Source organism: Eschrichtius robustus, chromosome 19 (assembly GCF_028021215.1).
Source record: "Eschrichtius robustus isolate mEscRob2 chromosome 19, mEscRob2.pri, whole genome shotgun sequence".
NCBI lineage: Eukaryota > Metazoa > Chordata > Mammalia > Artiodactyla > Eschrichtiidae > Eschrichtius > Eschrichtius robustus.
In genome coordinates this window covers 65,348,968-65,421,056 of record NC_090842.1, presented here as the reverse complement: position 1 = coordinate 65,421,056, position 72,089 = coordinate 65,348,968, and the positions used below count along the sequence as shown (strand labels likewise).

The following is a 72,089-nucleotide window of genomic DNA, read 5'->3' as shown; positions in this document are numbered from 1 at the left end:
GGGCCACCAGGTACTCAGCGCCCTGCCTGCCTGCCAAGCTGAGCCGACGCTCTCGCCTGGGATCGTCTCCTCACAGCGTTTGCTGTCCTTGTCCCTACTGCCCTTGCAGGCTGCAGGGGGAAGAGACTGCCCCCGGCCCTCACTTGCGCAGAGGCTCCAGGGGGCTGCCTTCCTGGGGCGGGGCTCCCCTCGAGCGGTGTAGATGATCCTGAAGACGGGCTGGACCCTGCGGTGTCCCCTCCGGGGCACCTCCTCTCTGCCCCGCAGCTCTCCCTGGCCAGCGCCAGTGCTAGCGCTGGCTCCTTCCGGGAGGGGCGGCCCCAGGGGAGGCGCCTCGAGGCCCCGCGTGGCCTGGGGGCCCATCAGCATCACTAGCTCAGAGCCCACGGGTGGGCGTCTGAGGGTGGCCGGAAGACAGGGCTGATGCCAGAGCCCCCGACTATACCTTTCTCAGCCTCTGCTGTGTTGGGGTCTCCGTCTGAGGCTCGGGTACCCCTCGTGCTGGGTATGGTGGCTCCCCGCTTGTGTCGCCGGTGCCTCCCTGAGCTGACTTTGGCTTGGTTGGTGGAGTCCCTTCCAGCTGGTGGATGCCGAGGGGGCTGGGCCTGGGCCTGGCTGCCCTGCCCCTCTGCCCCAGTCAAAGCCCCCACTGTTCCTGCGGACTGCCCCTTCCCCTCGTTAAAATATCTGGGTTGCCTGCTAGGGGAGGGGGTGCCTGGATATCCTGAGCCTATGCTTCCTCGGGCTTGGGGTGGCTCATGGCCCCAGCCCCCATCTCGTTTCCCAACTTCTCAGCTGCAAGCTGAGGCTTCTGCTTTGCTGGGGGCTGGTTCTCGGCCCTAGGACACGCTGCCTGGCTGTGGCATTCCTCTCCAGTCCCGCAGAGGCACGGCACCTGCCTGCGCTTCAGTGACAGGGTAGCCCCTTCCTGGACGGTCTCAGCGCTGCTCCCACGAAACAGCCATGCTTGCACCATGACCGGACGGGCTGGGACACTGGTTTCTGCCAGTACCTGGGGGCCAGAGGCCCTGCGGCGCCTTCCCACTTGCCTCTGCTTCTCCCTGGCCACTGCCATGGTGGCCTCCCACTCCTCCTCGTCTCGAATGAGCTTCAGTAACTCCAGGAAAGTGGGCGCACACCCTCGCTGCTCCAGGAGCTTGAGCTTGCCCTGGAGGGCGGTGCTCATGGAGGCCTGAGCCAGGATGTGTATCAGGCGAATCATATCTGCGCTTCTCACTGACCAGGGGCTGTGCTGCAGGGTGTTCTGCAGCAGGGGCTCTAACCGTAGCAAAAAATCAGAGACTTTCTCTCCGGACTTCTGGCATGTCTGGAGGAAGTTTAAATGTGAGGTTCTATAGTCCCCTTTACTCCTGAAGATCTGCTTCAGGGTGTCCAGGCACTGCTCCACAGTCATGGAGTCACTGTTGGCCCGCAGCACCTGTATGAGGGACAGGGCGGGGCCCTCTAAGCTTTCTAGGAAACGCCGCTGCTTCCCTACCTCAGGCACCTGCCACATCTGCATCATCTCAGTCACCTGCTCTAGCCAGGCTTCAAAGTTCTCTTCGCCTGGGCCTGGGAATGTGCTTCCCGAAAACACCTTCAGTTCTGGGTACCACATGCTTTCTTTCAGAGGCTGCGGGACTGGTGGCTCGACTTGAGCCAAACCTTTTGGCTCTACGTCCTCAGGGTAAGTGCTATGCCCCAGGGTATTGACCACATCTACCATTCTCCGGCCCTCCTCTTTCAGGAAGTAGTTCAGTCTGTTGATAAATTCATCATCTGGGCTACGGGGCTTCACCACCACTTCCCAGGTACCTCCCCTTCCTGGGATCTGATTGGGCATCGTAGCAAAATTGACCTCGTCAGCCAATTCGATGAAAACTGCCTTAGAGTTGTCTTCCCTTCTGAACATTCTGCCCAGCACACTGTAGGCACACAGGGGCTGTAAGCCCGCCTTCAGGGTCTCTGTCATTTCCTCTTCACTACACTCCACAGGGATGCCCACGATCAGCACGGCCTTCCTGGGGTCCAGGTCCATCCCCTTGCACCAATCCTCCAACAGATGCACAGCCATTGCTCCCACTACCTATGGACTGATCTAATGCTAGGGGCAGTGATCAGCTCACAGCATCTGACCAGGACTCAAGGAATTCTGAGTCAATGCCAAGTATGAAGGCAGAATCGTTCCGGGTTCCCACAGCCTCTGCTTGCCGTGGCCTCCTCCTCAAAGTCCAAGGACTCTTCTGTGTGTACTGGAGGTGCCTGCTGGAGATGCCTGCAGGCCGGGGCGCCTGTGCACCACGCCACCGCGCGTCCGTGGCCACTGCTCGCGTGGCGCATTCTCCTGTAATTGATTTCTAATCTCATAGTGCTGTGGTCAGAAAAGATGCTTGATATGATTTCAATTTTCTTAAATTTACTGAGGCTTGATTAGTGACCCAAGGTGTGATCTATCCTGGAGAATGTTCCGTGTGCACTTGAGAAGAAAGTGTAATCTGCTGTTTTTGGATGGAATGTCCTATAAATATCAATTAAATCTGAAAAAAAAAAAAAAAAAAGAGAATGAAAAAAGGACTTCTCTGGTGGCAGAGTGGTTAAAGACTCCGCCTGCCAATGCAGGGGACATGGGTTTGATCCCTGGTCCAGGAAGATCCCACGTGCCATGGAGCAACTAAGCCTGTGCACCACAACTACAGAGCTTGCGCTCTAGAGTTTGCGAGCCACAACTACTGAGCCCGAGTGCCACAACTACTGAAGCCCACACGCCTAGAGCCCGTAATCCGCAACAAGAGAAGCCACCGCAATGAGAAGCCCACGCACCACAATGAAAAGTAGCCCCTGCTCACCGCAACTAGAGAAAGCCCGCACACACCAATGAAGACCACACAGCCAAAAATAAAGAAATAAAATAAATAAATGTATACAAAAAAGAGAATATACAAAAAAAAACCCTACATGATGGTCTCAATTGATGCTGGCAAAGCATTTGAAAAAAGTCAACAGCCTTTCATGATAAAGATACTCAATAAACCAAAAAAGTTTTAAAAAGCTACCTCAACACAATAAAGGACACGTATTGACAGCACACAGCTAACATTATGCTCAATGGTGAAAGACTGAAAGCATTCCCTCTAAGATCAGAAACAGGACAAGGATACTTGCTCTTACTTCTAAAAACTTATTCCTGGAAATCCTAGTAGGAACAAGAACAAGTAGGCAAAAAAAAGAGATAAAAGGTATCCAAATATAAAAAGGAAACAAAATTATCTGTTTAAAACCAATATGATCTAATTTGTAGAAATCCTGAAGATTCTGGAAAAAAACCAAAAAAACAAAAAACCCTGCTAGAAATACTAAATTACCAGACATTTAATCAACATGCAAAAATCAATGTATTTCTATACAACAAAAATTCCACCATGAGGGGGCTCTTCCCCAATCAAACACTCACATGGAAAATAGAAAACAAAAACACTAATAGTAACATCAAATACATAGACCTGATGATAAAATTAATAAAATCAAGACCACTTGTTACCCATAGAAATGTACAAAATGAAAGCAGCAGTGCTGTAAACAAAAAAATGATAGCTCACCATTGATAAAGTATCATTCCACAAACTGTCTCATTAAGACGCCTCAAAATTAGCTGTGACAGTATAATGAACAATGGCATGCACAGGCAACAAAAAATATGGCATGACAGTTGAGTCAATAGCCTAACATGAGAATGTGAACTTGGACAATGTTATCCCTAGGAGAAATTCCTATACCATTTCTTGAGGCTCAAACAATGGGAATTATTACATGTGAGCAACATTGTCACAGTGCCTTTGAGACATGTTTTGGTGATATGCCTCAAAACCAGAAAAAGAACTGCAAAGACTTATCAGGATCTTACAACATAGGAGGGAAAGTATTCTCCATCAAAAATTTTCTGTTACACAGCAAACTCATTCCACAGTATCCACCAGAAGTTGTCCATTAACTACAGGTACATTATCAAGGAAAGAAACGAGATAAAATTTCAGTCCCTAGAAGCACGTCTTTCAAAAGCAACTTTCAAAGGCAAAATCATGCAAACTTAGGAGAATATTAAATCAGAAAGAATATATATTTCCTAAGTACAGCAGTAAGAAAGGAAAAAAATATAAGATATGGGGTTCAGATATTATGGGTCCTTGACATGGAATCATGAGCTCAACCCATAGATTCCAAGATAGAGCCAGAAAGATTCATATGTTCTCCCCATGTAGGACTGGGGATTAAAACGAGGATCTCTCTGTCCACCATCTTTAGAGTTTCCCTAAGTTACAATAACAGAAGATCTAATGCACCTCCCTATTACACACGTCCCTGATGGGTGTGGCAAAGTCAGAACAGAAGAAATGGCCAACGGATCTAAACAAGCAGACAGGGCTTGAGAAAGCTCCATGCAGGTTCTGAGGTGCCAGATGGAATGAAACAGCAAGCAGTGTTTTCCCATCTTATAATTAGATCTTCTAAAAAACATCAGATGGGGGTGTAATCCAGAAAGGCCCAGGGACTGGAGTCTGGAGGCATCAGCTCTGATCTACATGGACTGAAAACTGAGCATTCAAGAGAATCAAGTCCAAAAGGAGAGATGAGAGAGCAAGAGACCCCTTTATTTTAAAAGTTTCCAGTTGGGTGTTTTAAATACTTAAGCACCGGAAAAAACTCCTGGTGTATCTATCATGAAGTGGGCAGACCATCTAAAGAAATGGCACATTTAAACTCCTGAGACCTGAGACATCAAGGCATTGAGTTCAGTTAAGCGAGACATGGGATTCCAAAAGGCAAATAAGGGTAAATGCAAAGTTACCCTCCCAACACTTGGAAGGAAGTTATCCTCACCCACAAAGATCAGGCTCCTGTAGGTCTCCAACATCACGTCCCTGTACAAGGCCCTCTGAGCAGGGTCCAGGCATTCCCACTCCTCCTGAGAAAATGTGATGACCACATCATTCAATGTCAACTGACCCTGAAAGAAAAAACACATTTCACCAAGTGTGAAAGAGTTTATTTGTGTATTCCACTAATAAAACACTGATTCAGGGGTTTCCCTGGTGGCGCAGTGGTTAAGAATCCGCCTGTCAATGCAAGGGACACGGGTTTGAGCCCTGGTCCGGGAAGATCCCACAGGCCGTGGAGCAACTAAGCCAGTGCACCACAACTACTGAGCCTGTGCTCTAGAGCCCACGAGCCACAACTACTGAGCCCGCATGCCACAACTACTGAAGCCCACACGCCTAGAGCCCGTGCTCCACACCAAGAGAAGCCACCACAATGAGAAGCTCACGCACAGCAACGAAGAGTAGTCCTCGCTCACTGCGACTAGAGAAAGCCCATGTGCAGCAACGAAGACCCAGTGTAGCCAAAAATAAATAAATAAATTTATATATATAAAAAAATACTGATTTAAAATTAGAAAAGTTATTACTATTATACATTAACAGATTAAGAAAAAAATTATCACAATAATAAAGTTTAAAACTTACTGGAAAATTAAAAACCATTAAAAAAAAAAAGGAAAAAAATATTGCAATTAAGCAAGAACATTTCACCAAACATGATGATCAGAAGGAAACATTCGGAGAGAAGTTAACGCTCTTACACTGTTGATGGGAATATAAATTGATGCAGCCATTATGGAAACCAGTGTGGATGTTCCTCAATAAATTAAAAATGGAGTTGCTATATGTTCCAGCAATTCCACTCCTGGGCATATATCCAGACAAAACTATAATTCAAAAAGATACATGATCTCCTATGTTCACATGATCATTATTTACAAAATTCAAGACATGGTAACAACCTAAATGTCCACTGACAAATGAATGGATAAAGAAAATGTGGTGTATATATACAATGGAATACTACTCAGCCATAAAAAAGAATGAAAGAATGTCATTTGCAGCCACATGGATGGACTTAGAGATTATCATACTAAGTGAAGTAAGTAAAAAGACAAATACCATGTTATCACTTATATGTGGAATCTAAAATACGACACAAATGAACATATTTATGAAACAGAAATACAGAGAACAGACTTGTGGTTGCAGGATTGTGGTGGGGGGAGGATTGCAAGTTTGGGATCAGCAGATGCAAACTAGTATATATAGGATGGAGAAACTACAAGGTCCTACCGCAGAGCACAGGGAACTATATTTAATATCCTGTGATAAACCAGAATGGAAAAGAATATATATATGCATAATTGAGCCACTTTGCTGTACAGCAGAAATTAACACAACATTGTAAATCAACTACACTTCAATAACATTTAAGAAAAAAAAAAAAACAGAAGGAAATACTCAGTGCATTCCCACTGACATTACAGTGCAGTGAAGGGGGCTGGCCAGGGCTCCTGACTTTCACCACTGTACAGTGTGCCTGAGCAGGGACCACTAGAGGAAGTAACAGGAGGAAAACAGAGAACAAGAGCAAGACACAGAGACAGCATGTCAGAGAGTTAAAAATGTTAACATTCACAAATCTAAGGACACAGAAAAGCTAAAAGTGAAAGGATGGAAAAAGATATTACGTCCCAAAGATAGCAGGAATGACTGCATAATATCAGACAAAATGAATTAAAGAGAAAAATTGACATAAGACAGAAAGGACATTATATTATCATAAAAAAGGGTAACTCTCAAAGATATAACAATTATAAATATTTAAACACCTAACAGAGTTCCCCTGAATACCCCAGTGTTAAGTACCAGTGGAAGCAAAGAGAAGACCAAAAGGAAACAGAGCACCTGAACAACACTACAGACTCACAAGACCACAGAGATCACCCCATCCAACAAAAGCAGAAAACACATGCTTCTCAAGCACACATGAAACATTCTCCATCACAGACTACATGTTAGGCCACAAAGCAAATCTTAGCAAATTCAAGAAGACTCAGATCATAAAATGTATTTCTCCAAACATAATGAAACCAAACTTCAAAAAGCCAGCAGAAGGAAAACAGAAAAATTTCAAAAATGTAGAAATGAAACAATTCATTTTTAAACCAATACTTGAAAGAAGACAAGGAAACTTTTAAAATATCTAAATGAAAGTAACAACACAACATACTAAAAATTATACCGTCAAGCAGTACAAAAAGGAAAGTCTACACTGCTAAACATCTACAACAAAAAAGAGAAGAGAACACAAATCAGGAATATATTCACTACAAGGAAGGAGAAAAAGAAAAAACTAAACAAAAAGTTACTAGAAAGAAACAGAGAAGAAAGGTTAGTTGAGAGATAAATGAAACAGAATGTAGGAAAACAAAATAAAAATCAAACAATCAAGAGTTGGTGTTTTAACACTAGGCAGGAAACAGATTGCAACTGATGTCACAGAAATGTTTTTTAAAGGAAGATAAGGGAGAACTATGAACAGTAATGCCTACAAATTACATAATCTAGAAGATACAGGTAAGTTCTTACAAACGTCAAACCTAACCAGGCCTAATCATTACAAAATAAAAAATCTGAATAGAATTTTAACTGGGAGATTCAAGCAGTAATCAAAAATCTCAAACAAGGAAAAACCCAGGACAAGATAGCCTCACTACTGAATTGTACCAAACATGTACAGAAGAATTGCCTCTAATCCTGCTAAAATCTTCTTGAATAGTCTCAGAGGGAACACTAGCAAATTCCTTCTATGGAGCCTGCTTAACTCTGATACCAAAGCCAGAAAAAGATGCAAGAAAAGAAAACTACAAATCCAATATCCCCCACATATACTGATGCAAAATCCTTAACAAAATACTACAAAATCAAATTCAACAGCACATGAAAATGTATTCAGATCAACACCAAGTACATTTTATTCCTATAATGCAAGGCTGACTCAACATAGAAAAATCAATTAATGTGATATAACACGTTGACAGAATAAAGGAAAAAACCCATATGATCATCTCAATTGATGCAGAAATAACCCACTTAACAAAATGCAGCAACCTTTCAAGATATAAACCCTCAACAAACCAGAAACAGTAAACTATCTCGACATAATAAACACCAAATATGAAAAGAACACAGCTAACATTATACTCTACAGTCAAAGACTAAAAGGTTTTCCTCTCACATCAGGAGGAAGGCAAGCATGCACACTCTCTGCTATGCACACTCACTGCTATTCAACAAAGTACTGAAAATCCTACCAAAGCCATTAAATGGAAAAAGAAATCAAAGATACTCAAACTAAAGAAGTTATCTTTTTTTGTGGGTGACAAGTTTTATACGGACAAACCACAAAGACACTACAAGAAAACAACTATGTCGGGACTTCCCTGATGGCGCAGTGGTTAAGAATCCGCCTGCCAATGCAGGGGACACGGGTTCAAACCCTGGTCCGGGAAGATCCCACATGCCCCGGAGCAACTAAGCCCATGCGCCACAACTACTGAGCCTGTGCTCTAGACCCTGCGAGCCACAACTACTGAGCCCATGTGCCACAACTACTGAAGCCTGCGCGCTCTAGAGCCCGTGCTCCACAACAAGAGAAGCCACAGCAGTGAGAAGCCCAAGCACCTCAAGGAAGAGTAGCCCCCGCTCGCTGCAATTAGAGAAAGCCCGTGCACAGCAACGAAGACCCAACACAGCCCAAAATAAATAAATAAATAAATAAATTTTTAAAAAGGAAAAGAAAACTCAACTATGTCAAAAAAATTTTTTATTTTTTTTTTATTTTATTTTTTTTTTTTTTATTTTAAGAATTTATTTTAAGTGAAATAAAACACACGTCACATACCCTTTACCATCATCACCATTTTAAGTGCACGTTTCTGAGGCATCAGATATATTCACTTTCTCGTGGAGCCATCACCACCATCCCTAGAACTTTTCATCTTGCAAAACCAAAATTCCACAACCATGAAAGTCTCATTCCCCATTCCCTCCCACTGCCCCTGGCACCGATATCCACTTCAGGCCCTGAGTTGTCGACTCCAGGGCACCCACTGGAGTGGAATCCTGCAGTGTTTGCTGACGGGTCATTTTGGAAGAGCTGACTTTCAGTCTGAAGCTCTGCCTGTCTGCATCTGAAGAATCTGCATTTAAGGAGAGGGTGTATGAGGAAGGGGGTGTATGCGGGACAAAGGTGTCCGGGGTGCAGGTGAGCCAGGACCTGACCAGCTGCCTTTTGGGTCCTCTGGTCCCATCTCTTGGTCTGTGCCTCATCTGCATCATCACTGTCCCCGCTGGCACCGCTGGGGTGTTGTTGTCTGAGTGAGAGTCCCCTGGTGCCCCTGCTCTCCTCCCCTCCTCCTGCTGGTTGGGGAGGGAACTGCTTGCTGTGTGGTCTCTACTCCTGAGGCATGAAGGACCCTGTAGCATGGACCTGCAGAGTGTGGGGTGTGGTGCCAAGAGCATGGGGCCCACATAGGACACGACATCGGGGCGTGACAAGTGCTAGGGCTGCCTCATCACTGACAGGGAATGTTGCCCAGATCCTGCTCGAGAGGGCGTGGTGGGTGGCCTGGGACCCTAGAGGCCCCATTCCTATACTGGAGCTTGGAGAGTGCATCCCCATGGGCTCCAGATTCACCCCATATCTTCAGCCATATCCCTCTGTCCTGTCTTTGAACTCAGGAAAACGAGCTCTCTTGTCCACAACATAGGCCTGGTCCTGTTGATATTAGGAAAAGTTGGATAAAAAAATTAACATGCAAAAATCAGACAAATTTCTAAATGGAATGAAAAATGTCAAAAAAAAAATTAAGAAAACAATCCCATTAACTACAGCATTAAAAAGTATAGAATACTTAGGAATAAATTAGCCAAGGAGGTGAAACACTTGTACACTGAAAACTACAAAACTTGTTAAAAGTAATCCAAGGAGATACACACAAATAGAAAGATATCCTGTACGCATGCACTGGAAGACTTAATATTCTTAAAATGACCACAGTCCCAAAGTGTTCTATAGATACAACAGAATCCCTGTCAAAATTCCAATGGCAATATTTGCAGTGACAGAAAAAAACATGGTAAAAAAACATGCTTTGCAGTAATACAAAAAAACATGGTAAAAAAACATGCTAAGAGAATCTCAAAGGACCCAAAATGGCCCAAATACTCTTGAAACAGGAGGGAGATGGAGAAGGCCCTTTTTGAATATCAAAACATATTACATACAAATTAATCAAGATGGTGTGGTACTGGCATGAACACAGACACATAAAGCAAAGGAACAGAACAAGAATGCTCACAAATAATCCTTGGCATGTATGTAAAATGTACTCACCAAGTGTGGTAATACTACACAATGGAAAAAGGACAGTCTCAGTAACAAATGCTGCTGGGAAACTGGATATCTACCAGCAAAAGAATAAAGTAGGAACCTTACTTGCATAAAACAGAAAAACTTCTCTGTCATGAAAAAGGCAATCAACAGAGTGTAAAGACAACCCCTGAGAAATGGAGGGGAAGAAAATGACTTGAAGAATCCAGAGAATTTTGTTGATTTCATAGTTTAAAATCGATGATGGAATAAAACACCCTCTATCACTGATGTCTCTTTCTGAACTTTCCATTTCATTTTCCAATCATTCAGAGTTTGAACTCAGTGACTCACTCATTTAGCTTCTAGTGTATTATAAAAAAAAATCAGAACAAATTTCTTGTTATTGTTCAGTTTTCCAGAATTTACCAAGTATTGTGCATATTCAGATGACTTCCACAAACAGGATAGGTGAAAGAATTTACAGAGAGCAGACAGTGCATTCAGACGAAGCCCTTTAACAATACCTGCTGCCCAACAGCACTGAGACCCCATCCACAATCCATAGGTGTGAAGCCCTGCCTAAGACAATGTCCACTGGAACCTCAGGGGAGATGAAATCTAAGTGGACAGGACAGGGACTGAGGGAAGGCACTAGATAAAGGTGAATGTACAGGTGTCAGGAAGGACACCTCAGAGTGAGACAAGATTAGCAAGTCCAACTGAGGGCACTTCAGAGAGGAAAGACTGAAGAATCAACTGAGAATATGACTTTACCTCAGAAAGAGCCATTCCTGACTCCTTTTCTTTTCCCTCTCTTAAGGGCTTCTTTGTTAAGACAACAGGACTCTTTAGAGGTCTATCCTGAGAGTTGGAAACAGGCTGTTTAATGCTTAGAATCAACACACCCGCTTCCCGAGTCACCACCACGCACACAGGGAAGACCTCAGCATGTGGAACAGACAGTCCCCTGCCGCCCACTGTCCCAGGAGGGGCTCAGGACAGTAAACTCCCACACAGAGACCAACAAGGGAGTTTCCCCACCCTTTCCTTCAGATCAGGCTCCCCTCCTGGTGAGGCCCGCACGTACACAGCAGCAGAGGGCACCTCAGCTGGACCCGACGACCCCCTGCAGGTCACAGACCAGCCTTGATCCATCCCCACGCAGAGCAGAGCCCCTCAGCCTCAGCCCAGACCTCAGCCCTCAGGAACGGGGGGACCCAGAGTCACGATGCTCAGTGAGGGATCCAGATTGGAACATCCTGGGGAACCTAAAGGATTAGTGATATTGGGCGCCATCCATACTATTGGAAAGCAAACCTCTTGTTATATGAAGGTGATATATGAAGATGCCTTACTCAAATCCATGTGAAGTCTGGGTGGAGCCCAGCACACCTCCCACGTTCTTTTTTTCCCAAGCTCTATTAACGTATAATTGATGAATAAACATGGTGTACATATAAGATACACAATGTGATTATTTGGCAGGTATATACACTGTGTAATAATTATCACAAAAACTACATGTGAAGACACCCAAGGACCCACTCAACCTAAGATACCATACTTTCATTTACAATGATTCCAGCCCGAACACTGTCATCTCCAAAACCTACTAATTATAAAAGAGACACATGCAATAATGCACGTGCCACAGTCAGACCACAACCTCTCCCAATGAAATGGCCCAAATTCTCCACTGTATCTTCCAAAGTGCATCTGAAATGGTCTTCACTTACACAATAAAATGCTCAAAAACACCAAAGGTAACCCACAAAATGATCTCTAAAATTTTCTGTATATCACTTTAAGGGTTGCATGATGATTCTTCCACTCTCAAAAGACCCAACATGAGTCAATGTACAGAGTGGATTCTGTGGGGCACCCTGTAGATCCAGTCCCTCAGGACCATGGCGCCCATCCACCTGTACCCAGAGCGTGCTGTTCGCACAGCTCAGGTCATATCTCTAAGAGCACAGGAGAAAAACGTTTGTCTTTCTAAATCCTTCATTGTCTTCATTCCTACTCAGGTGTGACCATGAGTTATTCAATGTAACCAATGCATGCAATCCTCAGTCTCAGCATCTATGTCCCGGGGAACCTGAGCCAGGACTTTATGGCAATTCGGTTCGTGTAACGCAGCCCACAAGTACACATACCACCTCCAGGTGCTCCGACCACAATTAAGACATCCCTTTCAAATAGGTCTCCAGACGCCTTGACCCCACAAGGGACAGGTGCCCACACCATTCACCTGGCTCACCCTGAAGCCCACACTGGCTGCCACATCCCTCCTGAAGACCCCTACAGGCTCCCCTCCAACTTCCCAACTGTTCTGCCTCTCCTCCACGCACTCATGGGCAGACAGGGCTAAAAGGCACAAGGACCTCTCAGCAAAGCCATCGCAACAGGAATACACACAAGTTGCCACCCAAAGGACACTGGCCATTCACTATGAAGGTCAAGAAGTCGGCCACCCTGGGAAAACTGACCAACAATTGGGAACGTCATGAAGTCCAGTTACAAAGGCATGTGAGTTCATTTACGGAGACTCAAAGCAGACAGTCCCCAAGTTTCCTGACTCCTGTTCTACCCACTCACAGGTAATTAAAGGATACCCTAGCTCTTTGAGGGAGGCCTCCTTCATGCCCCACTGGGTTCTGGACTTCTGCTCACCCTTAGCAGAGTGAAATCACTAACCCTGACTCTGTGCAGATGACCTGCCGGAAGGCAAAGCTCCTGTCCAAGGGGGCAGCTGGTCACCTGACACGCACAGCCTGGAACACCTGGGGGCTACAGCAGAGCACTGACACAGCAGACTAAACGTGGGGACACGTCACCCACTGCTTGAGGACACCAGCTGTATAGGACTTTTTAGGCCTCCCTACATCTTTTTGCTCTTGAGCAATTAAACAGACACATAAGGTAAGGATCGATTAGAGTGGAAATGTCCAAAACAAGTGTGAGAACCATCCTCATTACCTGCCCTGGCACCTTGGTATTTCCTGAGGAGTACTCAGCCCAATCAACAATCCTAGCCTTGAAAACATCCCCAGAGTGAGCTGTTGCAGTGACCCTGGGAAGATGAGGAACACTGTGTCCTTCGATGGAGGTTAAGCAGGAAAGACTAAAAATAATCAATACACAAGTACATTTCTGTTGAGGGTGACTGATACAGAGGCAATAAAACCTGGGTAATTTCACAGAGATTATCGGAGGAAGGGGAAGGGGACACATCTCTGAAGTAAGATGTGGAGGACAAGGGGCCTGAGCCATTGTGACTTCAAGGCCAACGGTAAGAACAGGAACTAAGATCTGAGACAGAAAACGTGTTGGGGTTTGGGAACAGAAAAAGGTGAATGTGTCCGGGGCAAGGTGAACCATGAGGAAACAGTCACTTCCCAAGATGAGGCTGGAGACACTGGCAGGGCCCTGAGCATGATACAGGGCTGTGTAGACACAGTGAGGAGACTGGACTTTGTCGTAAAGACAAATAACAGCCAGTGGAGATATGAGTGCCAGGACTGACATAAACTCTCTTCAAATTTAAACTTTCTGCAGAGAAATACGTCTCACTATGGTCACTTTAACTCTGAGCCTATGTTCTTGTCTCCCTTCTAGGGTTTGTTTTACTTTTACATTCTGGGATGACTGTGACCCATTTAAATTTCTAAATACAACTAGACACTCTCTTCAAAAATAATTGCCACACACGGTGGGTGGGGGTGGGAGGTGGGGAGGGATGATGGGAGATTCAGATTGCCATATACACACCACGATGTATAAAATAGATAACTAATGAGAACATACTGTATAGCACAGGGAAGGCTATACAGTATGTTCTCAATACTCTGTGGTGCCCCAAATGGGAAGGAAATCCAGAAAAGAGGGGATATGTACACATATGGCTGATTCACTTTGCTGTACATCAGAATATGACAGTACAGCAGTGTAAAGAAACTATACTCCAAATAAAAAGTGTTACTTATACTTTTTATTAAAACTTTATCCATAAAATAAGACTATAATGATATATACTAAAAGATTAATACCATCTTTTTTGAGTGGGATCAGAAATGATTTCCATTTTCTTCTTTTTGTCTGTATTTTCACATGGGCTTGATATTACCTTTGCAATAAATATATACTCAAAAAAAAAGAACTGCCACACACAGACACACACCCAATTTCGCCAATGAATTCGGGGTGAAGTGTTGCTCAGACTGAGAATTTCTGGTCTAGTCTCTCATCTCTATGTTACAAGTGGGCTCCCTGAGGCCCAGAGGGGGCACGTTTCGGAGGTCTGAATTGACTTAACAGAATCAGGTGGAAATGAATTCCGAAAAGGTCACCCGAAGGGCCTCTTCCTTTCAAGAGGTACCATGTGCTGACAGTTATTTCTTACCCAGTCCTCTACCCCCTGACAAGAAATGTAAGGGGGTGAAGGACAACTGTCTGAGTCAAGTCACTGCCCCATGGCTGAATAGGAACTGGATATGGAAGTCATCTTATGATTCAAATAATTACAAAATGCACAAACCTTACAGCCAGTTTTTCAATTCTGATCCTTGTCTATGTAAGTCAAACAAACAAAATTTACATTTATTAGACTTTAAAGCCATAAATCAATATATCACGACTTAATTGTCCACATCCAAAGAACTCACCACACATCTGGACCCCGTTTCTCCCTTGTACCTGCACTACTACATCTTTACATTTCATTAGATTTATCTGTCTCCCTATTTCTTTCTCTGTGTCCATCTTTTTCTTTCCTTCTGCTCTGCTGCTGTTCCTGCCCTCCTCTGTTTCCTCCCTCACGCCTGTCCTGCCCCACTCTGCGACCTGCTTCCCCTCTTGTTGCTCTCTCCGCCCAACCTTTCTGACTGTCCTGAATATCCGTATCTTTCTGCATCTTTCTTCCCGATCTCGGCCCCCTCTCTCATCCCCTGGTTACGGCGTTTCCATCCCGGCCACAGTCCCTTCCGCCCCACTCTGTGGCACCACCAGGTGGCTGTACTTCCCATCGGCTCTCTCTTCCTCTGCTCTTCTAGTTCCTAGTTGTTCCTCTCTTGCTCTCCCAGAGCCACGTGGCTCTGAAGGCCAAGGTTCAAACTCCATTCTCTCCGGCCACTCTCTGCGTGAAGCGCCTCGCCACTGTATTGTCCTCCATTCTACTGGTGATCCAGGGCCCGTCTTCCCACGCTGCTATGCCATGGGTTCTCCCCCATTCCTTCAACATCTCAGTTATTCCTACTTCTCTGTCAGTCGCTCCGTCTCTACTCCTCCTACTTCCCACCGCCCACGTGTCTCCAGAAATGGCGGCTGAGTAACATACCCGCCTACCGGAAAAGAGATATTTTCCAGCGGGTGGAATTCGGGAAGAAACAACACTGGGTGTCACACGTCTGGCCCAGGTCACCTCCCCCTACGCGGGGTGAGGGGAAGGGCTGACTACGAAGGGGAGGCCGGGGGAGCTGAAGGACCGGCCTGGAGACGCGAGGACAGAGGGGCGGGGGGGGAGGGAGGGGGTCTCAAGAGAGGGGCGGGCTCTCCAGAATCCCAGGACCGGGGAGAGGACGCGGCCTCTCCGGGAGCGGGACGGCCGGCGCTGCCCTCCAGGGGCCGAGGGGGCGAGACTGGGGGCGCGAATCCACCTCAAGGAAGAGAACGCTACGCGGTGGGCCACTGAAGGTTTGAAGCAGGAAAACGGGGCTAAAGACCGTGTCCACGTGGACTGAAGGCCGTAAAGCGAAGGGCAGGGACCTCAAAGCGATTTCAAACCCAAAGGAAAACATACCCGACCTCTAACGGCGACGTCTGGATCTATTAGGTAGGAGGCCGGATGCTGGGATTTACGGTTCATCGTAACTCCGAAGCCAGTAGGTTTCAGTACGAGGAACAGCGAAGCACAGATCTTCACTAGCGAAGCGCAGCTTACCTCTGTGTCTTACCTCATACCGTGACCTTCGAAACATGGCCCCCGTTTCCGGTTCCGCAGGTAACTACTAATTCGGGGGAGAGGCGGGGCTTCCGGGGCGGGGCCTGGGCAGAGCGCTGTGTGCGAGGGGCGGGGCGAGGAGGGAGCCCAGACGCTCGGATGGCCGGAGGGCGGGCAGACACTTTCCTCAAGAACTAAGACGTTTCCTCTTAACTTAAAAACGGTTTAAATAAAAAGCTCCGCCCCGCCCCTCCCCGCCGCACTACAGGTTGCTCTAAAGTCCCGCTCGTGAGGCTGAAGCAATTCAGAGCTCTGGAAACTTGGGTCTCCGAGTGGTAGCTGTGGGGCGGTGATTGGAGCCTGGAAGATTTCCTGCAGTTAGAACTAATAAAAGCAATTCAGGAAACAAGAGCTGGACTTGTCTTTCTATTACAAACTAGAATGACAGAATTACAAAACTCTGGGTAGGATGGGCTTTTTCACACTGAAAACTCTACAGAACAGACATTGTTTCTATTCCCTGCTCACTCAGGAGGCCAAACTCAACGCTCTGCTCACTTCCAGACAACCAGGGACTAGACCTGAGGTCTGAGACTGGTGAACTAAGGCATGTGATAATTCAGGGCACTAACCGTTGCTATAAAAAGAGCAATAGGGGCTTCCCTGGTGGCGCAGTGGTTGAGAATCTGCCTGCCAATGCAGGGGACATGGGTTCGAGCCCTGGTCTGGGAAGATCCAACATGCCGCGGAGCGACTAGGCCCGTGAGCCACAACTACTGAGCCTGCGCATCTGGAGCCTGTGCTCCGCAACAAGAGAGGCCACGATAGTGAGAAGCCCCGCGCACCGCGATGAAGAGTGGCCCCCACTTGCCGCAACTGGAGAAAGCCCTCACACAGAAACGAAGACCCAACACAGCCATAAATAAATAAATAAATAAGCAAATATGATTAATAAAAATATATTTTTAAAAAAAAGCAATAAATTGTAGTATTCTTTTTTAGGTAAATTATTTTTTGTTTTGCTTCTTTTTGCCTTTTGAAACCTGCTTTCCCCCGGAGTATGACAGAGAAATACTTGAGATACATCACTATTCAGTAAAGGTGTACCACAGAATTCTCTGACTGAACGTATCTTGTGAAATGATTAGGGCAGTAAGTTTAGTTAGCCTCCAGCATTTCATATAGATACAATAAAAAGAGAGAGAAAAAAGAGAAACGTTGTATTCCTTTGATGAGAAGGCATTATTCTTTAAAATACTCAAAAAATAAAAATAAATAAATAAATAAAATACTCCTATTCTACACTTAATAATTGCCTTCAAATATCTTCGAGAAAAACTTCTTTATATCATAGTACACTTAAGTCAAACATAACTGAAAATAATGTAATTGTAATTAGAAAGTTTTTTTTTTTAATTTTATTTATTTATTTATTTATTTATGGCTGTGTTGGGTTTTCGTTTCTGTGCGAGGGCTTTCTCTAGTTGCGGCAAGTGGGGGCCACTCTTCATCGCGTTGCGCAGGCCTCTCACCATCGCGGCCTCTCTTGTTGCGGGGCACAGGCTCCAGACGCGCAGGCTCAGCAATTGTGGCTCACGGGCCTAGTCGCTCCGCGGCATGTGGGATCTTCCCAGACCAGGGCTCGAACCCGTGTCCCCTGCATTGGCAGGCAGATTCTCAACCACTGTGCCACCAGGGAAGCCCCCTAGAAAGTTTTTTATTTTGAAATTGTAACATATTTTAGCTCTGTTTCTTTTTTTTTAATATTTAATTTTTAAACCTTACTTTATTTTTTTATTTTTGGCTGCATTGCATCTTCATGGCTGCACGCGGGCTTTCTCTAGTTGATGCAAGTGGGGTCTACTCTTCGTTGCGATGTGCAGGCTTCTCATTGCAGTGGCTTCTCTTGTTGCGGAGCACAGGCTCTAGGCGCACAGGCTCAGTAGTTGTGGCTCACGGGCTCTAGAGCACAGGCTCAGTAGTTGTGGCGCATGGGCTTAGCTGCTCCGTGGCATGTGGGATCTTCCCAGACCAGGTATCAAACCCCTGTCTCCTGCACTGGCAGGCAGATTCTTTTTTTTTTTTTTTTCCACTGTTCAAGGTTTATTTATTGTTTTCATTGGTATAACACTTAGATAGTTGGCTGCATTATTTATGTCGATTTTTCTTTTTTACATTACATGGCAACGTATACTATTCTGATACATATAGTACATAAAATAAGATTCTTTAGAACAGTTATGCACAAGACATACAATACTGGATTTATAATCAATCCCAGAATATGATTAATTGGAGAAAAAAAAGTTGGACTAGGCATCTTGGCTAAAGGAACCAGAAGTTATATAACACAGAGTTAAATACACATCTGGTTTGAAGGGCAACTGCAGCATCTGCAACATTGTCAGTGGTACCTCTTGAGGAAGCAGAACTATTTTACACGAACCAATTTAGGACCACACAAGATAAGTGCCATGCAGCAGCAGGATACAGCTGCAGGGTTTTTATGAATCATTCCTATTGCTAATGTTAGGAAACTGATGTTTTTCAGAGGCTGTCTTAACATTACTGCTTTGGTCACAGATCAGATATAAAGGACAGTATGCACAACCTCCAGCTAAAATCCTGTTGTAGCCTAGACAGGGAAGTGGTATGATTTTAGACTTTAAAACTGCAGCTCTTTCTGGATCCCCCAAAGAGTATCTGCACTCTTCTTCAAACAGGCCTGTTCCTCAGGAGTCAGAGTCACTTTCACAACATCTGAGATTCCATTCTATCCCAAGATGCAAGGAACACTAAGGAAGACATCCTCTTTCATTCCACAGAAACCCTTAATCATGGTGGAAATCGGATGCACCCACCTAAGATTCTTCATTATACTTTCTGCCAAATCTGCCACAGATAGTCCAATGGCCCAGGATGTGTATGTAGCCTTTCAGTCTGATCACCTCAAAAGCACTGTCAACCACCTGTTTGTGAACTGCCTTCCACTGCTCCTTATCTGCATCAGTGCCTAATTCGGGGTGCAGATTCTTCAGCGAGACACCAGCAACATTCACTCCACTCCATACAGGCACACTAGAGTCTCCATGCTCCCCAAGGATCCACCCATGACAGCTTAATGGGTGAACTCCCAGCCTTTCCTCCATGAGGTAACGGAATCGCGCTGAATCCAAATTGCAACCGCTTCCAATAACACGGTTTTTGGGAAAGCTGCTTATCTTCCAAGCCACACAGGTCAAGATAGCCACTGGATTGGAAACAACAAGCAACTTGCAGTTTGGGCTGTATTTTACAATATTAGGAATGATGAATTTAAAGACGTTCACATTACACTGGACCAAATTAAGACAGCTTTCTCCCTCTTCAGCCTGGAGTTTGCTGTCACATTATAGTCTTTGCCAGAGACGATTTCTGGTGTTCTAAGGAAAAGGCTGCCATGTTGGAGATCCATCATCTCTCCCTTCAGTTTCTCTTCTACCAAGTCCTTCATTAAGATACTGATGGCAGGGCTTCCCTGGTGGCGCAGTGGTTGAGAATCTGCCTGCCAATGCAGGGGACACGGGTTCGAGCCCTGGTCTGGGAAGATCCCACATGCCGCGGAGCAACTAGGCCCATGAGCCACAACTACTGAGCCTGCGCGTCTGGAGCCTGTGTTCTGCAACAACAGAGGCCGCGATAGTGAGAGGCCCGCGCACCGCGATGAAGAGTGGCCCCCGCTTGCCGCAATTGTTGAAAGCCCTCGCACAGAAACGAAGACCCAACACAGCCAAAAATAAATAAATAAATTTTTTTAAAAAATCTGAAATTAAAAAAAAAAAAAAAAGATACTGATGGCACAGGCCATGCCAACAGCACCAACACCAACCACTGTATTCTTATTCTGGGGGACATGTTCTTCCTTAAGAAGATTCTGAATCAGTTGATCCTTGAGAGTTGCCATATTGGACTTAGAACCTAAAGGAATCGGGAGTGCACATCGGGCGGGCAGGCAAGCGGCGCTGGACCCGGAATTGGCGGTAGCTGCTCGGGTACTCCGAGTGGGGAGCAGGAGGGGCCTTAAATAGAAGCGCGAGGCTGACGTCAGGGGGGGAGCTGGGCGGACGTGCGGGAACCCACTGGCAGGCGGACTCTTAACCACTGAGCCACCAGGGAAGCCCTAATATTGGTTGATTGATTGATTGATTGATTTGGTTGTGCCAGGTCTTTAGTTGCAGCAAATCCTTAGTTGCGGCTTGCAGGCTCCTTAGTTGTGGCATGCAAACTCTTAGTTGCAGCATGCATGTGGGATCTAGTTCCCTGAGCAGGGATCGAACCCGGGCCCCCTGCACTGGGAGCGCAGATTATTAACCAGTCCGCCACCAAGGAAGTCCCTAGGTCTTTGTTTCTACTTCTGAAAGTTCTGTGATGTGTGGATGAGAAAGCCTGTAAAGTATACAGTCTTCAGAGGAAATTAAGATTAGTTTCATCTAAAGAATAATCATTTTTACAATGTTTTAAGGGCATTTTATAGGGAGATATATTATTCTCTTTAATACAAACCCTAAAGAAATTAAAACTAGGTTATCAGCTATGCAAAAACTTCATTTCAACCCTCAATATTATTTATGGAAATATCTGTTTGATAACACCTACAATGTATGTTTTATCACATGCCTACATGATGATATTTACATAGGGAAATAACCTAATTGCAATATTTTCAGGTAAACGAATAACCTGCCACAATTCACCCTTGTGAAACAGATCATTTGAGTAAACACTTTGAATTACAGACTACATTTTTAATTTGAAAATCGCCACCACCCAGAAAACAAATCTAAAATCACAGATGGTGGCCATGAGAGGCTAGGTGAAGTACTCCATAATGTGCTGATCTCAGCATTTATTTGGTGTAGGCAACTGGCCAACAGGGATCTTGATCTGACTCGAGCCTTTCCCCTGACAACACGTCCTATGGAACAGCCCACAGAGTCACAGCAAGTTTAAGTTCCTGTTATGACTGACTCCCCCAACTGCCCTTGTGATAACCATCTTCCCCTGTCACCCAAGGCTTTCGCCTGGTTCTTCTTTGGATGAGACACGCTTACCAACAAGGAAGCCTACCAATTCCTGTTTTTTTCGGTTTGCACTGACAAATGCAGCCTGAACCCAAGAAGCCAAAACATTTCATCCATGGACCCTAATGAAGGCACATGCCTCAGGGCATGCCCCATGCTCTCTGCCTGCACCCCTCCTTGAATTCTGACGTGTTCCCTCCAGCTGTATCCTGTACCTCCTCCAGAACCTGTGAGTAATAAACACCTCCATTTCACGTTCCCTTGCAGTCTTTTACTGAGTTGCGGCTCAACAATCGGTATCAAGAGGCTCTAGTTAACAAATGCTAAATTTAAAAAGTCACAAGAGTGATATTAGACAACTGTATCAAATGTATGAAGAATAATTAACAGTAATTCTATACAATTATATTGTTCCTTGTTCTCTGTCGTGTGTGTGTGTGTGTGTGTGTGTGTGTGTACACTCGGAGGTTTGACACAGGGAGGGAGAGGACAGTATGAGAACCAGCACTGACCTGGCAGTAAGAAAGTAGCAACTACAGCTTCCCAAAGATGAGCCTCTGGGCTGCAGATCACTGTACTGTTGCTGGCCCTCTGATTTTTGGAATAAATTTCCCTACATCCACGAAGTTACTGGCCTCTCTCAAATTGTGTCCACTGACACATACCTACCAGAATCTATCTAATGAAAACATTCTGCCATTTGAAGTTTATACTCATAATTTCCGCTCAGGATTCAAATGAACTTACAAACTCTCATGGGGTCCAACACAGCCTCCATGCAACCTATAATGATCCACTCATCCTGCTATAAAATACCAGAAAACATTCCAAACTCTAATAAATCATGCCTGAGGGAAAAATACATATGAAGACACCCAAGGAAACACTACATGCAAAACACCATATTTGCATTCATAGTGACCACAGACCAAACACTGTCATCTCCAAAAACTACATAAAAGAGATGTATCTAGTGATGCACATGCCACAGAGAGACCCCACCATTTCCCAAGGAAACACTCCAAATTCTCCTTCTCTTTCTTATCTTTTGTATCAGTACATCTGAAACTTTATTTGCAACACAAAATACTAAAAAATACAAAAGGTAACCCACAAAATGATCTCTGAACTTTTCCCTATATTACTCTAAAAATAGCACAGTGATTCCCTCCCCAGGCCCCCGTGGACAAGGAAGGATTTATTACTTGCAGCAATTAATAAGAACACCAGAGTTCTTTCCCAAAGCAGTGTCCCTGCACAATGATCCTTGACCTCCCAAAAGACCGACACAAGTCACTTGTGGAGTGGATGAGGTAGGGCACCCTCTAGCTCCATCGCCTGAGGACAAGGCACCCATCCTCCTGCACTGAAGGATTCCTGCAGGCTCAGCTCAGGGAACACATCTGACATTGGAGAAAAAATGTTTTTCTCTGCCTAAATCCACTGCCTTCTTTCTTCCCAAGGTATGACCATGAACTATCCAAATAAACAAATGCATGGAAACCTCAGTGTCAGCAGCTAGGTCCCAGGGAACCTGAGCTAAGACACTATGGCACCTCAAACCATGCAACGCACCCCACATCTATCCATAAACCTAATTCCAGGTGCTCCAGCCAGAAGTGAGACACCCTACGCCAACAGCTCCACACACCCTTTGAGCCCACAAGGGACAGGTGCACACATCTTGATGCCCCGATTTGCGGCCATGTCTCTGCTGTAGAGCCCTACAGGTTTCCCTCCGATTTCCCCAATTTTCTACCTGTTCCCAAACCACTCATGGGCAAACAAGGCTGAAAGACACAAGGACCTCTCAGTAAAGCCATCACAACAAGCTGCCACCTAAAGGACACTGGCCATTCAGTATGAAGGTTAAGAAGTTGGCCCTCCTGGGAGAACTGACCAGCAACTGGGGTTGTTATGAAGTCCAGTTACAAAGGCATTTGAGTATAGTGAGGAAATCTCCAAGACAGATGGTTCCCAGGGTTTTTATCTCCTGTTCTCCCCACTCACAGGTAATTAAAAGATACCCTAGCTCATTGGGGGGGGGGCCTCCTACATGCCCCCTTAGGTTCCCAACATCTGCACCCTCAGAACAGTGAAATCACTATCCCTGACTCTGAACAGATGAGCTACTGTTAAATCAAGGCTCTTGTCCAAGGTGGTGCCTGGCCCCTGGATGGGCACAGCCTGGAACACCTGGGGGCTACAGCGGAGCAGTGACAGAGCACACTAACCATGGGGACAGCTCAGGACACTGCACGAGGACACCAGTTCTGTAGGGCTTTTTAGGACTTCCTACATCTTTTCCTCCCATCCTGGGAGGAAGAGAAACACGCTGCGCCCTTCAACGAACGGAAAAGGGGAAAGACTCCAAATGATCAATGGAGAAAGGCATTTCTGATGAGGGGGGTTGATACGGAGGCAATAAACCCTGGTGAATGTGACAGAGACTGGCTGGAGGGGATGGTGGGGCCCTCTCAGAGCCTAGAACTGAAGGAGGACAAAGGCCTGAGCCATGGTGACTTAAAGGCAAAAGGTTAAAATAGGAACTAAGATCTGACACAGAAAAGCCACCCCAGGAAGGACCCTGAGTCAGACCAAAAATGGACCAAGCAAGATGACTGGCCAGAGACAACCCGGAAACTAACCCCATGACCATCAACCTGAGACTGCGAGCCACGTGACAGAGCCGTTCTCCTGGGTTCCCTTACCCTGCTGCTCTTCACCCAGGCGCCCCTTCCCAATAAAGTCTTTTGCTTTGTCAGTACGTGTGTCTCCTCGGACAATTCGTTTCCGAGTGTTAGACAAGGGCCCACTCTTGGGTCCTGGAAGGGGTCTTCCTTCCTGCATCAAAAGTATGAACGCTACACATGCACATTTTTACCAAGTGGGTTGAACAAACTAAAATTAATCCAGAATTACAGTGGCCATTATGAGTACCATTCCATCTCCCAAAACTCGTTTTCCTTAAGACTAAATTTGAAGACTGCAGTTCTACAATTAAACAAGACGAATGGTATATTTATTTTCATGGGTACCTGGAAGCTTCCAAACAGGAACAAAATTCTAAAATTGCCTCTTTGCGAAACACTTTCTGAACTGACCAAACCAACCAAAAAGCCAGAAATGAACAAAATAGCTTCTGAAGCCTTATGCTACTAATGTTTTCCTCCCCCAACTTGACAACCTGTGTGTTTTCTCAGAACCCTTTGTTTCAGACTCCACCATACAACGGTGGGAACCTTAGCAGGGCAGGAAGGATTGAACACAGTAAACTCTTACACAGAGACCAGCAAGGCAGTTTTCCCACACTTTCCTGCAAGTCACTGTGCTCTCTGGTGAGACCCTCAGCTGGACCCGACGACCCCCTGCAGGTCACAGACCAGCCCTGATCCATCCCCACGCAGAGCAGAGCCCCTCAGCCTCAGCCCTCAGGAACGGGGGGACTCAGTCATGATGCTCAATGGTACATACAGATTAGAACGTACTGGAGATCCTTAAATATTATTTACTAAAGTTGGGCCCCACCCTGATAACATGAAACAGGATCTCTGGTCAGGGGGCACACATGTATTTACAAAATGCCTCATCCATCTAATGTGAAGACTGCACTGAGCACCACTGATGGACAAACTGATCATGAAAATGTGGTGTGTATATATATAGAATGCAATATTGCTCAGAAATGTTGCCATTTGCAACAACATAGATGGCTCTAGAACGTACTATGCTAAGTGAAAAAAGTCAGACAAAAACAAATACCACATGGTTTCACTTATATATGGCATTTAAAAAAAAAAGTGAAATACAGTGAAGAGAGACTGGTAGAACAAACATATGATTTCGAGAAAGGGGTAAAGGGGTGAGATAAGAGGGGCATATTTCAGGGACTTCCCTGGTGGTCCAGTGGCTAAGACTCCGTGCTTCCACTGCAGGGGGTTTGGTTTAGATCTCTGGTCAGGGAACTAAGATCCCACATGCCAGGCGGTACGGCCAAAAGAAAAAAAAAAAAAGTTAAGAGGGTCACATTTAAAACTGCACAATAGATAGGTCACAGTGATGCAATATACAGCATAAAGAATATGGTCAATAACATCATAATAATTTTGTTTGGGGACAAGAAGGCTACTAGACTCATTGTGGTGATCATTTCATAATGTATACAAATATTAAAAGTGTAGGGCTTCCCTGGTGGCACAGTGGTTGAGAATCTGCCTGCCAGTGCAGGGGACACGGGTTCGAGCCGTGGTCTGGGAAGATCCCACATGCCGCGGAGCAACCAGGCCCGTGAGCCACAACTACTGAGCCTGTGCGTCTGGAGCGTGTGCTCCGCAACAACAGAGGCCACGATAGTGAGAGGCCCGCGCACTGCGATGAAGAGTGGCCCCCGCTTGCTGCAACTAGAGAAAGCCCGCGCACAGAAACGAAGACCCAACACAGCAAAAAATAAAATAAATAAATAAATTAAAAAAAAAAAAACAGTGTATAGTGCACCTGAAACATTATATTGTACATCACTTATATTCCAATTAAAAATAAAAAGAGAGGGAATTCCCTGGCAGTCCAGTGATTAGGACTCGGGCTTTCACTGCTGAGGGCCCAGGTTCAATACCTGGTTGGGGAACTAAGATCCCACAGGCCATGCAGTATGGCCAAAAAAACAAAAAAATTTTTTTAAAAACAAAAACAAACTCCATTGTGGAGAAATACCATATAAAACTAACGTATGTGGCAAAGCCAGGAACCAGGGCTCATACCTCACTTGGTATCAGAATATACATTTTTGAGAAAAAACACACAAATATATGGCAAAGCTGATCCAAATTTTAAGCCTTCTGGAACATAACAGAATTCTTTCCAGAAATTTGACAAATGTAATGTGTGTGATCAACTTTGTAAACAATACACAGTTTTGTGGTCATGAAAGTATTCATATAATATGGAAACGGTACAAGTGAGTCAAGGTCTTTCAGCAATTACCTCAGCACACACCACGAAGAATTCATACTAGACAGAAATGACAAATGTAATGGAGATAAATGTTCAAACAACGCTCTCAATGGACTTAACGATAAGAAAATTTACACTCAGGGGAACTAGGTTCATTACTTATGAAGATCAACCAATATCAGATAGGACTCGGCGCTTTCACTGCCATGGCCTGGGTTCAATCCCTGGTCAGGGAACTAAGATCCTGCAAGCAGCATGGAACAACAGGAAGAAAAAAAAGAAAGTCTACTTAAAAAAAAAAAAACAAACTAGAGACTGTCATACAGAGTGAAGTCAGTCAGAAAGAGAAAAACAAATACCATATATTAACGCATATATGTGGAACCTAGAAAAATGGTACAGATGAACCGGTTTGCGGGGCAGAGATAGAGACAAAGATGTAGAGAACGAATGTATGGACACCAAGGGGGGAAAGTGGCGGGGGGGGGGGGGTGGCAGGGGTGGTGGTGTGATGAATTGGGAGATTGGGATTGACATGTATACACTAATATGTATAAAATGGACAACTAATAAGAACCTGCTGTATAAAAAAAAAAACAACTCATGAGATGGTGTCTATCAATGAAGCAAGGATACCTGTGGAAAAACCTAATTATCTGCATATTATTAAATGTTTTTATTCAATTATTTGAAGTTTCTTGAAAACGGTGTATTCTTATTAACGACCTATAACCTGAAGTTTGAAATCTGCTGTTATTCTTTCGTTACTTGCTATTCTTTTATCACCATGATGGTCTTAGGGAAGGGATGGGTAAGATGAAAGGACCTACTTCATTAGGTGGGATTTATTCATATCCAGCTTACTGTGAAAAACTAGGACACTCATTTTAAGGTGCAATGTTATAAATAAACTTGACAGCATGGGGAAGGGCAGAGTATAGATATAAAACTATTATCTAAAATATAGTGGTTTTTGTGGTCATTGCCCCTTCTCTAGATTTGCTATGACTGAGGGCTATTGCTGATGATTATAGGAAAGAGTTACTCTACCAGATGATCGTGAAACACAGTACAACTGGACACTGAGAGAATGAAGTTTTCATGAGTATCATGATGGTAGAAAAAATGGAGGGGAACAATGTTCTTCTGTCCTCTTAAAAAGGAATAGCTGTTGTATATCATTTATTAATGAAAATTAGTATTATTTCTAGACACTGAAGACACAGTGTTACAGAAGTTTAATGAAAGGAACTAGAGTAAAGCATGCTTGTAAGGGATTCAAAAATTAATGTAATGTAATCTTTCCTTTATAATCCTGAATGAGTCATAAGCTTTCTATTGACCCCAGTGTATCCCACCTCTTTGGGGCACTTCATAATACATAATACATCGTTAGGCTCTCTAGGTTGAGGGGCATCTAAACAATTTCTTTCCACGTTATATACAAAACGACGTTCAACTTTGGAAATATATATTCATAATCTGCATTTGACTTATGAACTCCAAAGTGTATCCCTGATTATTTCTGGGGCTACTATGAAAATATCAAGTCAGTGGAACTTCAGATTCAAGCTCCCTACAAACTGCCTCTCCTTACCTGAATATACACAAGATTATATTTCTACACGCCTTTTTTAGTGCTGAAGTTAGACCCATGGTTTGCATATCTACATGAAATGAAAATAGAAATATAGTAAGCATATAAAAACTATGAGGAAATAAAAGAACATTTCATAAATAAGGATTAAAAGGACACAATCTATCATTTGTGCTTGCAGTGCTCAGAGAAATAACTGGAAAAGATCAAGGTTCATGAGTTTCCTCTAAGAATGAACATACACAATGGGATTTATAAACTAGAAATTTCACGTATGCACTCTCCAAAATATTTGTTGGGTTTTTTTTTAGGTTTTTTAAAAAAAATATTTATTTATTTATTTTTGACTGTGTTGGGTCTTCCTTGCTGCGCACGGGCTTCTCATTGTGGTGGCTTCTCTTGTTGTGGAGCATTGGCTCTAGGCACGCGGGCTTCAGTAGTTGTGGTGCACAGGCTTAGTAGTTGTGGCTCGCAGGCTTTAGAGCACAGGCTCAGTAGTTCAGGTGCACGGGATTAGTTGTTCTGCGGAATGTGGGATCTTCCCAGACCAGGGCTCGAACCCATGTCCCCTGCACTGGCAGGCGGATTCTTAACCACTGAGCCACCAGGGAAGCCCTATTTGTTGTTAATTTGTACTTTTGCTTTTTTTTTTTATTAATGAATTTATTTATTTATTTATTTTTGGCTGCGATGGGTCTTCACTGCTGTGTGGCTTTCTCTAGTTGCTGAGTGGGGGCTACTCTTCGTTGCGGTGCGCAGGCTTCTCACTGCGGTGGCTTCTCTTGTTGCAGAGCTCCGGCTCTAGGCACGCAGGCTTCAGTAGTTGAGGCTTGTGGGCTCTAGAGCACAGGCTCAGTGGCTGTGGCTTACGGGCCCAGTTGCTCTGCGGCATGTGGGATCTTCCCGGACCAGGGCTCGAACCCGTGTCCCCTGCATTGGCAGGCGGATTCCTAACCACTGCGCCACCAGGGAAGTCCCTGTACTTTTGCTTTTTCTGCTGGAAAAAGATGGAACCCCACACAAAGTTTAGTTTGGAGGGCTTTCTGGGGAGACCAGGGTGGACCAAGTTGTTCCCAAAATGGCTAGAGAAAGCGGAGAATGGTGATGTTCTTGCGTTACGGTGGATACAAGACTGGGCTGTGGTGATGGTACTTGCTTGTGGTGTGAACCTACAAGTCCTGCCAAGGGATGGAGCGCTCAGGCTTTATTATCAGCCTGCCCTGATAACATGCGCAGAAGAGGAAGAGCTTGTACCGAGTCTTAAAGGTGTCTGTAGTCAGACCTCAAAAATGGAGTCAGACTCACAATGTTTTGGATTCATTTTGTACCTCTGCCCTCCAGAAAAACAAGAGCATAAATCTATGTTGATTTAAGGCATTTAGTTTGTGGTAAGTTGTTACAGCAGAAATAGAAATTTTAAAGAAATGATGTATATGGAAAATCAAAAGAATCTACAGAAATTTCTAGAAAAAGTATACAATGCAAGGTGTCAGGATACAAGTACCCCACTCAAAAATTTATTGAAATTTTATATAGTAGCAATTTACAAATGAATACTGAACTAAAAAATGTAATATCTTCTTTAAATGCTCAGAATAGTAAAACTAGAAGAAAAATGTGTAAATCTAACAAAACATGGACTTTTATATGGAAAACTACAGTGGTCTGAAAGAAATCAAAGATGACATTTCATTTAGGTCATTTTAGAGAAACATACCACAGTCAATGAATTGCTAGAGAAACATACCATATTCATTGAAGGTAAGACACAACGTAGAAATGATGACAAATCACCTCAAACTGACATACAGGTTTAACGCATTTCCAAACAAAATTTTTGAAGATACAAACAAGATTTTTCTAAAATAAATATGGAAAGGCAAAAGAAATAGAAGAGCTGATATATCTGAAAAATACTGAAGTGGTTGGAATCACTCCACACGATAAGATTTATAATACAGTGACAGTAATCAAGACTGTGTGAGATTTCTCGAGTGACAGACACATAGACCAACAGAACAGAATGAGGAAACCAGAAACAGCCCCACAGGAGTACAGTGTACCCTTGAACAACACGGGTTTAAGCTGTGTGGATTCACTTATACATGCATGTTTCCCAAAACACACTATCACAGTACTACAAGGTCACAACTCAGTTGAATCCAAGGATGCAGAACCACGGATATGGACAGCCAATATTAAGTTATACGTGGATTTTTGACTACTCGGGACTCAACACCTCTAACTCACTGCACTGTTCAAGGGCCACTGTACTTCCAACAGATTTTTGACTAAGGTACCAAGGCAATTCAATGAATGAAGGATTTTCAAAAACTGGTAGTAATCAATAACATGTTCACAATGGGGGAGAAAACTCCATTTAAACTTCACACCTGTACAAATATTAGCTCAAAGGTAATCACTGGTTTAAAGGTAAAATTATAAAACTAAACAACAAGACATTTAGTAAAAACACTGCAGAATAAAATTTTGATACCCTATGGATAACTGCTCTTCTAAAAAACTGCTTACATATATTATCTGGTAAACATTTCCAAACATTAATATTTTTACTGAAGTATAGTTGATTTACAACATTCTGTTAGTTTCTGCTGTACAGCAAAGTGACTCAATTATACACATATATACACTCTTTTTTTTTTTTTAATGAGTATAGACAAACATTCTATTTCTGTTTAGAATCTTCACATTTTGATTGTGGGGTTTTTTTTGTTTTTTTTTGTTTGTTTTTATTGAGGGGAGAATTTCTTAAATTTATTTATTTATTTATTTATTTATTTATTTATGGCTGTGTTGGGTCTTCGTTTCTGTGCAAGGGCTTTCTCTAGTTGCAGTGAGCGGGGGCCACTCTTCATTGCGGTGCGCGGGCCTCTCACTGTCGTGGCCTCTCCCGTTGCGGAGCACAGGCTCCAGACGCGCAGGCTCAGTAAGTAGTTGTGGCTCACGGGCCTAGTTGCTCCGCGGCATGTGGGATCTTCCCAGACCAGGGCTCGAACCCATGTCCCCTGCATTGGCAGGCAGATTCTCAACCACTGCGCCACCAGGGAAGCCTACACTCTTTTTTATATTCTTTTCCATTATGGTTTATGCCAGGAGACTGGATATATATATAATTCCTTGTCCAAACATTAATTTTTATTAACCTAGGGTAAAAACACCTAGGGCAATTTATTTAAACAGTGTTTTACAAGCATTTTCAAAAACCATATTGCACAATGGAACATACGTGTGCCACAGGTAAAGAAATGTAATAAATTATTAGCATGAAGAAAACTGTATTGTTTCCTAATCAAGAAATTAGGAGTTTCAAGAGTAAACATTCGCTGTTTTATTAAACAGTCTGAATCCATTTTATGATGTTTGACTACTGACAGCTTTAGGCAGCAGGACAACCTCTTCCTATTCTACCTATGTGGGCAAACTAATTTAAAAACAACAACAACAAAAAAAACCCTGAGGACTCCCTCCTTTGATACAAACTGAAAATTCAAATCTCATCAAGTGATCTCCTTAACACAAGAAGCCATTGACCATTCCCTGTTCTCTTAAACCATTTTTTGAACACCTTGGAAGTCTCCACCCTTCCCATAGAAAGCTGAATTATATAACAAACATTCTCATAACACTTCAATATAAATATCAGTCTCAATAATCAAACCAAATTCTGTGTGGGGTTCCACCCTATTCCAATGAATGGTCACAAGTGCAAACCAGCAACAACAAAAATATGTCTTAAGGGTGAATACATGAAATTTCTAGTTTATCCACCAAACAAAAATGTCCCCATTGTATGTGGTTCATTTTGAAGAGAAGACTCATGAACATAGAGCCCTAAAAATTATTTCACTGAGCACAATAAAGGACAAATATGATACTGATATTTAGATTTTTCTATTTTGCATATGATTACTATTTTCCTACTTTCTCTTCATCTAAATCAAGGTGCATACCATGACGTTTATTTAGACACATAAAAGAACAAGAAAAAATACATTCATATACTGCATACTCAAGAATGGGGAGCAGGTATTAAGGAGTGTTTAAAAAAATAGCATTCCCAAGGTAGAGTAATGCTGTAATGTTCTGTTCAGTATGGACTGTCTGATGATAAGTAGGATGTGAGCCCCGAGTGAAGGTTTTTCGCATTCATACATTCATGAGGTAATCTCCAGAATGAATTCTTTGGTGAATACATTCCTTGTCAAAAGGCCAGGCCACAATAATTACAATTACTGGTTTCAATCAGGAATGAAATTTCTAATAAAGCATAAGATGGGGACACCTGCTAAAAGCCTTGTCACATCACTACATTATTAAAGTCTCTCACCTATATGGATTGCCTGATGGCATTAAGTCAGGCTTGAAAGCACACTGAAGAATTTGACATGCTCATTACATGTCTAAGACTGCTCACCATTACGAATTCTCCGAAGACTTGAAAGGGTTGAACTCTGACGAAAGACCTTGCCACGCTCATTGCATTTGTAAGCCTTCTCACCATTATGAATTCTCTGATGACGTACAAGGTTTGCATTTTGACTAAACACTTTGCCACAATCATTACTCTTGTAATTTGCTCCATTATGTATTTTCCAATGAATTCGAAGTTGGAGACTTTGACTAAAGACCTTGGCACATGCATTACATTTGTAAGGTTTCTCTGCAATATGAATTTCTTGATGCCTTGTAAGGGTTGTCTTCTCACAAAAGACTTTGCCACACTCATGACATTTGTAAGGTTTCTCTCCAGTAAGAATTCTCTGAAGAAGAATGCAAGGACTGCATTTCGATTAAAGACTCTGCCACACATGTCACATTTATATGGTTTGGATCCTGTATGGATTATTTGATGATGCCAGAGAGTTGAGCCATGATGAAAAGTTTTGCCACACACATTACGTTTGCAAGGTTTCTCTTCAGTATGAATTCTCCGATGAATTGCAAGGTATGAATTTTAACCAAAGACCTTGCCACATACATCACAATTGTGTAATTTCTCTCCTGTATGGGTTATCTGATGCCTGCTGAGGTATGAGCCCTGATGAGAGGTTTTAGCCACGCTCATTACATTTGTAAGATTACTCACTATTATGAATTGTTGGATGACTCGCAAGGTTTGTGTTTTGACTAAAGACTGTGACACACTCATTACATTTCTAAGGTTTCTCTCTAGTATGAATTGCCTGATGAAGTCCAAGGACTGCATTTTGATGACTGACTCTGTCACATACATCATATTTATATGGTTTTGCTACTCTATGGATTATGTCATGCCTACTGACGCCAGAGGAAGAAAGAAAGGTTTTCCCACAGACACTACATTTTTAAGGGTTCTCCACAGTATGAATTCTCTGATGAGTTACAAGGTCTGGATTTTGACTAAAGACCTTGGCACACACATCACATTTATGTAATTTCTCTCCTGTATGGATTATCCGATGTCGACTGAGGGTTGAGCTCTGATTAAAGGTTTTACCACAGTCATTACATTTGTAAGGTTTCTCTCCAGTATGAATTCTCTGATGAACTGAAAGCTTTCTTTTCTGACTAAAGACCTTGCCACACTCATTACATTCGTAAGGTTTCTCTCCAGTATGAACTCTTTGATGAATTACAAGGTCTGAATTTTGACTAAAGACCTTGTCACATACATCACATTTATGTAATTTCTCTCCTGTATGGATTATCCAATGTCGAGTGAGGATTGATCTCTGATTAAAGGTTTTACCACACTCATTACATTTGTAAGGTTTCTCTCCAGTATGAATTCTCTGATGAACTGAAAGCTTTCCTTTTGTACTAAAGACCTTGCCACACTCATTACATTTGTAAGGTTTCTCTCCAGTATGAATTCTTTGATGAATTACAAGATCTGAATTTCGGCTAAAGACCTTGTCACATACATCACATTTATGTAATTTCTCTCCTATATGGATTCTCTGATGACTCCTGAGATTTGAGCCCTGATGAAACGTTTTGCCATACTCATTACATTTGTAAGGTATTTCCCTGTGTGGGCTCTGGTCTTGTGTCAGTATTGAAGGATGCATAAAATATATATTAGAAATGTTGGTTTGGACAGGAGGAGAAATTCCTTCAACTGGTGAAAATGAGGAAGTACTGTTGATACTCTTATTAGCTTTATTAAAATCATCAATTTTCTGTTTACTTTTAAACATATGCAGTTCATCCTGAAGGCTTAACACAAGTCTATTTCCAATATGGTTGTTTCCCGCATCCCTTCCACCATGTTGACTTCTTCTATCAGTGACATTTTGGTTATGGGATGTAGGGATATTTCTGTAATTTCTTTCATCATGTCTCCACTGAAATCCAAAGTCAAACATATTCTCCTGTATTTCCAAGAGGTAAAAAGGTTTGATTTCCTGGATTTCATGTCTTCCCAAAATCACCGTTTGGAATACTCCTCCTCTATCAATGTTTGATTTTAGTTGTAATTTCCTTATCACGTGTATATGAGAAATATCTACAAGATATAAAGAACCATACATTTCCTATTCATTACACTGCATGAATAAATGTTTCATGTTGAATATATGATATTAAACAAAAGTAACACTTTTATCAAACAGAGTTATGAAACTTTTCAACCATGATGTTAAATTTTTGAAGAACAGTAAAGAATAGGATTCTTCACTACAGAAAGAGTGATTACACGTAATTCAAATTAAGTTCAGCGTAGCATCGTTTCAAACACTGTGACAAAAATATTCAAATGGAAAAACTTACATTAGCTCTCAAAAACGGGTATTTTCCACTGTGACCACAAAGCACATACCAACTAACAGTAAACATACAAATACCAGAAGTTTAAAAAGGAAATCTTAAGGGAGATGCAAGAAGAAGTGAGCTATGTAACTAATACTGCTATTCAAGCATCCCTGCTGGAAATGGTTTCTGAGTCATCACGGCTGCACATTTTGATTTAGGTCATCTACTGACAAAGTTTTTCAATGGATGAAAGGGAATCATTTTTACAGTGTGAGTAATGAGGAAGGTGGAGGGATGGATGATGAAGTGCTGTGGAAACTGGGGAGATCAGGAGAACAACTTAAATACGTGACCAAACGACAGTGATTCTAACCACATCAAGAGACAATGTAAACGGACTTCCCTGGCGGTCCAGTGGTTAAGACTCTGCACTTCCAAAGCAGGGGGTGCGGGTTCCATCTCAGGTCAGGGAAATAAGATCCCACATGCCACGGGGTGTGGCCAAAAATAAATAAATAAATAAATAATACAAAAAGAGAGAGAGAGACCATGTAAAGAAAGACCAGGACTGATAACGGGACTGAGTGGAGGAGAGGGAATAATAAACATGGGGTATCGTAGCTTGTGATTGCATATGTGTGTGAATAAAACTGTATGAGGCAACTAAAAATAATGAGGTTAAAAGAAAAGAAGAGGACTTCCCTGGTGGTGCAGTGGTTAAGAATCCACCTGCCAATGGAGGGGACACGGGTTCGAGCCCTGGTCCAGGAAGATCCCACATGCCGCGGAGCAACTAGGCCCGTGCGCCGGAACTACCGAGCCTGCGCTCTACAGCCCGCGAGCCACAACTACTGAAGCCCACGCGCCTAGAGCCTGTGCTCTGCAACAAGAGAAGCCACCGCAATGAGAAGCCCGCGCACCACAAGGAAGAGTAGCCCCTGCTCGCCGCAACTAGAGAAAGCCCGCGCGCAGCAACAAAGACCCAACGCAGCCAAAAATAAATAAATAAAATAAATAAATTTATTAAAAAAAAAAAAAAAGATACCTGCACTCCCACATTCATAACAGCAGTAATCACAATGGCCCAGGCATTGAAACAACCTAACTGTCCAACAGATGGATGGGGAACAAATCTGGGAGATACACAGAATGCAATTTCATTTACACATAAAGAAGAAAAAAATCCAGCTATTTTTAACAGCACAGATGGACAATGAGGGTATATACTCAGTAAAATTATTCAGAGAAAAAATAATACTGAATGATCCCATTTATGTGCAAAATATATTTTTTTAAAAAGAGGCATGCTGGGACTTCCCTGGTGGTCCAGTGATTAAGAATTCGCCTTCCATTGCAAGGGACGCGGGTTCGCTCCCTGGCTGGGGAACTAAGATCCCACATGCCAAGAGGCAAATAAGCCCAAGCGCTGCCTCAACTGTGCCCGCGAGCTCTGGAGCCTGCCCGCCACAACTAGAGAAGCCTGCGTGCCACAATGAAGACCCAGTGCAGCCAACAAAAAAATAAACACATAAACGAAGTAAAATTAAAAAAAGAGGCATACTAAGAGCAACTTAGAGTACAACAGCTGTTACCAAACTCTGGTAGCAGAATGGGGAGATATTAGTCAAAGGAGTAAATGGCTGAGGTAGCAAAACAAGCAGACAGGGCTTGAGACAGCTCCTTGCAGGTGCTGAGGTGCCAGATGGAATGAAAGAGCAGCCAGTGTTTTCCCATCTTCTGATTAGGTCTTCAAAGAACACAAGATGGGGGTGGAACCCAGAAAGGCTCAGGGGCTGGAGTCTGGAGGCATCAGCTCTGATCTATATGGACTGAGAACTGAGCATCCAAGGGAATCAAGTCCAAAAGGAGAGCTGAGGGAGCAACAGACCCCTTTAAAACAACCCTGTTTACGCTCCTCAAAATCAAGCAGCAACAAGTTCACAGGGGCCAGATAGCCGAGTGCTGTATATCATGATAAAGACTTTGCCTTTGTCTTTGGTGGAGCTCCCACACCACTGGAGGAGGAAAGAATACATTTTACATGTTGAGGGACCGAGTGATAACTAAGGGAGAAGAAAAATTTCCTCTCAGACTTGACAACGAATAGATTTCTGTTTTCGCAAACAACTCTCCCATTTGGTAGAGTTTCCCAAACACTACTAATGCTGCAGTGGGTCTGGAAACATATTTCAGAAACTCATCCACCGCGTGCCTCCTTCTCAATGCAGAGGGAACAATGAAATATGCAGACATCTAACTCTCTTCCAATAGGTACTGAATCAAAAGCACAGAGGTAGAGCACAGGGAATGAAATATTTTAAAAGTTTCTGCTTGGGCATTAGACACACTTAATCACTTAAAAAACTCCTGGTGTACCGCGAAGTGGCCAGATCATCTGAAGAAAGGGCATGTTTAAACTCCTGATGCTAAATCAAGAAGCTTTTCATGCCTCAGTCAACATGGCTTTGAGCTCAGTTAACCAAGGCAGGGGATTCCAAAAGGAAAACAGGGGAAAATGCAAAGATACCCTCCCGACTTTTGGAGGGAAGTTATCCTCACCCAGGGAGAGCAGGTTCCTGCAGGTCTCCAACATCACGTCCCTGTACAAGGCCCTCTGAGCAGGGTCCAGGCATTCCCACTCTTCTGGAGAGAATTCGATGACCACATCATTCAATGTCAACTGTCCCTTAAATAAAAAAACATTTCACCAAGAGGACATGAGGAGAGTTCTTATTTCCATACAAAATGAGTAGAGGTAAAAGATCAATTAGATTGAAGTATGTATTCTGACAGATCCATGGAAAGGTATTTGAAGCTAATTGGGTGTCTAATTTTAATTTCTTATGCTTTGTCATAGAGATTACAATATCCTTCAAATAGATTTACCCTTCTCATTTTTATGGGCAATACATGAAATACATACAAATAAAAATTCAACACCGGGCTGTCCATGTGGAAGTGTTAGATATTACGTTCTATACACTGGGGGATAATCATCCTCCTGGATGTGGAGGAGCATGAGTGGTGTCTTCAGAGATGACAGAGTCCACAGTGGTTTTATAAAGAAAGCTCAAAACCTCCAATTATGATGACGATAACAGCAGCAAAGAGGAACATTATATGAACACTTCCTATATGCTATGCATTACTCTAAATGTTTTACATGTATTAACTTGTTAGCAACATCAAAGCTCATTAAAGAAAGATCTTTTCCCAACTTACAGAGGAGAAAACTGTGTCAGAGACACTCTGAAAAACTCGACTGAGTTCAGGAATCTAAGGAATCATACAGTAAGCACATGAACTTGGTTGGGCTATACCATGGTTGGGCTCTGGAACTGAAGCTTAAAAATCACAGAGTTAAGTAACACATAGAGCATTAAAACTTCACTGACAGATGATTACCTGAGAAAACTTTAAAGAAGTTCAAGGTAAACAACATGGAACAGCCTAAAAGTTCATTATATACGTGTACACGCACACATACACACAAATCTTATTACTATTTAATAATCTTATTACTTTAATAATATTTAATATTTAATAATCTTATTACTATTTAAACCATGAACATGATACTGTAGAAAAAATTCAAGGCCAGGGAATATATTAAAGATATAATATGAACTGCAAAAAGATATCTATAGATTTAAAATCATGATGCCTTTTATCTAAACCATGGACTTGCACATCCGTGCACGTATGCACACATGCCAACGATAAATTAACTGAAACAAGAGTGGTCTCCTGACAGATTTTCAGACTATTTTTTCATTATCATATTTATTCATGTGTATTTCAGAATATTTCTTACAGAAATGAAAATGTACAAACTGTACTAAACTGAGCTTCTCAACATGACTCTATCGTAGGCTACTAAAAAAGAAAATAGTACAGACATTAAAAAAAAAACGAGAATACTTTAACTCCAATTTCAATAACTATATTCAAAGATATAAATATAAATCTGTCCATTTGAATTTATACAGATAGGCATTAACAAAAGCCAAAAAGGTTTCTTAGTTTTTCCACTAATAAAACATTGATTCAAAATTAGAAAAATTTTTTTAAAAAATTAGGAAAGTTATTACTATTATACGTTATTTTAACAGATTAAGAATAAAATTCTCACAATGGTAAAGTAAAAAGTTTCTTGGAGAATTATAAAACATAACAAAAAAGAATATGGAAAAAGTATATTGTTATTAAGAAAGAACATTTCACCAATGTCATGATCAGAAGGAAAGGGTCGATGCATTCCCGCTGAAGTTACAGTGGAGTGAAGGGGGCTGGCCAGGGCTCCTGCCGTTCACCACGGTACAGTGTGCCTGCGCAGGGACCACTAGAGGAAGTAACAGGAGGAAAACAGAGAGCTAGAGCGAAAGACACATCTAAGGACAGGAAAGGCAAACAGCAAAAGGAAGGAAAAAGACATCCCACCCCACAGACAGCAAGAGTGACTGCACAATATCGGACAAAGTAAACAGAAAATCTGACATAAGAGACAAAGGACATTACGTAATCATAAAAGGGTCAATTCTCCAAGAAGATATAACAATTATAAACACGTACTGAGGGACGGCACTAGGTAAGGATGAATGCACAGGTGTCAGGAACGACACCTCAGAGTCAGAGAGGATTAGCGTGTCCAAAGAAGGGAATTTCAGGACGGATACACTGAAGAATCAACTGAGAACATGACTTCACCTGAGAAAGAGCCATTTCTTACTCCTTCTCTTTCCTCTTCCTCCTCTTCTTATGGGCTTCTTCCTCAGACCATGTGAGCCTTTGGAGGTCGATCTTCAAAGTTGGAAACAGGCTGTTTAATGCTTGGAATCAACACACCCCTTTCCTGAGTCACAACCACACACACAGGGAAGACCTCAGCATGTGGAACAGACAGTCCCCTGCTGCCCACTGTCCCAGGAGGGGCTCAGGACAGTAAACTCCCACACAGAGACCAACCAGTGAGTTTTCCCACCCTTTCCTTCAGATCTCGCTCCCCTCCTGGTGAGGCCCTCACATGCACAGCTGCAGCGGGCACCTCAGCTGGACCCGACGACCCCCTGCAGGTCACAGACCAGCCCTGGTCCATCCCCACGCAGAGCAGAGCCCCTCAGCCTCAGCCCAGACCCCAGCCCTCAGGAATGGGAGGACTCAAGAGTCACGATGCTCAGTGAGGGATCCAGATTGGAATCACCTGGGGAACCTTACGTATTATTCATGTTGGGCCCCAAGCCAGCTACTTTAAAAGGCATCTCTGGTCAGGGGGTATAAAACATATAAAGATGCCTTACTCAAATCAACGTGAAGCCTGGGTTGAGCACCATCTAGAGGGGGTGAGCCCAACACACCTCACGCTTTCTTTTTCTTTTCAAGCACTACTGAGGTATAATTGATGAATAAAAATGGCGTACATATAAGCTGTACAACGTGATTATTTGGCAGATGTACACAATGTACAATAATTATCAGCATCAAGTAATTTACACTTCCATTAACTCACAGTTACCATTTTGTGTCTGTGTAGTGAGAACACTAAAATTTTACTCCCTCAACAATTCTCCAGTATATAGTAACACACTATGATCAACCGTAGTCAGCATGGTACACAGAGATCCCCAGAACTTACTCATTTTACAAATGAAAGTTTCTAACCCTTGGGCAACGTCGCCCCATTTTCTCCACCACTCAGCCCCTGGTAACAACAACCTTTCTACTCTACAGCTCTATGAGTTTTACATTTCTAGTTTTCACACAGAATTTATCTTTTTCTGTCAGGCTTATTTCACTGAGCATATTCATTCTAGGTTCGTTCATTTTGTCACAAATGATAGGCTCCTTCATTTTTATGGCTGAATTTTGTGTGTGTGTGTATATATATATACATACATACATACATATATATATATATTTATATATAAAATCTCTTCATTATTCATTCGTCAACATTATGGTTCTTTCTACAACTTGGCTGTTGTGAATAATGCATTAATGCTCATTGGAGGGGAGATATTGCACTCAATATACTGATTTCATTTCCTTTGGATATCAAGCCAGAGGTGGGTTTGACAGATTGTGTCTGTTCTACATTAAATTTACTGAGAAACCACCATATTGTTTTCCATAATAGCCGTATCATTTACATTCCCACCAACAGGGCATTAAGTGTGCTCTGTTCTCTGTATTGGGCCTGTGTGTGCGTGTGTGTGTGTGTGTGTGTCTGTGTCTGTGTGTTGAGACAGATAAAGACAGGATAGTACAGAAACAAGCATGAGCCTGGCAGCAAGAAAGTTAACAGCTATTTCTTCCCAAGGATGAGCCTCTAGACTTTAGATCACTGTGGTGTTGGGGCCCTTTGATTCTTGAAACAATCTTTCCAAACATGACAAGACTTTATGACCCGTGCTAGACACATACCTAGCAAAAGCTCCCTGCTCAAAACATTCTGCCATCTGACATAGAACTCATAATTTCCCGTACGGACACAAATAAACAAACAAACTCTTATGGGGTCCAACACAGTCTCCAGACACTCTCTTAATGATCCTCATAGAAAATACCAAATAACAAACCAAGCTCTTCATAACTCATGCATCAGGAAAAAACACATATGGAGACACCCAAGGATCAGTAGACCCAAAAGCCCATATTTTCATTTACAATGATTCCAGCACAAACACTGTCGTCTCCAAAACCTACCAATTAAAAAGATGTCTCCAATGATACGCATGCCTCAGTGAGACCCCAGCATCCCCAATGAAGTGCTCTCTTTTGTATCTTTCATAGCGCATCTGAAATATTCTTCACTCACAACCCAAAATGCTCAAAAATAGCAAAGGTAATGCGAAAAATGATCTCTGAGACTTTCCCTGTATTACTTGGAGGTTTACACGATGATTCTTACCCTCCCAAAAAAGCCAACACAAGCCACTGCTTAGAGTGGATTCTATAGGGCACCCTCTAGATCCATTCCTGCGGTACCATGGCAGCCATCCTCCTATACCCAGAGCTCCCTATGGGTGTATCTCAGGCCACAGCTCTAACAATACTGGGGGAAAATGGTTCTCTTTCTAAATCCACTGTCTTCATTCCTCCTCAGGAATGAAGGTGTGACCCAATGTAACCAATACATGCAAGCCTCAGTCTCAGCAGCTATGTTACAGGGAAGCTGAGCTAGGAGCCTATGGCACCTCAAACCCACAACCACCCATAAACCCATGTCATGATGCTCCAGACAGAATTAAGACATCCCTTGCCAATACCTCCCCACATCCCTTGATTCCACAAGGGACAGGTGCACACATTCACTGGGCTCAACTTGATGCCCACACCTGTGGCCATATCCCTCGTGCAGACCCATACAGGCTCTGCTTCCCTTTCCCGACTTCTCTATCCTCCATGCGAACACGAGGAAACGTGATAAATGGCACAAAGACCTCTCAGCAAAGATCTTGCAACAAGAACACAGAAGCTCCCACCCAAAGGACACTGGGCATTCAGTATGAAGATCAAAAAGCTGGCCCCCTGGAGAATATCTGCCAGCAACTGGGGACGTTATGATGGAGTGCAGTTACACAGGCATTTGAGTTCAGTGAGACAGTTACAAAGGGAGAGTGTCCTTTAAGTTTCTTGTGTCCTGTTCTCCCCACTCACATCTAATTGGAAAATACATTCCCTATTTAGGGCGCTCTCCTTCACATCCCCTTAGGTTCTGGACTTCTGCCCACCCTTAGCATCGTAAAATCACTACCCCTGACTCTGAGCGGATGAACTGCTGGAAGGCAAAGCACTTGTCAAGGTGGCAACTGGTCCCCAGATGTGCACAGCCTGGAACACCTGTAGCTACAGCAGAGCAGTAAGGCAGCAGAATAAACATGAGGACACCTGACAACACTGCAAGAGGAAACCAGCTGTACAGGGCTTCTTAGGCCTCCCTACATCTTTTTGCTCTGGAGTAATTAAGGAGGCACACCAGGTAAAGATCAATAAGCGCTGAAATATCCAGAACAAATATGGGAACCATCCTCATCACCTACCCTGTTACCTTCGTATTCCCTGAGGAGTACTCAGCCCAATGCAAATTCCTAGCATCTGAAAACATCCCACGAGTGAGGCGTTGCAGTGACCCTGGGAAAAAGATGAACACCGTGTCCTTCGGTGGAGGTTAAAGACAAGAGACTCAAAATAATCAATGGAAAAGTGCGTTTCTGTTGAGGGTGACTGATACTGAGGCAATAAAATCTGGTTAATGTCACGGAGATTGTCGGGGGGTGGATGGGGAGCCATCTCTGAACTAAGACTTGAAGGAGGGTGTACGGCCAGGATCATGCTGATTTGAAAGAAAAAGGTAAGAGGAGCAACTAAGGTCTGAAACATGAAAGGTGTTGGTGTTTGGGAACAGAGAAAAGGTGAATGTGACCAGGACAGAGTGAACCAAGAGAACAGGGTCAGCTCCCAGGATGAGGCTGGAGACACCGGCTGCCCCCTGAGGATGACACAGGTCTGTGTAGCTACAGGAAGGAGACTGGATTTTGTCCCAAGGACAAAAAAAACCCAGTGGAGGTCTGAAGCCCAGGGGTTGACATAAACTACTTTCAGATTTACATTTAATGCAGAGAAATATGTCTGACTATGGTTTCTCAAACTATGAGGCTATGTTCTATTCTCAATCCTAGCATTTTTGCTTTTCATTCTAGGATGACTGGGAACCGTGAAAAATTCTAAATAACACAGGACACTCTCACTAGAAAGAATTCCCACACACAAACACACACACAATTTGGCCAATCACTTCAGGAGTCAATATTCCTCAGACTCACAGTTTCTGAGTCTAGACTCTCATCTCCATATTACAAGTGGGCTCCCTGAGGAGGCCCAGAGGGGAGACATGTCTGAGAAAGCCCAGGTTGAATCCAGAGAATCAGGTGGAACTAAAGTCTGAAATGGGATCCTGAAGGGCCAGTGGGCAGACTTTGTCCTCATCGCCTGTCGAATTTAAAACACCAGAACCAACCTTCATGTTCCTGACCAAAGGAAATTTCTCTTTCAAGGTCTGATCACACAGATATAATACTGAGTATTCAATTCTTCTTTCCAGAAGATCTCAGTAAAATATTTAAACATGCAGATTTGCAAACATATAGCCACTGGTGAAGAAAACATTGTAAGGGGTCAGCTGAAAAATAAACTGTGAGCAAACTTCTTCATCACGAATAGATGGCTCTGTTGGAGGAAGGTTCCAAGCCAATCCAACGCATCCTTCATCATTTGCAAAGAACACTAAAGAGGGACCTGAGCGAAACATCTTCCTGTCACCTCATAGCTATTTTAACAGACCAAATAAAAGAGGAAAAAAACAAATATTAGACTAACCGGTTAAATTAGGTTTTGACTGTTAATGTAAAAGACCAACGACATCTTTACCAAATACTCATCAAAACAGTCTAAAATTATTTACTAGTTATCAAAGAAGTTTTCCAATATATAAGATGAAGAGGAAAAGCACTCAGGCCTCGTATAAACCTGAATCAATAAAAAGAAATAATTTGTGAATTATTTTTAATCTAAAAATGCTGGTGTCGAAGTTTTTCAAAAATTGAGGATTTACCTTATTTAGAAAAGAATGACATGAGTAGACTACCTAAGGGAACCAAACTTATTCCAGAAGTTAATAATTACCCGCAGGAAAGTAGAAATTGAATGGACTAAGATTTATTCCAAGCTACACAAAGAATTAAACGTAAAGAAACCAGAAAGAAAGAAGAAAATTCATTACAAAACCCAAAACTTTTAATGTTCCTTTAAAGAGGCGCCACGTGGTGACAAAGCTAGTCATTTCTTGTGCCACTAGTCTCTCGCCTCTCCTCTACCTCATGCCAGGAAAATGGAAGGGGGTGACCCACAACTGTCTGGGTCAAGTCACTGCGTCTTGGCCGAACAGGAACTGCAAATGGAAGTTATCTTCTCTTACAAATACTTACAAAATACACAAACCTTTCACTTTTTGCACTTCCCATCCTCATCTGTCTAATTTAAGCAAATAAATTTTAATTCATTAGATTCTAAAGCTACAAATCAACATATCACAACATAATCATCCGTATCCAAACAGCTCACCGCCCATCTGGACCCAGTTTCTCACCTCTACCTGCACCACTATGTGTTTCCATTTCATTCTGCTTATCTGTCTCCTATTTCATCTCTGTCTTTTTGTTCCCCTCTACTCTCCTGCTGTTTCTCCCCTATTTCTCCCTCACCCTTGTCCTGCCTCATTCTGCGACTACTTCCCCTTCTTGCTGCTTTCTCCCCAACCTGTATGATTGTCCTAAATATCCATGTATTTCTCCATCTTTATTCCCAAACTCAGCTCCCTCTCCGATCTCCAGGTTACATCCTTTCTGTAACTGCTACAATGCCTTAGTCTGCACTCTCTGGCACCCCAGGTGGCTATGCCTCCTTTCTGCTTTCTCTCTTCTGCTCTTCTAGTCACTAGTTTTCCTCTCTTTCTCTCCCAGCACCACGGTCCTCTGAAGGGCATGGTTGCAACTCCTACGCTCTCCGCCCACTCCCTGTGTGAAGTGCCTCCCTCCTGCCGGTGATACAAGGCCCCTCTCCCTATGTTACTATCCCATCGGTTCTCTCTCATTCCTTCCTCCTCCTCAGTTTTTCTGCTTCTCTCCCAGTCGCTCTGTCTCTGCTTCTCCTGATCCCCCTCGCCCACGAATTTACAGGGATGGTGACTGAATAAGATGCCGCCCTACCGGAAGAGACTATTTTCCAGCGGGGTGGAACCTGGGAACAGACATACACTGGGTGTCACACGGCTGGCCCAGGTCACCTCCCCCTACGCGGGGTGAAAGGAAGAGCTGACTAGGAAGGAGAGGCCTGCGGGGCAAAGCACCTGCGTGAGGAGACGCGAGGACAGAGGGGCGGGGAGGGAGGGAGGGAGGGGGTCTCAGGAGAGGGGCGAGCTCTCCAGAACCGCAGGACCGGGGAGAGGACACGGCCTCTCCGGGAGCGGGGCGGCCGGCGCTGCCCTCCAGGGGCCGAGAGGGCGAGGCTGAGGGCGCGAATCCACCTCGCGGAAGAGGACTTTACACGGCGAGGGCGAGACATTAACAGGTTTGATGCAGGGAAATGTTGCGAAAGGCGGTGTCTACGTGGACAAGGTAAAAAAGCCAAGGTCAGGGACCAGCCTCAGAGCGAATTCAAACCCAAAGGAAAAGACACCCGTCCTGTGACGGCGACGTCTGGATTTACTTGGGGTGGAGGGCCGGCTGCTGTGATTTTACGTCCATAGTGACTCCGAGACCCCGAGGATGGAGTAAGGGGGACCGCGCGGCACATACACACTACGAAGAAAAAACTTACGGTCAGCCGCACGACGTTCACCTCGCGCTCACCGCTTCTACTTCCGTAGGAAACCGCGGACACGCAGAGAGAAGAGGCGGGGCTTCCGGGGCGGGGCCTGGGCGGAGCGCTACGTGCGAGGGGCGGGGCGGGGAGAGTGCAGGTCTGCGGAGAGAGCGCGGGAGTGCGGCGCAGGGGCCGGGGTTCCCCTACCTTGACCTGTTTAGTTAACTGTCCATAATACTTTTAAGGTAAAAGCGTACAATTGTATAGGCCGGTTTTGCAAAAACTAAGAAGATTCCTCTCACGTTAAAAACAGATTAAATACGTCCCGCTAGTGAGGCTGAAGCAATTCAGAGCTCTGGAAACTTGGGTCTCCAAGTGGTAGCTGTGGGGCGGTGATTGGAGCCTGGAACATTTCCTGCAGTTACAATTAATATAAGCACTTTAAGGAAATAAAAACTGGATTTTTCTTTGTATTACAAACGAGAATGTGCATTAAAAAAAAACTCTAGCTATGTAGAATGGTCTATTTCATACTGAAACCCTAAAGAACGGATATTCTGACCTTTCAGCCTCCGCGGCAGCCTTGGAGCCCCTGAAAAAGCTTGTGGGGGGCAATTAAAAAACCAAAAGAAGCAGATCCTGAAGTTTACTCTTGACTGTACCCATCCTGTACAAGATGTAATCACGGATGCTGCCAATTTTGAGCAGGTTCTTCAGGAGAGAATCAAACTGAACGGAAAAGCTGGGAATCTTAGTGGAGGCGTTGTAACAATCAAAAGAAGCAAAAGCAAGATTACCGCAACTTCTGAGGTGTCTTTTTCCAAAAGGTATTTGAAATATCTCACCAAAAAATATCTGAAGAAGACTAATCTCCGAGATTGGTTACGTAGGTTAGGTAGGTGCTATCACCAAAGAAAGTTTCAAATTGCATTACTTCCAGATTAATCAAGATGAAGAGGAGGAAGATGAGGATTAAAAGGCAATTATCTGGGAACTTCCCTGGTGGTCCAGTGGCTAAGACTCTCCACTCCCAATACAGGGGGCCCGGGTTCAATTTCTGGTCAGGGAACTAGATCCCACATGCTGCAGCTAAAAGATCCCACATACCGCAACTAAGACACAGCACAGCCAAATAAATAAAATAAAAATTATTTTTTAAAAAACCTCAATTACCTGGAATATTCTGTATGAGTTCTAGAATAAAACATAGGAACCAAAACCAAAAACGGATATTCTGTTTCTGTTCCTGATTGACTCAACACTCTGCTCGGTTCCAGAGACTCAGGGACCAGACCTGGGGTCTGAGACTGGAGGACTAAGTCACCTTAGCTAGCCACAATATTGTGCAATAATTTCAGAAGCTGGTATCGTTTTACACTTGTTCCTGCCTAAAGGGAAAATGTGTCCTTTTTTTTTTCTTTTTTTTTTTTATATTATAGCTGTAAGTTTTCCTCTAAATATTGCTTTAGCTGCCATAAGTTTTGTTATCTGTGTCTTTTAAATATTTTATTTATTTATTTATTTTTGGCTGCGTTGGGTCTTCGTTTCTGTGCGAGGGCTTTCTCTAGTTGCGGCAAGTGGGGGCCACTCTTCATCGCGGTGCACAGGCCTCTCACTATCGTGGCCTCTCTTGTTGTGGAGCACAGGCTCCAGATGCGCAGGCTCAGTAGTTGTGGCTCACGGGCCTAGTTGCTCCGCGGCATGTGGGATCTTCCCAGACCAGGGCTCGAACCCGTGTCCCCTGCATTAGCAGGCAAATTCTCAACCACTGCGCCACCAGGGAAGCCCGAAAATGTGTCTTTTCTATCCATCATAATTGTGAGCCATTTTTCCTCAATAAGTACAACTTCATCTTGTATACTTTTTCTTGTAGAATTATGTGATAATCAGTGTACCTGCATCTTATTTAAATACTCATTCTTTGGTAATATTTGCCTATGAAATAAATCTACACACATAGTTTGGAGATATTGCAAATTCGGTTCCAGAGCACCTCAATAGATCAAACTTAACAATAAAGTGGGTCACTCCAATTTTTTATATTCACAGTGCATATAAAAGTTATTCTGTAGACTATAAAGTGTGCAAGAGGATTATGTCTAAAACAAGTTTAAATACATTAACTAAAATAAACATCATTTCTGCTTTCTCTTCAAGGAGTTGGTCTAGTAGACGTAGAGATGCAGACCTTCGTGAAAGCCCTGGGGGCATCTTACCTGACCAGCAGCATTTAATTTCTGTGGGCAAAGAGGTGGAGGCCGCAACTAAAAAGATCCCGGGTGCAGCAACTAAGACCCAGCCCAGCCAAATAAAGAAATAAATAAGTATTAAAAAAAAAGATCACTGGTCAGACACAACATAAGATATATTAACAAAGGAAAAGTTTGAAATATTGTGAGAATAACCAAAATGTGACACAGAGACACAAAGTGACCAAATGTTGTTGGAAAAATGGTGCCAAAGACTTTCTCCACCCACCGTGGCCACAAACCTTCAATTTGTAAAAAAAAACCACAGTATCTCTGCAGCACAATAAAATAAAGGGCAGGGACTTCCCTGGTGGCGCAGTGCTTAAGAATCCACCTACCAACGCAGCAGACACCGGTTCGATCCCTGTTCCGGGAAGATTCCACATGCTGGAGAACAACTAAGCTCGTGTGCCACGACTACTGAGCCTGCGCTCTAGACCCCATGAGCTACAGCTAAGGAAGCCCATGGGCTCTAGAGCCCGCGTGATGCAACTACTGAGCCCGCGTGCTGCAACTACTGAAGCCTGCACACCTAGAGTCCATGCTCCACAAGAGAAGCCACCGCAATGAGAAGCTGGTACACCGCAACAAAGAGTAGCCCACGCTCGCCACAACTAGAGAAAGCCCACGCACAGCAAAGAAGACCCAACGCAGCCAAAAATAAAAAAATAATTTAAAAAATAAAATAAAGGGCACTAAAATGAGGTATGCCTGTATAGATGTTATAGAACATTACCATAACCACAATTATATTTGCAGTTAAGTCATTTAAAAGAGTCAACAGATACTAACAAATTAAGTACAGATGTTGAGTTGTGGAAGGATAGAAATAATTAGTCTTGTTAGTGTAGCAACATAATTAAGCAATTTGTCACTGAAACCAGACAACCTGGATTCAATTCCCGATTCTGCCACTTGCTGGGATGCAAATGAATGGGTCTAAATCTGTGTTTGTCCTAAAATCCTTCATTTGTGAAATGAGAATAAATATCAGTGCTTTTCTGAGAGATGAAAATTTAGTAAGTTATTAGGCATAAACCCTTAATAACAATAACTCTTACCTGAAGTGGGATAATGACAAAATATAATATAAATCAGACTGAAGATCACTTTTCCAAAGAAAATATTTTCTTTTTGCTCAGGATCAAGTTCTAAGTGAAGGATATTGGGTGTCAGTAGTCACGCTATATATACGTAGCACAAATCTTATTTTCTCTGCAAAATGCACTGGCCCTGAATATGAATACCATCCACTGAGAAGTGGCAGAATGGCTTCCAGGCATTTTGGCAATGGAGACTGTCTCATTGTCACAAACTATACTTGGAATTGTGGGGTCCTTCTATCTTATTCATCCTTATAATCTCATTCAGTTCCCTGCATCCTTGTTCATTTCCACAATCTTGATTTTCAAGCACTTTACCATACCAATTCCCAAATTAAAACATTTCGTCTCACCATCTCCCCATTCCAGTTCTTTCATTAAATTGATCGCCTAGAGGAATGCTCTTTTATCATGTTTATAGTGCACCTACTTTATATAACTCACTGAGTTATGTACGTATTCATGTCACAAGAATCGGAAAACAACTCACTGATTTATACATCCCTTGACGTAAAAATGGAGGATGTGGACTAACTGGTGGCACAGTAGTTAAGAATCCGCCTGCCAATGCAGGGGACACAGGTTTGATCCCTGCTCCGGGAAGATCCCACATGTAGCGGAGCAACAAAGCCCAGGTGCCAGAACTACTGAGCCTGCGCTCTAGAGCGCACGAGCCACAACTACTGAGCCCGTGAGCCTAGAGCCGGTGCTCTGCAACAAGAGAAGCCACTGCAATGAGAAGCCCGCGCACCGCAATGAAGAGTAGCCCCGCTCGCCACAACTAGAGAAAGCCTGCGGGCAGCAACAAAGACCCAACGCAGCCAAAAATAAATCAATAAATAAAATAAATTTATTTTTCAAAAAAGCAATACATTTTTAAAAAATGGAATATGTCTGGAAGGAAAAAATAATGCTAAGGAAAAAGTGTATTTACAAAAAAACAACAGTTACTCAGGCATAAAAAGAAACGAAACTGAGTTATTTGTAGTGAGGTGGATGGATCGAGAGTCTGTCATACAGAGTGAAGTAAGTCAGAAAGAGAAAAATACCGTATGCTAACGCATATATATGGAATCTAAAAAAAAAAAAAAAATGGTTCTGAAGAACCTAAGTGCAGGACGGGAATAAAGACGCAGACCTACTAGAGAATGGACTTGAGGACACGGGGAGTGGGAAGGGTAAGTTGGGACAAAGTGAGAGAGTGGCCTGGACATATATACACTACCAAATGTAAAATAGATAGCTAGTGGGAAGCAGCCGCATAGCACAGGGAGATCAGCTCGGTGCTTTGTGTGACCACCTAGAGGGGTGGGATAGGGAGGGTGGGAGGGAGACGCAAGAGGGAAGAGATATGGGGATATATGTATATGTATAGCTGATTCACTTTGTTATAAAGCAGAAACTAACACACCATTGTAAAGCAATTATACTCCAATAAAGATGTTAAAAAAAAAAACAAAAAAAAACAGGGACTTCCCTGGTGGTCCAGTGGTTAAGACTCTGCACTCCCAATGCAGGGGGCCCGGGTTCGATCCCTGATCAGGGAACTAGATCCCGCATGCAGGCTGCAACTAAGAGTCCACATGCTGCAACTAAGAACCTGCGTACCACAGCTAAAAGATCCCGCATGCCGCAACGAAGATCCTCCGTGCCTCAGCTAACACTCAGCACAACCAAATGAATAAATATTTTTAGAAAAATAAAAAAACAAAAATGTATTACAGTAGAAAATAAACCATGTAACATATTGCTTAGTAACATTATTTGAAATTAAAATTTTAATAGCCCTTGGATAATTGCTCTTCTACTAAATTGCCTAGTTATACTATCCAATAAACAGTTCCACACATTAATTTTTATTAAACAGGGTAAACGTATTTAGCCAATTTTTTAAAATAGTATTTTACAAGCATTTTCAACAACCCAATTGAACAATATGTCTGCTGCAGAAGAAAAAAAAAATGTAATAAAATTATTAGCATGAAGAAGCGCATGGTGTGTCCTAACCAAGAAATCAGGAGGTTCAAGAGTAAATATTGCATTTAGTTAAACAATCTGACTCCAGTTTTTGATGTTTCACTACCGACATCGAATAAGTCACAACCTCTTCCTATCCAGCCTATGTGGGCAAGCTGATAAAGAAGCCTGATGGCTCCGTCCTGTGATACAAACTGAAAGTTCAAACTGTAAGTGTATCCTCCATCAAGCCTCACCTGGTAATCACATTAACACACCAAGCCAGTCACCATTCCCTGTTCTCTCAAACCATTTTAAAACACCTTGGAAGTCTCCCCTGCCCCCTAGAGAGCTGAAGTATGTAACAAATATTCACATAACACTTAAATGTTAGCACCAGCCTCAATGACGAAACAAAACTTTGGATGGGGTTCCACCCTATTCCAGTGAATGGTTACAAGTGCACATTACCAAAAATAAAGAATGTTTGGGTAGTGAATTATGAAATTTCTACTTTATCTCTCGAAGGAAAAAGTTCCTCTTGTATATTGTTCGCTTTTAAAACTCATGAACATCGATATTTTCGAATTAGTTCCCTGAGCGATTCAAGCATAAGAGATCGTATGATTTTAAAATTTTCTAATATTTCGCATGTGCTTACTACATTCCTATTTTCCCATAATGTAAATCAAGGTGCATGCCATGTACTGCATATTCATGAATGGGGAACAGGTTTTAGGGAGTGTTGAAAAAAATAAAACAGTCCCGAAGTGGCCATTTGCCCCAAAGACAGCAAAACAAGACTTTATTGCAGTTACACCCCTCCCAGGAATGTGACCTTAAACCAAACACTCTGGAATTTCATGAATGATACCACTGAGGTAAACAACAGGATAAGACCTTTACCATACCTCCCCCAGAAAAATGTAATCTCGACGAAAAAATTTTTCTTCTCTTTGCAATAAAAATATTTTTTAAATTATATGTCCTGGAATTATCTCCAAGATATATACTAATGAAAAATTTAAGTATAAAACAGTGTGCATAGTATGCTGTCATTTGCATCTATTTTTTTTTGAACTTCATTTTATTTATTTTTTATACAGCAAGTTCTTATTAGTTACCCATTTTATACATATTAGTATATATATGTCAATCCCAATCTCCCAATTCATCCCACCACCACCCCCCCCTTCCCCCCTTGGTGTCCATGTTTGTTCTCTGCATCTGTCTCTATTTCTGTCTTGCAAACCGGTTCATCTGTACCCTTTTTCTAGATTCCACATATATGCATTAATATATGATATTTTTCTCTTTCTGACTTACTTCACTCTGTATGACAGTCTCTAGGTCCAACCACGTCTCTACAAATAACCCAATTTCGTTCCTTTTTATGGCTAATACTCCATTGTACATATGTAGCACATCTTCTTTATCCATTCGTCTGTTGATGGGCATTTAGGTTGCTTCCATGACCTGGCTATTGTAAATAGTGCTGCAATGAACATTGGGGTGCATGTGTCTTGTTGAATTATGGTTTTCTCTGGGTATATGCCCAGTATTGGGATTGCTGGGTCTTCGCAATAAAATTCTTATGCTGCCTAGCTTCTACCTATAAAAGCTTTCCAGCTTGTACAGCTTTGACCACCACTTTATCATCTAGACGTGATGCCGAAAACTCAGCCTCTGCGCAACGGTCCCAAATCAAATCTCAGAGACAGAGCTTTGAGTGAAGTAGAAAAAAACAGCTTTACTGCTTTGCCAACCAAAGGGGGACACAGCAGGCTCATGCCCTTCAAAACTGTGTGTCCCAACCGGAGGCGGGGGAGGGGGATATGGTGAGGAGTTTTATAGCACTGGTTCAAGGGCAGGGTTGTTGATAAGTATCAGGGTGTGTGCAGGGCCTGCTTCCTTTAATCTGGCCTCAGGTGATCTCCTGACGTTTCTGGAATGAAGAATGCTTCATCAAATTTTGTTCTGCAGAAAAGCTCTAAGATATTGTTATGTGTATCCCTTGAGGCAGAAGCAGGATCCTATCCCAAGGATGCACTATTATTTGACTGCCCTTCTTTTGTCTCTGTATCCTGATTAGCAACTGTTTCCACCTGCCCTTTGAAACTCCGGGAAGATCATGGAGGCTGAAGCCTATTCCCTACAAACAGGAAACAGGAGACACGGAAAGGCTTCCATGTCCAGGAGGCCCTCTGGGTCCTGCTCGGTTTTAAATGGGATGCACCCCAATTCGTGAAGCACTCAAGAAACCCAATTTACTTGGTTCAATTTTTGTACTTTAATAGAAGGCAGAGCCTTAAATGCACTCCTATGGTATTTTCATTATACCCGCATATTCTGGAGCAGAGTTTACAGAGAGTAAGTTGGGTACAAATTATGAATATATAATTCGTAAACTGTATGTTGTTTGATTCCACCACGGAAAGAAATTGTTACAGATTCTTTCAACCCTAAGAGCCTAATGGTGCTTCTGTTATAAAGCACTGAGGTGGAACAAAACTGTGCTGGCCAAAGAAACATGATTCACCCAGGGTTATGAAAACGGACTGAATTTCATTAATTAAAACAGGATACTCATTTTAATTAATTCAGAATTAAACTACAGCAAAATGTAATGGCAGCAGTTAAATGTGAATCATACACATATAAATACTATTTTGATTCTTTTGATTAATTGTTCCATTCACAATTACTGGTAGTAAAGGGTTTTACGATGGAAAATGTCACAAAAGGCTGTCCGTGGACCAAAGGCAGAGAAGCGAAGGGAAGAGGGCAGCCTCAGCGCGATTTCAAACCCAAATAAAAAGATACATGACTTGTAATGGGGATCTGAGGATTTGGCAGGCAGAGGGCCGGGTGCTGGGATATCAGGTCTACAGTCACGCCCAACACCCTGAGGACTGAATAAGGGGGACAGCACAGCACAGGGTCCCACCAGTAAAGAGAAACATATACTCTGCAGAGTGACCTCGCCGTGTATTGTTTCTGCTTCTGGAGGGAAGTGTGCCTGAAGGGAACAGGCAGGGCTTGACGGGCTGTACCTGGACCGTGCTACTGTTGAGGGGCGGGGTGAGGAAGGAGCCCAGGTGGGAGAAAAGAGCCAGGGAGGGCGGCTGGTGAAGCTGCTTCCCTGTACCTTGACCTGCTTACTTTAAGTGACTATCTGTAACAGCTTTAAAGTGAAAGCTTAAAATTGTGTGGGCCAGTTATTCCAGCACTTCGAAAACTAAGATGTTTCCGATTAAGATGAAAATGGTTTCAATAAAAAGCCGTTTTTATAGCCGGTTGCTCGCATGTCCGGATCCTGAGGCTCAAACAATTCACAGGCCTGGAAACTTGGGTCTCCAAGTGTTTGCAGTGGGGCAGCGGTTAGATCCAGAAACATTTTCTACAATTTGAATCAATTTATGCAGTTTAAAGAAATAATAGCTGTTCTTGTCTCTGTATTAGAAACTAGCACGACAAATACAAAACTTACCCAGAGTAGTAAGGGCTATTTCACATCATACTCTCATCCTACAGATCACCTTTTCTGTTTCTATTCACATTCAAGCACGAGGCCAAACTCAACTCCAGAGAATCAGGGACAAGACCTGGGGTCTGAGACTGGAGGACTCAGGCATGTAAAATTCATCCCCCTATCACAGAAATAAGCTGGTAAGTCAGAAGCTACTCTTTACTGAAGTGATTCTGAAGGGTCTTCTGTTTTCTGTGACCTGGGAAAGAGAACTACACCTGAATTGTCAATTGCATTGGGCATATAGACAATCCACATACATGGATGAGCTGGGTATTATGTTAAAACTCTTCCTATGCAGACCAACCTGATGGTAGGTCTTCATGTAATCCTACAGTGAGGACCTATTCAGGATGTAGTGAATCTAAATTAGTAAACAATAACTGAGCTAATTATCCAAGACATGTTAGTATCAGTCTCACTAACCAAACCAAACTCCGGGTGGGGTTCCATCCTACTCCACTGAATGGTCACAAGTACAAACTAGCAAAAATTTTAAAAAAAAATGTTTTAAAGGGGAATATATGAAATTTCCAGTTTATCTATCAAGCAAAAATGTTCCCATTGTATAGTGTTCATTTTAAAGAGAAAACTCATGAATATTGATCCTTTAAAATTACTGCACTGAGCACAGAAAGGACAAAAGAGACACTGTATGATTTTAAAATTTTGTTAATATTTTGTATATGCTTACTATACCCCTATTTTACCATCATGTAAATCAAGATGCATGTCATGACATTTATTTAGACACAAAAAAGGACATGAAGGGGACTTCCCTGGTGGCACAGTGGTTGAGAATCTGCCTCCCAATGCAGGGGACACGGGTTCGAGCCCTGATCTGGGAAGATCCCACATGACGCGGAGCAACTAGGCCCATGCGCCACAACTACTGAGCCTGCGCTCTAGAGCCCGCGAGCCACAACTACTGAGCCCTTGTGCCACAACTACTGAAACCCGTGTGCCTAGAGCCCGTGCTCCACAACAAGAGAAGCCACCACAATGAGAAGCCCGTGCACAGCAACGAAGACCTAACACAGCCATAAATAAATGAATAAATAAATAAATAATTTAAAAAAAAAAAGGACGTGAAGAAATATTCATATACTGCATAGTCCAGAACGGGGAGCACGTTTTAAGGAGTGTTTAAAAAAAAAAGTTTGAAGATGGAGAACCTCTGTAATGTTATGCTCATTACGGAGTGCCTGAAGATTGACTGGTGAGATGTGAGCTCCAAATAAAGGTTTGTCCAATTCGTAACATTACTTTCTCTCCAGTAATGAATACCCTGGTGGGTCATAAGGTTAGAGTTAGGGTTGAGACACATTTAGAGAGTCATTATACTTGGAAGGTTTCTTTTAATTATAAAATATCTCACAGTAATTGAGGCTGAATGCAAAAAGCATTCAGTGGGGGTCGAGACCTGAGTAAAGGCTTCGCCACACTCCATATGAAAGCCTTCTTTACAAAATGTATTCTCCAGTGACTTGTAAGGTGTGAATTGTGACTGAAGACCTTGCCACACTAACAGTATTTGAAAGGTTTCTATCCATTTCGTGTTCTCTGATGAATCCGTAGATGTTGTTTATGTCTAAAGACTTTGCAACACGCATTACATTTCTAAGGCTTCTCTCCAGTATGAATGATGAACTGCAAGCTTTCCCTTCTGATTAAAGACCTTGCCACACTCGTTACATTTGTAAGGTTTCTCTACAGCATGAATTCTTTGATGAATTACAAGGCCTGAATTTCGACTACAGACCTTCCCACATAAATCACATTCATGTACTTTCTCTCCTGTATGAGCTAACTGATGTCTCCTGAGGTGTGAGCTGCGATGAAAGGTTTTCCCACACTCATTACATCTGTAAGGTTTCTCTCTAGTATGAATTCTTTGATGAATGACGAGGCCTGAATTTCGACTAAAGTCCTTCCCACATAAATCACATTCATGTAATTTCTCTTCTCTATGAGTTATGTGATGTCTATTGAGGTATGACCCAAGATGAAAAGCTGTCCCAAACTCATTACATTTGTAAGGTCTTTCCCTCTGGGCTTTCTGTCTTGTGTCAATATTAAAGGATGCATAAAATCACCCCCATATATATTACAAATTGTGGTTGGGACAGGAGGAGAAATTTCTTGACATGGTGAAAATGAGGCACTACTGTTGATACTCTTATCAGCTTGATTAAACTCATCAATTTTCTGTTCACTTTTAAAAATATGCAGTTCATCATGAAAGCTTAACGCAAGCCTATTTCCAATAGGCTTCTTCCCTGCATCCCTTTCAACATATCGACTTCTTCCATTAGTGACATCTTTGTTATGGAATGCAGGGATATTTTTGTAATTTCTTTCATCATCTCTCCACTGACACCCAAAATCATACATATTCTCCTGCAGGTAAAAATGTTTGATTTCAGGGGCTTCCCTGGTGGCGCAGTGGTTGAGAATCTGCCTGCCAATGCAGGGGACACGGGTTCGAGCCCTGGTCTGGGAGGATCCCACATGCCACGGAGCAACTGGGCCCGTGAGCCACAACTACTGAGCCTGAGCGTCTGGAGCCTCTGCTCCGCAACAAGAGAGGCCGCGATAGTGAGAGGACTGTGCACCGCGATGAAGAGTGGCCCCCACTCGCCGCAACTGGAGAAAGCCCTCACACAGAAACGAAGACCCAACACAGCCAAAAATAAAAATAATAAATAAATAATAAATTAAAAAATTTAAAAAAAAAAAAGTTTGATTTCACAACTTCCATGTCTTCCCAACACCACTGTTTGGAATACTTCTCCTATATCTGTGTTTGATTTTACTTGTAATTTCTTTATCACATGTATATGACAGATATCTACAAATTAAAAAGCACCATAGACATACTGTTCATTACAATGCATGAGTAAATGTTTCATGTTGAATATACGGTATTACACCAAAATTAAGACTTTTATCAAACAGAGTTATGAAACTTCACAACCATGACGTAAACTTTTTGAGAAACACTAAAAAGGACAGCGTTTCTATCTGCATCAAGGGACCATATAAAGAAAGACCAGGACTGATAAAGGGACTGATTGGACACAGGGAATAATAAACATGGGGGTATCACTGCTTTTCATTTCATATATGAGTGAATGAACTTTTTTCCTAAAAGAAAAGAAGAACTGGCTTAGCAAGTAACATTATACTGTTCCATTTTTTAACTGTGAGAATTATACTATTGATATGGGACAGAAATGAAAGAGATTTTAAAGGGGAAAGAATAGGATGTTGTACAGACAAAGCAGGTTTACACTTATTACATTATTTGCTGTGTAAGGTATCATACTGAATACTCCATAAGTCCCATTTCCATGCATATATTCACAAAGAACACACATAATATTCCGGGAGATGTGTAAGATGTTGTTACCTGAAACCTGAAGGTAAGTTGGAAGAGGCCATCGAATGGAGATGGATAAATTTATCCCATACACAAACATACAGATACAAAAAATCAAATAGGATAAAACTTCTTCAAACGATTTTAAAAAGAACAAAGTTATTATATAGTGCAGAAATTACACTATTGGGAAGATATCAAATGAAAAAAATCTAGCAGATACACGGAATGTAGTATCATTTACCCAGGAAGAAGAAAAAAATCCTGCTATTTTTAACAACACAGAGGGACAATGAGGTTATATGCTCCGTAAAATAATTTACAGAGAATGAATAGATAGTACTGAATGTTGTAACTCATGTGTAAAAAGAAAAAAAAGAAAAAAAAAAAAAAAAGAACCAAAGAGCAACATAGACAAAAATAGTGGTTATCAAATCCTGGGACTTGGTAGAATGGGGAGATATTAGTCAAAGGAATACATTTCCTGCTGTGAGTTGAAAGTTCTAGAAATTTAATGTACACCATGGTACTTAGAGTTATCAACACTATACTATATGCTTGAAAGTCAATAAGATAGTAGACCTTACATGTTCCCAAGACACATAAAAAAATTGTAATTACGTCACAGGTGAATGTAGTACAGACCCCACTGAGGTACTTATTTTGCAAGAGAAGTTCACACTATACACCTTAAATTTATACAATGATATATATTAATTAAATTTCAATAAGTAAGGGAAAGAGAAAATGTTAAAAGTACACAGAAAAGGTGTGGTTTATCAAGTGTATGAAAACCAATTTCAAAAAAAAAAACCCAAAACAAAATAAAAGATCTTACAAGTACAAAATATGCATAAGCTAGCAGAAGGTAGAAAAAAGAATTAGATTAGAGATCAATAAAATAGGGGAAAAAAACTACATAAAATCACAACACCACAAGTTGGTTATTTGAAGAGAATAACAAAACTGACAAACCCATATCTAGAATAACTAACAAAAGAGCGAAGACTCAAATTACTGAAATCAGAAATGAAAGAGCGGACATTACAAATAATCTCAACTGATTCAACAGAAATCAAGAAAATTAGAAGAAGATACTATGACAATTCTATCCCTAAGTATTGGATAAACTAGAAGAAATGAATAAATTCCTAGAGAAACATTAACTACCAAGACAGAACCATGAAGAAATTAAAACCTGTACAAACAAGTAACTGGAAAGGAGATGGAATCACTAATCAAAAACAATTCAACAAAGGAAAGCCAGATATATTCACTTCAGAATTCAAGACAACATTTCAAAACCATTAAGAACAAATTTACTTAAACTATTCCCTCAAAAAATGAAGAAAAAGGAACAGTTTCAAACTCTATGAGGCCAGAATTACTCTACTACCAATGCCAGTCAAAGACACTACAAGAGAGCTTCCCCGGTGGCACAGTGGTTAAGAATCTGCCTGCCAATGCAGGGGGCACAGGTTCGAGCCCTGGTCCGGGAAGATCCCACATGCTGCGGAGCAACTAAGCCTGTGTGCCACAACTACTGAGCCTGCACTCTAGAGCCCGTGAGCCACAACTACTGAAACCCACACGGCTAGAGCCCGTGCTCTGCAAGGAGAAGCCACTGCAATGAGAAGCCCGCGCACCGCAACGAAGAGTAGCCCCCGCTCACTGCAACTAGAGAAAGCCCGCAGGCAGCAACAAAGACCCAATGCAGCCAAAAATAAATTAATTAATTATTTTTAAAAATTCAACATACCAGGGACTTCCCCAGTGGTCCAGTGGTTAAGACTCTGTGCTTCCACAGAGTCACGGGTTCCATCTCTAGTTGAGGAACTAAGATCCCACATGCCTCGCAGCAGGGCCAAAAAACAAAACAAAACAAAAACCATGCCAGGACTTCCCTGGTGGTGCAGTGGTTGGGAATCTGCCTGCCAATGCAGGGGACACAGGTTCAAGCCCTGGTCCAGGAAGATCCCACATGCCACGGAGCAACTGAGCCCACGTGCCACAACTACTGAGCCCGCATGCCTAGAGCCCATGCTCCACAACAAAGAGAAGCCACCACAGTGAGAGGCCCACGCACGGCAACGAGGAGTAGCCCCCACTTGCTGCAACTGGAGAGAGCCCGGGCACAGCAACGAAGACCCAGCACAGCTATCTATCAATCAATCAATCAATCAATCAATCAATTTTAAAAAAAAACAAAAAACCAAACACACAAAAAAAAACCATATCAAAATTTATAACAGGCAGTGTAAGCTGTACTACAGGGGAAGTCCACGCTACTAAATCTTTACAACAACAAAACAGGCAGATGCACGCTCTGCACTACTGTTCAAGAAAATACTAAACGCCCTATCTAGAACAGTAAGACAAAAAACAAAAACTCAAAGTTATCCACGTGGAAAAAGTACCATTTTCTTATTCTGTAGGTGACAAGGTTTTGTAGGCACAAACCAAAAAGATCTCACGAGAAAACTATTTCTTCAAAAAACAACTTTAGAAAACTTGCAGCATAAAGAATCAGCACGCAAAAATCAGTTGCACTTCTATACACAATGGACAATGTCAACAGAAAATTAGAGAATAGTCCTATAGAACACTTAGGGAAAAATGAGCCAAGGAGTTGAAAGACTTGTACACTGAAAACTACTAAACGTTCTAAAAGAAGTTCATGGAGATACAAATAAATAGAAACACACCCTGTACTCGTGGATTGGAATATTCCAATTTTAATTTTTTTTTAATTAATTAATTTATTTAGTTATTTATTTTTGGCTGTGTTGGGTCTTTGTTGCTGTGCACGGGCTTTCTCTGGTTGCAGCGAGTGGGGGCTCCTCTTCGTTGTGGTGCGCGGGCTTCTCATTGTGGTGGCTTGTCTCCTTGCGGAGCACAGGCTCTAGGCGTGCGGGCTTCAGTAGTTGCAGCACGTGGGCTCTAGAGCGCAGGCTCAGTAGTTACAGCACGTGGGCTCTAGAGCGCAGGCTCTGTAGTTGTGGCGCACGGACTTAGTTGCTCTGCGGCATGTGGGATCTTCCCAGACCAGGGCTCGAACCTGTGTCCCCTGCATTGGGAGGCAGATTCTTAACCACTGCGCCACCAGGGAAGTCCAATTTTAATATTCTTAAAATGACCAAATTACCCAAAGTGTCCTACAGATTCAATGGAATCCCTATCAAAATTTCAAGGGCAATTTTTGTAGGAATAGAAAAAATCATGCTATAATTAACAGGGAGTGCACCGCAATGAAGAGTAGCCCCCACTCACCACAACTAGAGAAAGCCCGCGTGCAGCAACAAAGACCCAACGCAGCCAAAAATAAGTAAATAAATTTATTGAAAAATTTTAAAATTACAAAAATAAAATAAAATAAAATTAACAGGGAATCTCAAGGGACCCCAAATATCCAAAATACTCTTGAAAAAGAAGATAGAGTCAGTCATTTTTATTTTCATTTTTTTTCTCAGTTACAACAAATGAGTTCTTGAAATTAAACACCCAGTTTTACAAACATAGTGTGATACAAATCAGAAAATGACACTTGGTTAGAAAGATACCTGGTGCTCGGGCATCACCAGAAAAAAAGCAAGAAGTCAGATATCTCAAAAGCCAGACCATTTCCCACTTCTGAACGTGTCCTCTATTTTTGTTAAAAAAAAAAAAAAAAAAGAAAAGAAAAGAAAAGAAAAAAAGAAATAAAGGTCAGGGACTTTCCTGGCGGTCCAGTGGTTAGGACTCCATGCTTCCACCGCAGGGGGCACGGGTTCGAGCCCCGGTCGAGGAACTAAGATTCCACATGCTGTGCAGTGCAGCATCCACTCCCCCAGAAAGAAATAAAGGGCGTATGTATTTATGAGTACGAAGAGGAAACCATCTGCTACGAAAAGTTTTCCTGACAATCTCTGTCTACGTAACAGACCGCTAATCGTGAACATTTAGCACATGAGCGCTGAAAAGACACAGAGCCTGTGATGTGAATCCAGCACCACACGGGAGCCCAAAGTTCCACTCACTACGCAGATGTCACCTGGCACCTTACCTCCCTGGGAGCCCTGTCACACACTAGGACTTAATGAGAAAACCTAACACACCTGGGGGAAAATGGGAATCTAAAAGGGACAATGGTTTTCCAAAATCCTTTGGGGATTCTTAGAAGACGAGCCATTACCAGGGTGGGGTGTCTGTCTTGATTTCAGCGGCATCTCTCCGGCATCCGCAAAGCCCCTTCCTGAGTCACAGTACCTACAATCACGCCCTTGGAGTGGCAAGGTCATCAGGGCGGCGACGTCATCCAGATGATCCCACACTGTCCTGCAGTCTTCTTCCCATCAAGGTTCAGTTTTTCTCTCTGATTTTCCATCTAGCAAATCTCCAGACCCCAGGACCTCCTGGTGGTCCAGTGGTTAAGACTCAGTGCTTCCACTGCAGGGGATGAAGGTTCGTTGCCTAGTCAGGGAACAAAGATCCCGCATGCCACGTTGCATGGCCAAAAAGAAGAGAAAACAAAACAAACAAGCAAATCTCCAAATTCCAGTTTTTCCAGGGGTTCTTGTAACATCAGTTGCCTCTCCATCCTACATTCTAAATATATTGTTTTGTTTCATTTCTGCAAAGTATTGTCAAAACTATTGCCCTGGAGACACTTCACGAAATTCTCTTTAAAGCTTTTACATTCACCGAAGTGATCCAGCGGGTAGCCACCCTTGTCCGGGGCGGGGCCAGGGCTGGAAGCACTTGGACCTGAAGATCACGGCCATCGACCAAGCCCATCAGTTTTAGATTTCAAAACAGATTACAAAGTAATCAAGATGATGTGGTACTGGCATAAACGCAGATACATAAGCCAATGGAACAGATGAGAAAACTCAAACAATCCCTGGAATATATGGAAAATGTATAGAAAAGGGTGCCAAGACTAAACAAATGGGAAAGAACAGTCTCAATAACAAACGGTGCTGAGAAACTAGATATCTACAAGCAAAAAAATACAGCTGGTCCCTAACCTGCATCAAAGGTAAATACTGTGTGTCAAAAGATACAATCCACAGAGTAAAAAGACAACCTCTCAGGAATGGAGGTGATGAAAGTGATATAAAGAATTTCCAGGGCTTCCCTGGTGGCGCAGTGGTTGGGAATCCGCCTGCCAATGCAGGGGACACGGGTTCGAGCCCTGGTCTGGGAGGATCCCACATGCCGCGGAGCAGCTGGGCCCGTGAGCCACAATTACTGAGCCTGCGCGTCTGGAGCCTGTGCTCCACAACAAGAGAGGCCGCGATGGTGAGAGGCCCGCGCACCGCGATGAAGAGCGGCCCCCGCTTGCCACAACTGGAGAAAGCCCTCGCACAGAAACGAAGACACAACACAACCATAAATTAATTAATTAATTAATTAAAAAAAAAAAAAAAAAGACTTTCCAACGGTCAGAGGTTTAGGTTGATTTCATAGTTTAAATTCCAGGATGGAATAAAACACCCTCTATCACTGATGTCTAGTTCTGACCTTCCCATTCCATTCCCAGTCGTTAAGATTTAGTCAGTGACTTGCTCACTTAGCTTCAATTGCCTTCGAATAAGTCAGAACAAATTACCCTTAGTTGGCCTGATTTCCAGATTTTACCAGGTGTTGTGCACATTAATACCCGACTTTCAGGTGCACCATCTAGATCCTGGTTTACAGAGAGCAGACAGTGCATCCAGATGGGGCCCCTAAGCAACTGCTGCTGCCCAATAGCATTGACACCCCGACTAAATCCATGGGGGTGAAGCCCAGCCCAGGACTACACCCAGCGGAGCCTCTTCACAAGTTCCAGGTCACTGGGTCATGGGGAGATGGGATCTAAGTGGAGACGACAGGCCCTGAGGGAAGGACCCGGGTGAGTGTGAATGTACAGGTGTCAGGCAGGATACTTCAGAGTCAGAGGTTAGCGAGTCCAAAGAAGGGCATTTCAGGAAGGACTGACTGAGAATCCAATCAGAATATGACTTTACCTGAGAAAGAGCCATTGCAGACTCCAGTTCTTTCCTCTTTCGCCTCTTAAGCGCTTCTTCCTTAGACAACATGAATGTTTAGAGGTCGATCCTGAAAGTGGAAAACAGGCTGTTTAATGCTCAGAATCAACACAGCCCCTTCCTGAGTCACCACCACGCACACAGGGAAGCCCTCAGCATGTGGAACAGACAGTCCCCTGCTGCCCACTGTCCCAGGAGGGGCTCAGGACAGTAAACTCCCACACAGAGACCAACAAGGGAGTTTTCCCACCCTTTCCTTCAGATCAGGCTCCCCTCCTGGTGAGGCCCCCACGTACACAGCAGCAGCGGGCACCTCAGCTGGACCCAACGACCCCCTGCAGGTCACAGACCAGCCCTGGTCCATCCCCACGCAGAGCAGAGCCCCTCAGCCTCAGCCCAGACCTCAGCCCTCAGGAACGGGGGGACCCAGAGTCACGATGCTCAGTGATGCATCCGGATTGGAACCACCTGGGGCACCTTAAATATGATTGAGGTTGGGCCCTACACTGACTACATGAAGGGGAATCCCTGGTCAGAGGGTACAAAACATGTATATGCATAAAGCCTCATCGATCTAATGGGAAGCCTGGGTTGAGCAGCGCTCAGAGGAGGCAACCCCAGCACAGCCCACACTTTCTTTTTCTTTTCCAGCTTAACTGAGGTATAACTGATGAGTAACAACGGTACATGTATGAAGCATACAATGATTTGACAGATGTAGACACTCTGTAATAATTATCACAAAAAAGTAATTTACACTTCCGTCAACTCACAATTACCATTTTGCTTCCGTGTAGTGAGACCACTTAAGTGTTACTCTCCCAGCAAATTCCAAGTATATAGAAACACAGTGTGATTAACTACCGTCAGCATGCTGGGCATTACACGAACATGTTGAACTTACTAATTTCACAACTGGACCTTTGTAACCTTTGAGCAACATCTCCCCATTAACCCCACCATCCAACTCCTAACACCCTTTACACTCTATGGCTCTATGAGTTTCACATTTTTAGTTTCCACATTAAATATGTGTCTTTTTCTGTCATAATAATGTCATAATTTATGGCAGACATAAATTTTCTATATCCATTCATTTATCAGAGAACATTTTGGTTCCTTCTACATCTTGGCTGCTGTGAATAATGCAGTAATGATCATTGGAGTGCATATACTTCCCTCACTATAACAATTATGTTCCCTTTGATATCTAGCCGCAGGTGGGTTTCATAGACCACACAATGCACCCCACAGCTACCCATAAACGCAATTCCAGGTGCTCCATCCAGAAAGAAGACTTCACTTGCCAACAGTTCTACACACCCCTTGAGTCCACAAGGGACAGGTGCACAAACAATTCATGGGGAGAACTCTGAAGCCCCCACTTGCTGCCCAACCCCTCCAGCAGACCCTTACAGCCTCCCTTCCAACTTTGCAATTGTTCTGCCTCTCCCCCATGCACTCATGGGCAGACAGGGCTAAAAGGCAAACAGGGCTAAAAGGCACGAAGACCTCTCAGAAACACATTCCAGGACTTCCCCGGTGGCGCAGTGGTCAAGAATCCGCCTGCCAATGCAGGGGAAAGCACGGGTTCGAGCCCTGGTCCGGGAAGATCCCACACACTGCGGAGCAACTAAGCCTGTGAGCCACAACTACTGACCCCGTGTGCCACAACTACTGAAGCCTGTGCGCCTACAGCCCGTGCTCCACAACAAGAGAAGCCACCATAATGAGAAGCCCGCACACCACAACGAAGAGCAGCCCACGCTCGCCACAACTAGAGAAAGCTCATGTGCAGCAACGAAGACCCAATGCAGCCATTTATTTATTAATAAATAAATTAAATAAATAAATTTATATTAAAAAAAAAGAAAACACATTCCAACAGGAATATTCACAAGATGCCACCCAAAGGACACTGGGCATTCAATATGAAGGTCAAGACGTTGGCCCTCCTGGGAAACCTTGCCAGCAACTGGGGACATTATAGAGTGCAGTTACAAAGGCATTTGAATTCAGTAAGGAAGTCTCAAAGACAGATGGTCCCAAGCTTCTTGTCTCCTGTCTCCCCACTCATCGGTAATTAAAAGATACCCTAGCTCTTTGAGGGGGGCCACCGCATGCCCCCTTAGCTTCCAGCCTTCTGTTCACCCTTACACCGTGAAATCACCAACCCTGACTCTGAGCCGATGAACTGCTGGAAGGCAAAGCTTCTGTCCAAGGTGGCAACTGGTCACGGATGTGCACAGCCTGGAACACCAGGGGGCTGTAGCAGGGGCTACCCTGTGCCCGTGGTTTTCCCTGAGGATTATTCAGCCCAACCCACAGTCCCAGCACCTAAAGACATCCCCACAGTGAGATACTGCAGCCATCCTGGAAAGAAGGGGAACACTGTGAGCCTTTAAATGAAAGGAAAACGGCAAAGACTTCAAATAATCAATGGAGACGGGCATTTCTGGTAAGGGTGATTGATACAGAGGCAATAAAACCTGGGTACCGTGAAAGAGACTGTCAGGAGGGGATGGGAGGGCATCTGAGTCTAGACCTGAAGGGGGACAAAGGGCCTGTGCTATGGTGACTTAAAGGGAGAAGGTAAGAGCAGGAACTAAGATCTGAGACAGAAAAATTGGGGGGAACAGAGAAAAGGTGAAAGTGCCCAGGGCAGAGTGAACCATGAGAAAAGGGTCAGCTCCCAGGAGGAGGCTGGAGACACCGGCAGGGCCCTGATGATACAGGGCTGAGTAGCCACAGTGAGGAGTTGGGATTTGTCCTGAGGGCAAATAAGAGCCAGTGGAGGTCTGAGTGCCAGAACGGACATAAACTCTAAACTCTCTTCAAATTACACTGAATGCAGAGAAATATATATGTCTGACTTATGGTAACTTTTACTCTGAGCATATGTTCTTGTTTCGGTTCTAGAATCTGTGTTTTTCTTTTTCATTCTGGGAGCACTGGGACCAAATTCAGGTTCTAAATAAAAAACGGACACTCTCTCCAAGAAGAACTGCCACACACAGACACACACCTAACCTGGCCAGTCATTCTGTGGGTCGGGACCGCTCACACTCCAGAGTTTCTAGTCTAGTTTCACGTCTCCATGGTGTAAGTGGGGTCCGTGAGGCCCAGAGAGGAGACCTTTCTGAGAAGATCTGAATGTAGTGAGGAGAACCAGGTGGAAGTGAATTCTGAAAAGGTTGCCTGAAGGGTCAGTGGACAGAGTTCGTCCTTATCATCCCTCCAACTTAAAAAACCAGGACCATTTTTCATGTGCCAGAGCAAAGGAACCTTCTCTTTGTAATTACAAGTAATTACAAAATGTACAAGTCTTGTAGACAACAGCCTTGCAATTCTCATCCTCATATGTATAATTTAAACAGAGTTTAAATTCACTATATTCTAAAGCCACAAATCATATATCACGACTTAATCATCCACATCCAAACAACTCACCATCCGTCTGCATCCAGCTCCCACCACCTACCTGCACTACTGTGTTTCCATTTCATTCCGTTTATCTGTCACCCTATTTCTTTCCATGTTTCTGCCTCTCCTTTTGTTCCCCTCTGCTCTCCTGCTGTTTCTGCCCTCCTCTCTATTTCTTCCCTCACACCTGTCCCACCCCGACTCTGCAACTTGTTCTCCCTCTTGAAGCTGTTTCTCCCCAACCTTTCGGATTGCCCAAAATCTTCCCAACTACAAACTGGCATTTGACATCTACCTCTATAAGGATGAAATCATGACCTGCTGCAGCTGCTGACCTTCACCACCCCATGAAAGGAGTTCAGGGTGGGCATCAGGAAAGAGGCACTCTGTGCTCTGGGAAAAACTGGCAGAATAGGTCTTCAGATAGTTAGATATTTTTAGAAAATTTTATGAGCCCAATTATTGCATCTCCTCGTATCTAGGAAAACACTAAAATCCTTCATGGTGACGTCTGCTCTGCGTGACTAGCAGTAACCTTCATGAGACTAGCAACAACCTTCTGCAGGAAAAGAGGTGCTTGACTGCATGTATGCTCCTGTCACTAAAATCAGCTTCTCGGAGCTATGTGAAACGCGGTCTCCTGGGCTATAGTCCTCATTTTGCAGAAACAGAGCTTAACTCACAACTCTCACGTTGTGCATTTTTTTTCAGTCGACAATCTCTAAGTATTACTGCCTCTTATTTCCCACCACCTCTGCTCCCTCTCTGCCCTCCAGTTACACCCCTTCAGTCCCTGTTACACTCCCTTCCTTCCCACTCTCCGGCGCCCCAGGAGGCTGGGCCTCCTTCCTGCTCTCTCTGTTCCCCTGATCTTCTGATCACTAGTTGTACTCTTTGTCTCCCAGCACCAAGCTGCTTTGAAGGCCATGGTTCAAACTCTTCTATCCTCTCTCCCAACTCTCTCTGTGAATTGCCTCACCGTTGTTACCTCTCGTCCATAGCTGATCCAGGGCCTCTATGTTGCTCTCCAATCCCTGGAGATCCGGCTTTTTTATTTACTTCTCTATTTTTATTCACTTGCTACCTCCCCTACAGGAAAAGACCATTTTCCATCGGGTGGAATTTGGGACAGAAGAACACTGGGTGTCACACGTCTGGCCCAGGTCACGTCCCCCTACGCGGGGTGAGGGGAAGGGCTGACTCTAGGAAGGGGAGGCCTGTGTGGCAGAAGGACCGGCCTGAGAAGACGCGAGGACAGAGGGGCGGGGAGGGAGGGACGGGGGTCTCCGGAGAGGGGCGGGCTCTCCAGAACCCCAGGACCGGGGAAGAGGACGCGGCCTCTCCGAGAGCGGGGCGGCCGGCGCTGCCCTCCAGGGGCAGAGAGGGTGAGGCTGGGGGGCACGAATCCACCTCAAGGAAGAGGGCTTTACATGGGGGGGGGGGAGGGGGGAGCGGAGGTAGTAATGGATGGGTGTGTGTGTGTGTGTGTGTGTGTGTGCGCGTTGTGGTTTATTACTGCTTTTATTTGAGCTACATAAGGGAGGGGGCACCACAACATCTCAGTGGTTGGAGACTTGGCCTAAGAGCCAAAGGCAGGCAGAGAAGGAGCAGGAAGCAGGTTTGGCTTTGTGACATACTTGGTCTTTTCTGCCTCCCTTTGGCTCTAGTATTGACAGATCGTATATCTGAATGCGAATTGTGACTACGGTAGTTCCGCCTCCATGGGTTCGCCCCCCACCCCCCAGTAATGGGTTTTAAGCAGGAAAATGTAGCGAAAGGCAGTGTCTACGTGGACCGAAGGCAGAAAAGCCAAGGTCAGCGACCAGCCTCGGAGCAAATTTAAACCCAAGTGAAAAGATACCCGACCCGTAACGGCGACGTCTGGATGTACTGGGGGCGGAGGGCCGGGTGCTGGGATTTTAGGTCCGTAGTGACTCAGAGACCCTGAGGACGGAGTAACGGGGGGAGGGGGTGGGCCACGCGGCACAGACTTACACTAGGAAAGAGGAACTTACCGGCTTCTGCGCGACCTTCTCTCCGCGCTCCCCACTTCCGGTTCGGTAAAAAAAACCCAGCGTGGAGATAGAAGCCGGGCTTCCGGGGGCGGAGCCTGGGCGGGGCGCTACGGGCGAGGGGAGGGGCGACGACGGAGCCAGTTTCGCGCACAGACCTACGGAGGGCGGGGCAGAAGGCCGGGAGGAGGCGGTGCTTCTCCGTGTCTTGGAAGTCATCTTTTTAACTTACTGTCTTGAGCCGTTTTGTGTAAAAGCTTAACAGTTGTGTGTGATACTTACGTCGGAAGCTAAGACGTTTCCTCTTAACAAGTTGAGAATGGTTTCAATAAAAAGCTGTTTTTGCCACTAGGTTGCTCGCATTGTCCCGCTCGTGATGCTACAGCAATTCAGTGGTTGGAAACGGTCTGCAAGTGGTAGCTGTGGGACAGTGGTTGGATCCCTTAAAATCTCCTGCAGTTAGAATTAATTTATGTAGCTTAAGGAAACAAGAGCTGGACTTGCCTCTGTATTACACACTAGCATGAGAAATACAAAACTCTCCCTAGGTAGAATGGGCCATTTCATACTGACACCGTACAGAACAACTTTTCTATTACTCATTCAGCCAAGAGGCCAAACTCAACGCTCTCTCTCGGTTCCAGAGACTCGGGGACAAAACCTGGGGTCTGAGACTGGAAGACTAAAGCATGTGATAATTGCTGTCACTAACCATCGCTGTAAAAAATGCAGTGTATTTTTTAAAAGAATTTCACTTATTTATTTATTTGTCTGTGTTGGGTCTTCGTTTCTGTGCGAGGGCTTTCTCTAGTTGCGGCAAGCGGGGGCCACTCTTCATCGCGGTGCGCGGGCCTCTCACTATCGCGGCCTCTCTTGTTGCGGAGCACAGGCTCCAGACGCGCAGGCTCAGTAGTTGTGGCTCACGGGCCCAGTTGCTCCGCGGCATGTGGGATCTTCCCAGACCAGGGCTCGAACCCGTGTCCCCTGCATTGGCAGGCAGATTCTCAACCACTGCGCCACCAGGGAAGCCCAATGTTTTCTTTTGGAGATTGAGCTCACTGGGATACAATTTTTTTTCAATTTTTTTTTAATCTGGGCTATAACTGTGGCACTTTTCTTGCGATTCCAGGATAACTTGAGGAAATGGGATCCTGTTCATCTAAATGTTTTGAGGGCAGCTTTCTTTCAGGGAGTCCAGCCTGTTTTACGTTTCAAAACTATGAAAAGTCCACATGCACAATTTTACTAAGTGCATTGAACAAACTAAAAGGAATCCAGGATTACGGTGGCCATTATGGGTAACCTTCCATCTCTCTGAACTCGTTTTCCTTAAGATTAAATTTGAGGACTGCAGTTCTAAAATTAAACAAAATGAATGGAATATTTATTTTCATTGGTACCTAGAAGCTTCCAAACGTGCACAAAATTCTAAAATTGCCTACTTGCGATATAGTTTTCTGCACTGACCAAAACCAAAAAACTAGAAATGAACAAAGTAACTTCTGAAGCCTTGTGTTCCTAGTGTTTTCCTCCCCCATACTGAAAGTTTGTGTGTCTTCTCAGAACCTTTTGTTTCAGACTCCACCCAGGCAACAGTCTAGTGCCCAGGCCCTGCCCTGATGCCATCTTTCTTTCTCTGCCTCTGCAAAAACTGCCCCTTTAAACTGAGAGCTTCTGAGGATCGAAATACTAATCCCCAAAATAATGTTTCTAAAATAACTTAGCAATTGCTATACATTTTTGATAATAGGCCATTATACTTCAAAACTCCCAGGAGAAACCTTGCTTTTTGTTACGCTCTGTTTGTTAAGGTCTTTTGGTAAGTCACCCATCCAGTTGAAAAGGGAGAGCCATTGTTTTAAATTATTCCACCTTAAGGAGCACCCCATATGAGAGAGGATTCCAATTCTCTCTGTAGAAAATGTAATGCATTCGTTGACTGGTACACACAAGCTTCCAAAAGATGAGGTGACTTCAAAAAGGCTTTAAAAGAATTCATACACCACGGAACCACAAACAGGATCTAACTATTTTTTTAAGTTCATATCTGAGACCTGGCTAAAAGTTAAAGGAAAATATATATTTTTAGTTTCTATCTGTCTGTATTTTCATGTGTATCTCTATACACGTGTATATATGTCTTGTAAATGTGCGGTATTTTTTTTTCTTTTCTCACTCAGGTTGTTGCTGCTAAAATTAATCTGTAAAAGAACTCTATTTAATAGGCTTAAAAACAAACCAGCAGTTACATGAATTAAAGAAATATAACAGAAACCTATCCAAAATGCTTTTCAAGTTCATGCAATGTGTGATTAAAGTTCAGTAAATGGGACCTAGCTTAAGGATTTTGATACAATTAAAAGGGACATATCTTTAGAGTTATCAAAACTAAAAATAATACAGGCATATAATTTTCATTCAACCTGGGCTTCGTGGCCACATAAGTTTATGTTCTATCTGTAACCAAATTGGCGGTGAGATAAATAACTCTGTATAATAATTTTTTTGTTA

The 72,089-nt window shown here is 43.3% G+C and overlaps 2 protein-coding genes and 1 pseudogene across 3 annotated transcripts in view; all 3 read right to left on the bottom strand.

Moving 5' to 3' along the window:
• Positions 1 to 2,412, bottom strand: part of LOC137753019 (paraneoplastic antigen-like protein 5) — a 6,932-nt gene extending 4,520 nt beyond the window's left edge. Inside the window, exon 1 of one of the 2 annotated variants that reach the window (XM_068527975.1) lies at positions 446 to 2,412. In XM_068527975.1, the coding sequence (XP_068384076.1) occupies positions 731 to 2,074 (1,344 nt within the window). In that variant the 5' untranslated portion in view covers positions 2,075 to 2,412 and the 3' untranslated portion in view covers positions 446 to 730. The remainder of the gene's footprint in view (positions 1 to 445) is intronic. The other variant, XM_068527976.1, reaches the window with a different exon arrangement.
• A 16,429-nt stretch (positions 2,413 to 18,841) lies between these two features.
• LOC137753036 (L-lactate dehydrogenase A chain-like) lies at positions 18,842 to 20,170 on the bottom strand (annotated as a pseudogene).
• Positions 20,171 to 31,852: 11,682 nt separating this feature from the next.
• LOC137753018 (zinc finger protein 836-like) lies at positions 31,853 to 69,658 on the bottom strand. The gene is made up of 4 exons (XM_068527974.1): positions 69,582 to 69,658; positions 64,123 to 64,213; positions 37,115 to 37,241; positions 31,853 to 34,310 (listed from the first exon to the last, which is right to left on the bottom strand). The coding sequence occupies exons 2-4, from the start codon at positions 64,192 to 64,194 to the stop codon at positions 33,148 to 33,150; spliced, it is 1,362 nt and encodes a 453-aa protein (XP_068384075.1). The 5' UTR covers positions 64,195 to 64,213; positions 69,582 to 69,658; the 3' UTR covers positions 31,853 to 33,147.
• Between the last annotated feature and the right edge of the window lie 2,431 nt (positions 69,659 to 72,089).

Coding starts and splice junctions, on each gene's coding strand:
- LOC137753018 (XM_068527974.1), bottom strand. CDS start 64,194: ATGTTGTCTAAGGAAGAAGCGCTTAAGAGGCGAAAGAGGAAAGAACTG. Junction 37,242..64,122: donor CTGCAATGGCTCTTTCTCAG/GTAAAGTCATAT, acceptor TTTTTATTTAAG/GGACAGTTGACATTGAATGA. Junction 34,311..37,114: donor CAGGAACCTGCTCTCCCTGG/GTGAGGATAACT, acceptor TATATCTTGTAG/ATATTTCTCATATACACGTG.